The sequence below is a fragment of the Natator depressus genome, chromosome 14, assembly GCF_965152275.1.
Source record: "Natator depressus isolate rNatDep1 chromosome 14, rNatDep2.hap1, whole genome shotgun sequence".
NCBI classification, from domain to species: domain Eukaryota; kingdom Metazoa; phylum Chordata; order Testudines; family Cheloniidae; genus Natator; species Natator depressus.
Window position 1 is genome coordinate 21,310,800 of NC_134247.1, and position 72,089 is coordinate 21,382,888.

Below are 72,089 nucleotides of genomic sequence, written 5' to 3' on the forward strand. Positions count from 1 at the left end.
TGGTTTGTTTTTCATCCTGGCCCAGATCTGTAAAAGGTATTTAGACAGCTAACTTCCATTGATTTCAATTGGAGTTAGCCACCTAACTACCTTTGAGGACTTGGGCCTTTGTGTTCTGATTCTTTTCCCACTTACACTGCTATAAATGAGGAGTAACAGGACTGACGTCAATAGATTTGCACATCTGCTAAAACACTATTAAGTCCCAAATCCAACCAAGCATTTCAGCAAGTGTTTAAGCACATGGCTTGTCCCATTGCTGTGTGCTTCAGTGCATTGCTGCCTTAGGGCAAGAGTTCTCACCCTGCAGGATTGAGCCCTAAATGAGAGAAGAACTGAGGCCCATAAGATGAACTGAAAGATCCAAACAGAATTCCAAACCAGTTTAAGAAAACAGGAGCCACATATATCCAAGGAAGTCAATTGGCAATGCAAAATGATCCTTCTGCTCGAGCTGTGACTGAAGTCAGCATGAGTCTCTGCTAATTGTGATGGGTGTTAGATTCATTTCTTTAATGATAAAAGAATGGCATCTTGAATGAGACATGGCAAAGCCATAAGTAGAAGCCAGTCTTGATTCTTGTGCCCCATTTTAACCACAGGATAACACTCAGATCTGGCATTAAAATTCCTATGCAAAAAATCTCAAACAGTCTTATTCACAGAAACTATGAAGATTTTGCCCCAATCAGGATCAAGATCCAGTTTTATCAGGCACTGTCCAAATGTCAATGGGGAGAAAGTCCCTACACCAAGGAGCTTGTGATCTGTTTATCTGGTAAAGCATGTGTCATTTATACAGTACACACTGGCTGGCTGTCAGCTGAGATTGCACTGAAGAAACTGTTGAAACAGTCACTCAATACTGCATCAATACTGGCTTTATTATAAATTAGCCCTCAGTCTGACTAGAGATCCAGAAGGCTGCAACCTTCTGTCTCAAGAAAGGCCTGGAAAAAGACACTAATTAATATGGACCTAACCTGCAGAGTTTGTATGTAGGCCCAAAGTTGCCCTGTGCTCAGGGCTGTGTTCAGGTCTCGGGGTTTGTTCTCGGTGGCTATCATGAGGAAAAGCAAAGAGAAAGAATTCACTGGATTCAGAAAAAATGAAGAGTAGCTGGCATAGAAAATCCATAAGATCCAGGGGACTTCTGCTGCCCTGAGGAAGTCAAGGGCAGTTTGAAAATTGGTAGTGATCTTTGTAAAAACTTCAGATCCAAGCTGCTAACAGGCTGGCTTATTTATACAACAGACACGTAAATTACCCTAACTATGCACTAAAAGCAGGTGACCCTTGTGGGTACTATGGATGAGCAGTTGCATGGGGGCAGCAAAGATAGAAAAAACACTCAACAGGTGCAAAGGTCTCATATCTTTGATCTCAGTCTGGGGCACCTTATAATGTACTAGTCTCCCCCAAAGCTGCAAGGCTGGCGTAGGCAAACGTCTGAGCTGAGCAGGGTAAGAACATTTAATTCAAATTGACGTCTACCTCAGACTAAAACTCAGTTTGCCAGGCAGCAACGCCTGAGCACAAGGAAGTGACCCTGCATGAAATCATGGTGTATTTTTACCTACTACGTGGTAATCCATGGCTGCCTCCACAGATGGTACCTCCTGGGATGAATGATATGACTTATGTTAGATATTAAAGCCTCGTCAACCAGTTGTGCTAGAAACAAGGAGGACGGGCAAGTGAGACAGGAAGGGAGCTGAGGCACTAGATATTTGTTTTGTAAATTTCTGTGATCCTTCCTGGAGACTTTACTGTAGTTTATTTGCAATTAAGACCACAGCAAAACAAGAAAATACATCATTCTGTAGATTCCAGTGTCTCTTTGTGTGGAAAAAACATAACACTATCCAAACATCTGCTAAGATGGTAATATTGTAATATAAACCAAGGCCCTGATCTCAGAAATACCTATGCATGGGACTAACTTTATGCATGTCAGTAATCCTGTTCAGCTAAAGGAGTAAAATTAAGCACATACTTAAGTATTTGCAGACCTGGAGCCCAATCATTGTCAGATAACAAATCTGTATCTGACTGGGGCAGGGTGGGGGGGGAGAGAGGTTGGAGACTACTGTTGAAAATATTTGACAAAAAAAGTAAAACCTCCAACTCTAAAAGTAGGGGTTGGGCATAATCACCACCATTCATTTAAGATAGTTGTAACAGTTAAACTCTTTTATGAAATCAGAAAGCTCCACCCAAACCCAGGCACATGCTGCCATCCAAAACCAATGCACAGGCAAGACACATGTGGGTAGAGAGGTTTCATTAGCTATTATTTTGTGAAGGTTTATGAAAAGCAAGAAGAAATACCAGAGAAGCAGGAACAGAATGCCAAAGACAGCCTGACAAAGCATTATAAGCAGATCCTGAGAAAAGCCTCCAGAGAAATCTTTGGGTTACTGCTGTCTGAAAAGCGGCTTGGAACTATAAGCAAAGGAATGATCTGTTTGATACCTGCTGGATCCAGGGAATCAGGACTTTGTAGGTGTGTGTAAACAAACACCCAACTCCATCATCAATTTCTCCTCCTAACAGAAACTACCCACGAGACCCTGAATTTCACTAATCACTCAGGTCAAAAAAGAGACTAACAATAGTCAATATGGTGCCCACCAGTGCTCCTAAAATAGAGGCCAAAAATCAGGTCAGACTCAGAAAACAGAAGGAACAAATTTGGATTTAATAAAAATGATTTGCTTTTTGTAAACATGCAATGGCTTGTAATATATGTCTACATTCAAACTATTCAAATATAGTTCTGCCTAGCTGGTACAGACAACAAAAGAAAAAACCAAGAGGATCCGCTTCTTGCAAAAGGATTGTTTACAGAACATTTAAAAGGAAGCTAAACCTGCTGAAGCTAGCCAAATGTCTATGGTTTCATTTCTGGCCCTGGTGTGTGAATTTAATTGGTTTCATCCCAAACAAACCTAACCTTAAGCGATTTTTCAGTAAGTATTATATAGGTATATTTCCACATTCCAGTGGCTATTTTACTGAACTTTGCCAAAATCAGTCCCCAACCTGAATACTTGTTAAATGTGCAGTTATTCTCAAACTGGCCATTAGGTATAGGGCTTTTTCCCTTCTCAACCATTTTGGTTTAAAACCTGTACTCATAACCTTGTATATCCATCATGTGTTTTCCCAGCTACTGTCTGTCTATGGAATTACACTGGACAGAAGAAGTCTTCTTACTTTATGGAGAATAAAACACACATACCCAGAGCTGAATTGTTTCGATTTAACTCCATTGATGTTGATGGAGTTACACCAGAGAGTAATCTAGCCCAGAGACTTTATAGCTGTGTACAGAAGTAGATCCTTAATAGCTGGACTGTACTGAATAGTAACAACTTCTAGGTAGTGCTGGGAAATTTGTCTAGACGTAGGTTCATGAAGTTCTTTTCGTACAGTATACATTGTAATTCCCACATTTCCTGTCTCCCGTTGCCATCTTCAGATTAAATGTCCATTTAACTCTGCAAAATCCAGGCATCAGGTTAGGAAGATGGGCACCTCAGATGGACCTTCCCTATTTTGACTGACAATCACTCTACAGGCACTCGTTAGAATAATTCAGTGCATCCAGAATCTGGATCAATCTGCAGATAGTTCAACCCTGAAAAAACAAAAGCCATTCTTCTTGGGGATGCCATCTTCTGCATGATGCTCATGGTCACTAAAGATCCCATGGCATATTTTGTAAGAGCATGGGTGTTGGGCAGGGTATCCCAAATAAATTCCAACTCCAGGAACTAATTACACAGCAACCCATCTAACCACCCTAACTCACCATTGTGTCCTGGTCCATCTCAATAAACCATGGCCAGGCTTAGTAGGTATACCCCTTCATTCTCAGCACATGTAAACCCAGCTCTGCTGAATACTTCACTGTATCAGAACACCTATGTAAAAATCACTATTCCAAATTCACCATTTATATTTGAACAAAAATGACCATAACAGCCCTCATATCTCTCAGAATGTTTCATCTTTGCTCTAGTCACTCACAGGGCTTTGGTGTCATGGGATCCTCACATTAAACTTTCAAAGGTTGTTGGATATGCACAGATCAGAGTAAACACAGAAATGTAGTCATTCCGCAACAACAATCAGCTCTCTGGTCTCTTGTGGACTGAACAATGCCCCTGTCTTCTAGGGGGGGATTTTTCACCAGTTTTCCTTGACATGGCTTAATTATTAACTTCAGAGCTGCTTAAAACAATCATATGGCTGGGGACAGGACTGATAAGAATTTTGATATGTACTATTGAATTTTGTGATGCTCTGAACAACTAGTAACTTCTACACTGATAATGCACCAAATACCAGTAACAACTAGCACACATTGTTACAAACACCTCGGACCTGATTCTCCATTGGCCAGCAATTTGGGCCATCATTGATGCCACTGCAAACTGAGTGCAGAAATGGGCATAAGATGTTACCGAATCAGAATGGTAATTTATGAATACCTGCTTTTGCACTCCCATTGTCTTGGTGTAAATGACTGCACAAAGTGCAGAGCAAAAGAGAATCAGGCCCCCTGTGATAATAACAATGTGTAAGTTCATCAAAGTGGTCTCTGATGTACAGTTTATTAGCCTTTCAATCTCTTGAGACATGAGTGCCAATATCTCAGTGCAAATAGGTTTGTTGGTCTTCCAAGTCACTTCCTAGCATTTATCTCCATCAAAACCACCAGCCTGACTGTTGGTCTCTTCTCACGAGAGGCTCAGGAACAGAACAGCGGAGAACACTGCAGGTCAGGATTAAGGTGCATTGGCAAATTTCCATTGTGGTCCAGGACTGCAACAGCAGTGGGTATTACAGGTCAGGTTTGATGTTTATTGGCAGTGCCCTATGGGGGTACAGGACTAGAATAATGAGGCTGGGGTCTTCAGGGCAGAGCTGAGGTATATATCTGGCTCTTTGCCTAAGCCTTCCCCAGTCACCTCCAATTTAATGAGCACCAGATTCACATAAACTGCAATAACGAAGGGAAGAAAAAAATGCACTGGGGATAGCGAAGTGAGTGACAAAACCTCTGCATATTTCCAGCAAACAGCCAGGACACAACAGTAATCTCTTTCCCAGCCTGGGGAAATAACCATCCCATGTGATCCTTGCTTTCGGACGAACAGAGACAATGCTGATAATGGGTCACATGAAGTCAATGGAGCTATGACGACTTCCATCAGCCCTGAACTGGAACTCCTCTCCAATCACCCAACTGATTACTGACAGCTGAAATTGTGGGGCTTTTTTCACCACGGTGCCACTCCAGCTTTACACTGGAGTAACTCCTCTGAGGTCAATGGAGTTATCCCTGCCTAAAACAGGCGGAATGCAGTGGTGAATCAGGTCAGTCATCAATCACATTCAAAGTGCGAAACTCCCTCTCTTTTCCTACCCAGCATAATTGTCACATTTCATTTTCCCTCCCCCTCCTAATCCATTTTGCTAATTTGGACAGCTGGGAACAGGAAGAGGAGAAAAACTCTGATGCTGCAATTGCTGATTCCCTCAAGAAACCCTTAAAAAGTGCCATTAGCTGGTGTGCAAATCTTTCATGTCATCCGACAAGGTCTTTGAAGGCACTATGTTCAACATCCATTTTTATAACCCCAATTAAAAAAAAAAAGTTGTGATTCCTTCCAATTGGGCTTTCTTCCAGGTGTAAAGCAAAATCATATTTGCTTCTCAAGTCACTACTAATCAGCCAGACTTCAACATTGGGGTTTGATACACATAATCTTCCTTCACATCAGAATTCAAAATGACACAAAAGGTTAGTTCAATAAGGGAATGTCACAACTCAATTCTCCCCCACCTCCTCACCACATGCCTGTATGGTACGTTGTATGGACAATTTGCAAACATATTTCATGTCAGGTGTGTCTCACACCTGCACTGGGATGGGCAGGGTCTCAGATTTGTGTTTGTACATTTGCTTCCTTTTTAAAAGGACAAAAAATGTAGATCTTTGTCCCTTAGCCCAGTAAAGCAAGGAGTAAATAATACCAAGTGCAGGCAGTTTAAACAGCTGAAAGCTAACTCTACCAGTGTTCTTAATTATGCGCTGAGTCCTGAAGCAAGATGACAGAAATGTTAGCAGTGGCTTACCCCCAGCCTACGGCATGGTTTCTTATATAGGGCAGTTTCCATGGACAGCATTTCCTGAAGGAAAAAGGGGCCTATTGCGTTTCCAAACATTGAGGGCCAGATCCTCAGCTGATATAAATCAACAAAGCCCCACCAAAGTTGGAGCTACACTGATTTGCACAGGCTGTATATCTTATAGATTTGATTCACTACTCCAAGTTTTATTCCTGGTGATTTCAATGGAGACATGCCTGCATATGACTGGAGGAAGGCCACATTCATAGAATCATAGGACTGGAAGGGACCTCGAGAGGTCATCTAGTCCAGTCCCCTGCACTCAAGGCAGGACTAAGTATTATCTAGAACATTCCTGACGGGTGTTGGTCTAACCTGCTCTTAAAAAAATCTCCAAGGATTGAGATTCCACACCTTCCCTAGGCAATTCATTACACTGAACAGACCTGCTCTCTGTCCTGCAACCAGACCAGAGCAATGAGAGAAGGACAAGAATCCTACTCATGCCTCTATTTTTAATAATGCACAACAAACAATGGCAGATAATATGATTATTCCCAGGTTCTACTGCTCAGTTCTTCCTCATCCTGGGAGGACACAAAAGACTTCCAAGAAAATGGCTCAGTGCTTGAAATAAGATGGACATTTGTAATAGTCCATTTGTAATAGTGAGTGTTATTAATTATTGGAACTACTTACCTAAGGAGATGGAGTATCCATCTCTTGGAGTCTTTAAGTCAAGAGTGGATGTCTTTCTAAAAGAGATGCTCTAGCTCAAACAGAAGTGATGGGCTTGGTGACATTCTCTGGCTTGTGTTATAGACTAGATGATCATAATGATCCCTTCTAACTTTAAAATCCGAGACTATGATTAAATCTTCCTTTTATTTTCTTAACATACTCTGTAGATTTCCTGGGGAAACAGATGCTCTTTCGTTGGCTACTCCTTCTTACAAGGGTTTTCTCCTCAAATACCCACTGGACTTTGGATACTTGTCTTGGTTCCACTATTAACTTTGGCCTCATTTTCCCACTTGTAACATGGGAATAATGGTGTTTACCTACCTCATAGGACTAGTGTGAGAATTAAATCATATTTGTAACCATGTTTTGGGATTCTTGGGAGGAAAGCACTATATGGCTGCAAAGCATTTATTATGATTCCAAAACTTGTGACATGTTTTAGATCTCACAAATGACAACATAGTGGGTCCTGGTACCAGTCCCCTGAAAAAACATCCTCCTGATCTATTTTTTTATGGTTCGGTTCACTCATGCCTCTGATAGCCGATCAAAAGGTCTGATTCTGGTCTCACTTACTGGTTTTATAGTGACTGGTGTCACTCCATTGATTCAGTGGAGTTACTGCCGATTAGGGCTTTGTAATGAACACTTCCAAGAAGCGCTGACTCCCTTCTATTGCCATTAAGGTCACCAGCCCAGATCTGAAACTGGCATCAAAGTAGCTCTATTAATGTCAATGAAACTCTGCTGATTTACACCAGCTGAGGCTCTGGCCCACTAAAGGTGGAAGGTACACTCAGCAACCAGAAGCTCACTTTATCTTGTAGGATTGGGCCCTTAAAATGGTGTGAGATCAGAATCAGGCCCATGCTGACTGCTCCTCTTGCCGTAGGTGTCCCTTGCTGCCACACGTAATGCTGGCTGATAGGCACCATCATCAATTCATATGCCCTACATTAGACTGGCTAAAAATGCCAGCATTTTACACAAAGTGTAACCAGCAGGAATGTCATTTAAATAGCCCTCTACTTCTGTGGATCTCGATTCTCAGACCAGCCATGGAAGCCTGAACCTCATCCCTGAAGGAAAAAAAAATTATGGTGTGTTGTTTCTTACTGCCCATAGCAATACCCAAATTCCCTGCTGCTGAGCAGCTCAGGCACCTTTCCCAACCCTTACAGTGCTCCGCATCGGTGTCCCACCATTCCTCAGACAAAGCTGGGCTCCTACTGTAAATTCCTTTGATCAAGAGACCCAGGGCTGTGTGTCTCCAATCACTGCAACTTTCTAAAGGGTGTGTCTACTGGAGAAAAAACAAAACACTTTAATGTTTACAATGAGAGAGGAACTGTTTATGCTCCATTCTGATGCTGTGTTTCTTGGGGGAGAGAGAGACGGCTCTCGGCAACGAGGGATTAAGGGGATCTATTGTACCCTTTTCTGATCCCATTAGATTCCATTTGCATACATCTCATATTCAGGAGCTGGGAGCATAGAAACAGCCATCACACCTGCTACTTCTGTAGGGCAGAGCCATCTACTAACGGTTAAACGCAGGGCAGCTTCTCACAAATTTGGGGGGAAATTGCAAGTGGCAAAGAGGGGTGTGTGTTTGGAAGTTATGAAGGGGAGGGAGGGAAGAAGAGAAACAAGAGCAAACATGCATTGGGAGGATTTTCCAAGCCGACAGAGAGCCTGCAAAAGGACAGGCTTTGAATTCTGCATGTTCTTTTAACTAGGCCTCTGATTTGAAGAGGCCCCCAAAACCCTGGTAAGCCTCATTGAACTTGAAAAGCTACAAGCTTCCTTTCTTCCCCATTTGCTTTGTCTTCCCTTATCTTATTCATGAGAGACATTGTCCCTCCTCCACCCTCAACTCCCCCCATCAGGGAGGGGGCAAAGGGGGAAGAGAGACAGTCAGCTTGGAATGTTTCAGAGAAGCAACAATGTTAAGTCACACACAGAAAACCCAGAGACAATAGTGCAGAGAAATTATAAGTGAGGTACCAGTAGCAACATGGACTTGGCTTTAGATAGAGGCTAATAAAAGAGACTAGGAGCTCTCTCTCAAGGCTGCATAGACAGACACTGTGCAAAAAAGAGCAAAGAAGCTGAAAAAGAAAGCCTGGTGAACCATTTTTAGGTCTTGTCTACAGAGGGGATTTGCCCCAGTTACAGCCACCAGTGATCACTAGTGGAAACTCTTAGTGCAGAAAACCTTCCTTGAAACCAGCAAAAGGAGCACCAGTTTCATTTTTGGTGATAAGTGACTTTGACCATCCATTGAAACTACTTGGAAAAATAATTACTTTTTGGGAAAAATTTTGAAACATTTGTGGGTTTTTTAAACTTTTCTGTGAAATTTTTACAGTTTGACAAGAAAAGGAAAACATTTCAGTCTTTGAAAAACATTTTCAGTAACAATTTTATTTTTCTGTTAACTGTTTTTTTTAAAAAAAAAAAAAAACACAAACAGATTTTAGGGTTCTTTGTTTTGAAAACTTCAACCAAAACAAAGTTTTGCAGAACAGCCATTTGCTGTTGAAAAAAGTGTCTTGACAAAAAGACATCCACCAGCAGCTCTGTCTTCATTATGGCTCTCACTGGGACAACCATCAGGAATCCCTAGTTTAGGCCTGTTCTTCATGCCAGTTTTTGAGAGAATGCTCTCAAGGTTGTCAGATCTTGAAATTAAACTGCCTTGACAATAACCCTATAGGATGAAATTTCTCCTGGAGTGGAGAACCATTTACAGTAGGGCTCCCAACTTCATTAATGCTGGTGCAGCTTAACTGCTGTTAGCAGTAGTGGGAACGTTTTCTCAAATTCTATAGTGCAGACAATATATGGGAGTGTAGATAACTGCAATCACCCAGTCAAGCTTCCTTCCCCACTCTGAACTCTAGGGTACAGACGTGGGGACCTGCATGAAAAACCCCCTAAGCTTATTTTTACCAGCTTAGGTTAAAACTTCCCCAAGGTACAAATTATTTTATCTTTTGTCCCTGGACTTTATTGCTGCCACCACCAAGCATCTAACAAATATAACCGAGAGAGTCCGCTTGGAAACATCTCCTCCCCCCCCCCCCCCCCCACCCCCAAGCCCTACACTCCTTTCCTGGGGAAGGCTTGATAAAAATCCTCACCAATTTGCATAGGTGAGCACAGACCTAAACCCTTGGATCTTAAGAAGAAGGAAAAGCAATCAGGTTCTTAAAAGAAGAATTTTAATTGAAGAAAAAGAATCACCTCTGTAAAATCAGGATGGTAAATACCTTACAGGGTAATCAGATTCAAAACAGAGAATCCCTCTAGGCAAAACCTTAAGTTACAAAAAGGCACAAAAACAGGAATATGCATTCCATTCAGCACAACTTATGTTATCAGCCATTTAAACAAAACAGAATCTAATGCATCTCTAACTAGATTGCTTATTAACCCTTTACAGGAGTTAAGACCTGCATTCCTACTCTGGTCCCAGCAAAAGCCACACACAGATAGAACCCTTTGTTCCCCCCCCCCCCTTCCAGCTTTGAAAGTATCTTGTCTCCTCATTGGTCATTTTGGTCAGATGCCAGCAAGGTTGTCTTAGCTTCTTAACCCTTTACAGGTGAAAGGGTTTTTTCCTCTGGCCAGGAGGGATTTAAAGGTGTTTACCCTTCCCTTTATTTTTATGGCAACCCAGCACTCCCTTGTGACCTAGGGTGGCCCTGCAGGCATCCTGCCTCAGTTTCCCTCTGAGTCCCCAAAATAATTCACATACACCAAGAGTCTTCAAAACAATAGTCCCCCTCTCTTGGGGACAAAACATTGAATATCATTCAGATCCCCAAAAGGCCCCTTCCCACTTCCCCTCACATTTAGGGTTCACAGTCCTCCTTGGGATTGTGGTTTTAAGTCCCAGCCTTCCCAGCTCATACCTCATCCATCAAGTTTAGGGTCTCACAGTCCTCATTCTTTAGACTGTGCCTTCAGCTACATTCTCCTCAGGAGCCCCTTCAACCACTCTTCTTTCAGCACACCCTCTCTCTGACTAGGCTTGGAGCCTCTCTTTTGAGTCAAACACCCCCAGTCACCTGACCACTCCTTGAATCTTCTCAGGTGGATCTAATTACCTCAAACACCTGTCTGAGACAACTGGGGAAGAAGGGAGCCTTGCCCTGCCCTCTCTGCAAGGGTCCTGGCCCCAGTTCCTTAAAGGGAAAATAGCCTGTATTTCTTCCTATATCTTCCGCCTCCCAGACTCTAACTATTTCCCCAGGACCATCTTCATCTCCTCACCTTATGTCCAGTTTTGGTTATTCTGGAAACTTGGAATGGGATGACTGGCCCCTCCCACTACTTTAAGGGCCAGTACCCCATTATGCGGAGCAACACATACGCAGAATTAGGTCCTTTATATGACTCTTGTGTGGGTTTTTGCATAGTACAGAATATTGCCTTGATATTTTGTACGTTATTATGAAATGTGACTATCTATCCTAACTGCCTAGCCTCCCCCTTGATTGAAAAAGAAAAGATTGAGATTGTATTTAGTCAACACTGAGGAATATTTTAAGTTGATGCTACACATGACCAATTAACTAAATACTGGATGTAGGGCATACGGATCAAGAATTCTCCAAGTAATAAGCTCCTATTCATGTTACAGTATTTGTCAACTCCCAGTTATTGGACCGTATTTTACCTTCATGTGTTGTATGTGTGTTCAGCACGTAATGAGTACAATGGGAATTGCCCTGGTTTTTATATCTGAGGGCAACATTTGACCCTGGTGAACTCAAATATTGTTAAATTCTGTAGGGAAGCAGAATGACAATCCCAAATCATTCCAATGCACTGCCATATGCAAACTATGGCTCCAGCTATTAAAGATTGTCCACTGAGGGACCTGATAATAGTCTTCAAATATGTTAAGGGCTGTTATAAAGAGGACTGTGATCAATTGCTGTACATGCCTGCTGAAGCTAGGACAAGAAGTAAAGGGCTTAATCAATAGCAAGGGAGATTTAGGTTAGATATTAGGAAAAACTTTTTAACTCTAAGGGTAATTAATTTATGGAACAGGCTTCCAAGGGAGGTTGTGGAATCCCCATCATTAGAGGTTTTTAAGAACAAACACCTGTCAGGGAGGGTCTGGGTTTACTTGGTCCTGCTTCAGCACAGGGGTCTGGCCTTGATGACCTCTTGAGGGTCCCTCACAGCCCTACATTTCTATGATTCTATGCCTTAGTGGGAAGTTGTACAGGTAAATCTATTGTGCTAAAGATGTTTACTTTTCAAAGCAGGCATTTCTAGTGAGATTGATCACTGGCCCTCCTTAACATCAGTTCTAAGAATTAAACAGTCCTATGTAAAAAGAGGGGGCTCTTTGGTGATTGTTAGGGTGGGAAAATTGACCATGGCTTGGTTAGGCAGGGAGTGGGGAGTTTGAGGCAACTGCTTGCCACCTAAGCAAGAGCCCTCAGACATTGGTCCTTCCTGAGTTAGGCACAACAGATTTGATCTTCCTGCTCCGTATAGCTGAGGGAAACAAAGATGGTTCTAAGCCGCCTTTCCATTTCTCCCAGTCCTGGATGAACCAGGGACCAAACTAGCCCCCAGAATAAGTTGGAGTAACCACAGGACTCAGGGTACTTTAACGTACACTGGCTTGTGATGGCCTCCGAGCAGTCACTATGTCCTTGGGCGCCAAGTTCTATGGGCCCGTGGTGCCCGGGCACCAGGAATATTCCTGTCCCAGCAAAGTTTCCCGCCTCCCCCCCCACACACACATACACACTCCCCCCGCGCTTCCCCCGGCCCCACCTGCCACCCCCGGGTGATTTAAAACAGCACGGGGGCTCCCGCCACCACCCAGCAGCGCAGCGGGGCAGCTTTCCAGAGGCTTTGTTCTGCTAGTCACTGAACTCTGTAGAGATACAGCAATTTACACCAATGGATCTGGTCCCACTGACGTCAACAGAGCTACGCCAATCTACACCCTCTGAGGAACTGGCCCCATTCACTTCAATGGAGCTAAACTGAATTGCACCATGTGGGGACTGGCCCAACAGACTAGTGATAATGTTTTCTTTACTCTCCAGTTCACTCTCTGTCCCTTTCTACAGCCCTGTTCACCCACTGTGCACTGTTCTTTTGGCTGCTGTTAGATGCCTGAGAGAAAGTTTGAAATTGTACTAACTCATTGCCCTGATTACTCCTGTGAATGATAATTTTTAATAAATCTTGGCAAACTGAAAAATAAAAACCTGGTGAAGTTACTGTCAATAGGGACATTTCTGGACAATATTAAACACAAAGAAGTTGTCTTCCAGCACCAAATATGTGATTTCAGGGAGGTAACGGGGGAGGATTTGGAGACGTTTTATAAACAACTAAAGGCTCAGATATAATGAGAAAACCTTTTGTGACATAAGGACCTGTGCATGTCAAGTAAATTCATTATATACCAGCTTGAATGGCAATCTGACTGCCTCCAAATGTCTAACACAATTATGTTGAGAAGGAGGAGATTGTACAGCTGTGCTTCCCCTCCAATAAAAGAAAGCAAAAGTAACTAAAAGGGGATGACTAGAAGTTGAAGGCTTTCCACTAGGCCTGGCTGAGCCTGCTGGAGTTCGTGAAAATCTCTGGTTTTTGGGTTCACAGAACTAGTTTGAGTTCACCAACCTTTTCTCTGTAACTTAAACCCACTGTGGCTGGGGTTCTTTTCCTAATGGAAATTCAATTTTAAATACATGGAATCAGATTTTAATCTCTAGTCCACCATCATAAACCTAGAGTAACTCCTGTGAAGTCAGTGGAGTTACACTGGTGTAAATAGGGGGTATCTTAGATCAGAATCTGGTCCATGGTTTTCTGACAGAATGACAGCCTGAGCTCTCTATTAGAGACATAAGAACATCCCCTCCAGAGCTGGGTGACCCTCCTGTTTATAGTACATAGACTTGGCGATGTATTTTGCAGTTTATGCCTTTGTTTTCCTATCTACTATATCTTTAAATCTTATGGACGGATACTATCCTCTAAGACAGGCAGCCATTTTGTGCTCAGGCTTGGAGGACACAAAGTCAAGCCCACGATGTTTGAGTGGTTTTGAAATTAGGCAAAACCAGTTGACCTGTCCTGACTTACTGCCCAGGTTTTGCTGTTTATGAATTCAACCCAATGGGCTTCTAGGTGCTGATCGGAGAGGTGCAGAGAGGCAACTCATGGGCAAACAGTGCTTTGAGTCTGCTCAGCACCTGGAAAGAGCGGTCCATATATTGCTGAGAAATGAGCACGGGGCTCAACAAAGAATGTAAACTTCTAGGCTCCCAGAGAACTGAGCCCTGGTGAGCAAGGGGGAAGTGGGAATGATGTGGGTGCAGCCCGACAGTAGTCTGGGCATAGCGTACCAAAGGCAACTCCTGTTCCCCCCTGCGAAACCCATGAAATGGTCAATCCCTCATGACATATACTAGGTAGAGTGTCCTTCCCGACCCACCAGCGTACAGGGCTTTTCCCCCTCAGCTTATTGGATAGCGAGTAACAGAGCACCACACTCACCAGCCTTTCTGATGGCTTTCTCCAATCCTTCATTCTTACTGTGACCGAATGCCGTATACTGCCGTGTATGGCCTTGGTGGAGTGAGAACACATGGAGGGACTGACTCATGCTAAATATTTTACATAAGGGTTGAAACACTGAAGGCCCAATCCCAGTCTCCCATACATCAATTCTACACCCAGGTAAAATCCACTGACTTTAGTGGAATTATTCCTTTTGAGATCAGAATCAGGTCCTGAGCATTAAAGCAAAGCTCAACAATGATGGATAGTCATAAGAAGAGAAGTCAGTGTTACAGAAACAATCCCTTAAGATTTCTCTTTCTTCAAAATCCTGACTCTGTTTTGAAGTGAGCCCCTGCAAATGCAAAATAGGGGTTTCATAGTTATTTTTCCCCCTTTGGTTTCTAGTCCAGTAGCAACTTAGTTTCCAGTCAGAAGACAATACCATAACTACCATACCTGTAAATTCAAATTTATTTTCTATACACTTAGGGCTTGTCTACACAGGAAAGTTTTACCAGTTATGCCAGTAAAATTACACCAGTATAGTTAAACCGATATAGTTACACCAATATAACTTCCCATGGAGACACTTATTCTGGAGCTTTTTTCATTTAGTTTAAACCCTTTTCAAAGCAATTTAAGCCAAAACAAAAAAGGGCATTTTTATACCAGAATGAGAGTGTCTACATGGGGACACAGCTATAAGTACATCAATTTAAATTTACACTTTAGCTTATATGTGGATACCTTGTAACGCAGTATGCACTACTTTGTGTGTGCCAGCCAAACACAGTGAATGAAAGTCATTTGTATGGAAAGGACATAGTAAATGGCAGAGGTCAGTCAACGCAAGCTGTGCCTAGGCAACAGTTCAGAGTGCCCCACCCCTCAAATTTGGCCCAGTTCCTCCTCCATCATGACGGAGACATGACTGGGCCAAATTTGAGCAAGTGGCATTATAGAGGGAATCATAGAATATCAGAGTCGGAAGGGACCTTTGACCTGATGCACGAGGTTGCAGTGCCACTCATATTTGACCCAGCCTCCCCTCCATCATGGCCACTTGCCATTTGGCATTGAGGGGGTTTTCAGTCACATAAAGATATGCATATAAATGTAATTTTGGAATTACTTGATTTTTAAGTGTTTAACCATGCAAATTCAATGTAGCATTTTCCATGATAAATATATGTACAGTATATTTTGGATATGATTAGTACAATCTACAAGAAGGGGTGAAATCCTGGCCCACTGAAGTCAATTGGAGTTTCCCCCCAGGTGTGGATCATGAATACCCTAAACTTCATTGTCTTTGGATTGCGGGGGCTGTCTATCTGCATATAATTAGGTTAGATAAGATCAGATTAGAGTGATGGATGGAGATATGGAGGGAAGTATGATCTATTCCTTTTTAAGGGGTAATGCACAAAGAAATTAAAGTCAGATGGATTTCAGAGGAGTATAAATTTGAATAAAGTTAAATGACCATCATGGGCTCTTTAACTTGGGGATATTTATCCAATTATATCAAAAGCATATATAATTACATTCTCCACACCATGTCGTCCTTTAAAATACAGATTAAGATCATTTATATTAAAATGTGGTATATATCCTCTAAGGAGCTCTCCGAAAACTTCAAAGATTTTCAAAATATCAGGTATTAAGCAGTAAAAAAAGTCTGTGGCTCAGGAGATGTAATTAAATTTCCGCTATTTGGGTAACTGTAACTGTGTTTCAAATGTTTTTTGTTGGTTTTTTTAAAAAATAGCAACATTGCAGTCTGCTCCTTCACATAAGGAAAAAGAACCCTTCAGTGGGTTTCACCTAAGAAGAGATTTTTAGCTGAGTCAAGTAGTTTCCCAGCTCTTCAGAATAAAGCAGTTGACTTGGCTATAAACTAACGATCAGTAAAATAGCCGAATTCTATTCAGGTCTCTAAAATTGGGTGTGTCTGGAAAAATCTCACTCTGAGTAGTTTAGAAGCAGAAGAAGACATTTGGGATTTCAAAGGTTTGGTTAGGAAATGTACTAATAGATGACAATGTCAGGAGATCTAGTCAAAATTCTCCAAATTTCAAATTTTTGATGAAAAATCTAATCCAAAATTAGTATTTACATTTTTTTTTGCAATATGTTTTACCAGTTTTTGATCATCTTTAAATGTTAGCAAATGAGAGCAGGTGAAGTGGCACTGAACATGGTTTAACTACTCCCAACAGAGCTTAACCAGGGTTTCTCAAGTGGTCCTATTGACTTTAGTGAACCGTTTAGCTGCCAAAACCAGACAGAGTATGACCCTGGCGCTTCAGAGCATAAACCACATCCATAGCCATTACAGTCTTTCACTTGGCATGTTCAGTGTACGTGACAGCATTGCAGATCACGTTCTCCAAGAACACCTTCAGCACTACCCGGGTCTCTTCGTAGATCAATCCCGAAATACGCTTCACGCACCACCACCCCCACCCCACCCCACATCGAGCCAAGTGATGAATAGCTGGCTTGGTAATAGCTTGGATATTATCCCGAAACACTTTATGATGGCGCTTGGCACCTCCCTTCCTCAAGCCTTTACCACCCTTACCGCGACCAGACATGGTGAAATCAAATCACACACAACCGACCAACTGTGCTGGGCACAGTTTGTCCCGTCTACATAGAACTATAGAAGATTAGGGTTGGAAGAGATCTCAGGAGGTCATCTAGTCCAACCCCCTGCTCAAAGCAGGACCAACCCCAACTAAATCATCCCAGCCAGGGCTTTGTCAAGCTGGGCCTTAAAAACCTCTAAGGTTGGAGATTCCACCACCTTTCTAGGTAACCCATTCCAGTGCTTCACCACCCTCCTAGTGAAATAGCTTTTCCTAATATCCAACCTAGACCTCCCCCACTGCAACTTGAGACCATTGCTCCTTGTTCTGTCATCTGCCACTGCTGAGAACAGCTGAGCGCCATCCTCTTTGGAACTCCTCTTCGGGTAGTTGAAGGCTGCTATCAAATGCCCCCTCACTCTTCTCTTCTGCAGACTAAATAAACCCAGTTCCCTCAGCCTCTCCTCATAAGTCATGTGCCCCAGCCCCCTATCATTTTCATTGCCCTCCGCTGGACTCTCTTCAATTTGTCCACATCCTTTCTGTAGTGGGGGGCCCAAAACTGGACGCAATACTCCAGATGTGGCCTCACCAGTGCCAAATAGAGGGGAATAATCACTTTCCTCGATCTGCTGGCAATGCTCCTTCTAATGCAGCTCAATATGCTGTTAGCCTTCTTGGCAACAAGGGCACACTGTTGACTCATATCCAGCTTCTCGTTCACTGTGATCCCCAGGTTTAACTTGTACTTATCTGTTTTCCCCATCAGTTCAGCTGCTCCCATTGACAGTAATTTCCTAGTGTAGCCCTGGGGGCCAATGGGTTCAGATAATATAAGAACTTACCTGAATCTTTGCTCTATATGACACGACCAAATGCAAATGCTCTCTTTCCCCCAGCCCCTACACCAGAGCCAGAATGGGAGATGATGGAGGAAGAGCCATTTTGATCCTACACCACAAGAGGGTTTCCCCATACTGGGAAAGTCCACAGGAGGCCATAGCTGCTGGAGAAGAAACAAGGATCTGGCCCTTAAATCCATTCATAAACCGAAACCAGTTCAGACTACAGCAACCTACTTATCAAACCAAAGCACTTCACTGTGAGCAAATGACTCGAGTGCTCCACAATTTGAACTAGCTGCCTATGGGCTTCCAGGTGCAATTTATTATGTAGGTTTTGAGCTATACAGCCCTAAATGGCCTGGTGCCATCCTGGCTGAGACACACCTCTTTCCCCATGTCCTACCACTGCAGTTGCCCATTTCTAGAGGGGGTGGAGGTGGGAACTACATGAGGGAACAGAGGTCCTGTGCTGAGCCCACCAAGACACTCCTCCACCACTTGCTCTGTCTAAATATTTAGTGAATTTCTTGTAAGAGTCTGGACCCTTCTCCTTATCAGCCAGCACTTGCTAGGAAGTGTTACCTTTCAATGGAGAGTGAATTCCTCTCCTAGAAGAAATGACAGTCAGGCACCAGGGTAATCCAGTGTTTACAAACACATCTGAGCTTTGAGGCCTCATCTCTCCTGCTGTCATTTTTTGCTTCTCTCTCTCTTCTTGCACTATAGCTGTGGCTCGAAAACCGGGGCGGGGGGGGGGGGTGTCTTGTCTAGACAATTCTTCCTTAGGTCTGTGATTCACACTGAGCACAGGACTTCTCAAATGCCTTGGCAGTGACAGATTCTTAGCTTGACAGAGAATAAAACTCTAGGCCTGCAGGCCTCATACTGATTGCTGTCTAGCAGATGGAGAGAAAATGTGTTGAGAGTGGATCTTAATTAAGTAGTTATGTCTACTGTAAGTTAAGCCATCAGCATAAATACCCGTGCAGCATATATAGTTGATCTTATCACTCTCATTTTCACCACTACGTTATTTAAGGCTTATGAATACAAAGCCGGATTCATTTCTTGTTTTCTTCAGGGAGAATGATTTGAGGGGAAATGCTGAGTCACACAAATTTTCACGTTATAGCAATAAAATCCATACGTTTTATATTAATAGGACTTCCGAAAACATTGCTGCATTAGAAAATCAAGAGGGAAGGAAGAATGAGATTTAGTGGATAAAGCACTAGTTGTTTTTCACCCCAGCACTATGATTTCAGTGTTACACAGGGCACAAAAAGAGCCTCTTGCCGCTAGAAGAGGGTTTGCCATGTTATGCAACAGAACCACCAGTATGAGTCAGTTGAGTCTTTTTACATGTGTCACAGTTCAGGGCAACTACACCTGTATTGTCCCTCCACGGTCCCTGGAGGGCACCCACTCCTGGTTCATGGAGGTGGGTAGAGAACCACATCTTCCTCCCTCTTGACAGGGGTATTTCCAGGCTGCACAGTTCTCTGCCTACACTATGTGTCGGACTGCCTCAGCAAGCCTGCTGTGCTTTCTCCCCAGAGGCAATGAACAGTACAATTGCTCACAGTTATACGTTACCCCACAGCTCTTTCTAGGCAAGCACATTTATTCTTAAGGTGAAAGCATTGCTGAGAAAGCATACTGAAAACAATAAAAAAACCCAACCCTACATGCATGCTAATAAGCTTACCAGAGATCGCTCCCCAACTCCAACAAGGGCTGTTGTAGGAGTCAGTCCTTCAACCTGCACCAAGGGCTTTTCCCCATGGTTACCAGTTCAAAACAGCCTTAGCTCAGGACTAGCACCCCCATGCATTGTTCAGTCTCTCTCTTTCTACAGCTTGGACCTTTGATCTTGAAACTCCAGGAACAGGTAATCAGAAGATTTTGGTCCCCTCCACAGGGCATAGCTTCAAAAGACTTGAGTTCTGCATTACCAGAGATGAGGAATTTGCATTCACTCCCTCTAAAGATTCCCCAGGCAAACCACCTGATAATGTTTGTCCCAAAAGTCCATTCTTTTCTGGACCATTCTTCAGTATTGTCCTTAGAAGTTCATAACATTTCCTAAGGTTCACAGCCCATCTCTCCAAGGGAAGTTGCATACAATCTGGGCCCACAATAATACATAATCTCTGCGTTTAATAGAATCAACTGCATTAATGACTTAATTCAGTAAGATGTTCCAAGGATAAGCAGGAAATTGCCATGTCCGTCACAACATGACTGACAGTTTCATCTTCAAATTATTACTGTTAGTGGTATTACGGTAACATCTGCAGCCCCAACCAAGCTCCGGGCCCCGTTGTGCTAGCTACTGTACAGATACCTAGTAAGAGAAAGTAGATTGCAGTCTACATAGACAAGTCAAATAGAGCTGTGTGGAGGAAGGAAATTCTGTTCTGCTAAGGATTTCCAGATTTTGACATTTGTCTTTGGTCTGATTAGAAATGAAAACCAAAACATTCAAAATTCTTCAGGAAAGAGAATTGCACAATTTTTGTGCAAATTTGCTAAATGTAAGACAACATCCAGATTGTATGTGATTCCAAAATCTCTCCTCAGCCCACCATGAAAAACAGAATGCTTGGGTAGAGCAGCCTATGAACAAGCCTGCAGAGGGGGGCATAATCTCAAGCAGAAATGAAGGAGGAAAGGCCTGTTAGCTCATAGAAGGGGTAATCATCATACTCTGTGTTCTCAGCTGGAATCCTCTATAATCCACTTGCATGGTATTTCTGCAGTAGTGTACTTCAGTCACAGAGGTGAACTAAATACATCAGACACACCCCAACTGCCTCGTCCACGCTGACCAAAATGGAACACATAGGGGGACATATTCTTTTCTAATATATCTCAGTTTTATTACCTCTGCAGTCCAGGGTAATTTCACTGACTTCCATGTCGTTACTCCTGATTTAGAAAATCTATCTATGGTATTTCTATAGTGTCCACTAACCTTAGTATCTGAACACTGCTCTGTGTAATTTCACCACAGGGCCAAAATCAACCCTGGTGTAAATAGGAACATCACCATTAACATTAGTGTGGTTTTCAGACAAAATGTTATCTCTTTTTTTGCTGAAAAGTTGAAATTTTCCCTGCAGAAACGCCCTCCCCCCCATATTTTGACCATCTCTACTGTACTATGCTTTGACCATACATGTTAGTTATTTCTGAGAAAAGCATCGACACAGATGGGTATGGGAAGCCTGGAGATGGCTGGAATGGGGGAAGGTGGCTGTGTCAAACCTGGCATTTCCTTGGGAGTCCTTAAGCCCTGGTTAGGCGCTCTCCTTAGGGCAGTGGCTTTCAACCTGTGGTCTGCAGACTATGCCCAAGGGGTCCACGAAAGATTGTCATTACTGTAGGAGAGTGGTTTTCAACCTGTGGTCCGTGGACCCCTGGGGGTCGGCAGACTATGTATAAGATTTCCAAAGGGGTCCGTACCTCCATTTGAAATATTTTAGGGGTCCCCAAATGAAAAAAGGTTTTAAACCACTGCCTTAGGGCCTTCAACCGTAACATGGTGAAGAGAGGGAGAACCGATTTCACAAGTTAGACTCATCCAATGAAGATGGGGGATAGAGGAATGTGCCAGACTGCAGCTCCCACCTCATGTTTGTCACTTCCTCTAACGAGAAGACTTTTGTTATTCACCTCTGTCCCCCCTACAGAATTCCAATCTGGCCTTGTATCCACTAGCTGAATTCCATTCAGTTTCCCGTCCCCGTCCTCGCTCCTCTTTAAGAGAAAACAGAAAATCATTTTTGCATTTGGCTCAAACACCCCTTTGAACACACAGGCAGTGTGAGTATGGGGAAGATGTGCCTGAAAAAAACTACCGCCTCCTTTCCAAAGAAATAATTTCACCACTCTCCTCCCATATCCCCCTAGGCCTTGAAACACTCCCCTTATTAACACTGCTGCAAAGCTGACCAGGAACCAGCAGCCGTGAGAGCCGTGGTCACAGCTCTGTTATGTAACTGAATGGCAAACAAGAATAACTGAGCTGTCTGCTTCATAAAGGGAGGCAAAATGGTGGAGAAATGAGGGAAGTCACAAGAGGTCACTACTGGAGGTCTCACCAGTTAGCGTTTTGTGGGGGCCCAAGAGATAGCAAAGCCCAGTCTTTGTTTTTTTTAACTGTTAAACACTAGTATTTTTCAGACTACCAGCCACAAAATTTATTAGGAGGAGATATATATTATAATTGTTTTCTCCAGAAAACACTGAACACTCATTTTCTGGAAATAAGACCCAGTAAGGGGTCTCAGGTTGGGTATCTAAAATCACTGGCCACTTTTGCAAATCCTCCATCTATCAAAAACATTGCACTGTGTATCAGTCAAGGTTGGCCTGCACATACTATACCCACTGCCCACCACAGAAGGAAATGAAAAGTTAAGCCAACTATCCGTGCACATCCACTAGTCCTCCACCCAGAAATACAGAATTCACCCCTAACAGAACCACCATACATCACAGACAAAGCACCGCAACCTCAACTCTGTACCCATGGAGATGACAGACTTTTAGCACCTCCTTCCACCAATCAACCCCTTCCGTCCAGCCTCTCCATGGGAGCAGTGTTAAGACGGTGATGTGAGGTCTCTGGCATGCAATGGCTGTGCAGTGTGTGTTTATAGGTAGAGAAGTAGGAGGTGTATAGCGTTAGGTGGCTTAACGTCTCGTTTCTTTGTTTCTGAGGTCCTGTGTTTTGAAGTTGCGGGGAGTTTGGGGATGATATACTGTATTCTTAATTCAAAAAAAATCTCTGTTTTATGCAAAACGTTGAGTCTAAACTTAACAATCACCTAACACCGCCTTTATATATCAATTAATCAATCAAGTAGGGCATGATCCTCAATTGGTGTAAATCGGAGTAAAATTTAATACTGGAATAACAGATTTAACCAATTTGACATCGGCTGAGGATTTGGCCCAAATCCATATATAGTAACTTTTATACCAGAGAGATAGACATAGTGAGTATATTATGAACTCTCATGATATTAAGATCTGTCCGTGGACATATGGCATGACCATTATCTAAGATGGGGCTGCACCATCCTTTTCATTCTGCAGATCACTATGTATGGGAAGGATCCTCTCATCCACCCAATCCCCCTGTTTTCCCATTACTTGGTTCTAGGAGTCCTACAGTCTTTGGACCACCATTAATTATGCTAAATACTCCCTTCCCCCTGCCCTTTCTCACTCTTGTCTATTTAGGTTGCAAGCTCCATGGACCAGAGCTTGATAACCACTGTTCAAGGAGGAGTTCCCAGCCAATGGCTGTGCCTCTGCTGGTCTCTGGAGTGGGAAGATTATGGCTGCTAACAGTGGTGTTGTCTTGGGGAAGCACACCCCACACCTCCCCTCCCCCAAAGCAGCACTGAAGGAGCACTCGTTATATCTTTTCCAAGATACAGCAAGTTCTGCCCCTCACCATGCTCCCATCAGCTTCAAAGCCACACAAAGTTCTAAGGCCCTTGGGCATCACTTGCACCTTCTCCTCTTCTCTAGTGCATAGTGGAAAGATGGTGTGAGGGGATGTTTGGCTCTGGTGTGGGGATCTGGGATCAATTCCACGTGATGCCTCAAACTCTCTGTGTGACCTGGGACAAGTCACTCAATTGCTCTGTGTCTCTGTTTCCCAGTAGTTAAATAGGGATCATTGTATTCCTTTCTCCGCCCCGTGTCCGTCTTGTCTATTTACACTGTAAGTTCTTTAAGGCAGGGACTGTCTCTTACTAGGTGTGTGTACAGCAACTAGCGCAAAGAAGTCCTGATCTTGCTTGCAGCTGCTAGCTGCAAAGAATAATGGTTGGTCGCCTTCCAGAGAGGCACCACTGAGCCCATCCTCTACACCTGCACACCATGCATCCGGAGCTCGCAAATGGGAATTAGCCACCCCTCTCAGAAAGCGGGCAGACTTTTGTCATATTCTCACCACGAAAAACAAAAAACAACTGACGTGTTTAAAAATTTCATGTGCTGAAGCAAGCCATTTCCTGCCGGGGAGCCAACTGTTTTCACAGGTATAAGTGAGGCCAGATTTTATACAGACTCGAGGAAATGTCTCAGCTTGGGAGTGGGGATTTTTTTTTTTAAGGGGGAAAGGAAATGTCAAGGATTTTGGAAACATGAAGTGAATAGGGTGGGACACAGAACTTTCCTGACCCAAAGCTGAAGGCAGCAGCTTGAAACTGAAATGAACTAGACCACCTGCAAGAAAAGGGGAGGAAGAAGGATGGGAGCGAGGGATGGGAAATGGAGTGGGCATGAATATAAACCACAACGTTTAAAAAGTATCCTCTGGTGAATTATTAAAGACGCTGTGTTGCTCGTTTCAGGTCCGGACATCTTGGCAGTTGTGATGGGAACGATGCCAAGGCATCTGAGCACAGGCGGAATACTTATTTCAGAATTCCTGGCAGGCACCTTTCCTCTAAAGCCTGGGATCTGGTGAGTGTTAGAGGGAAAAGTGCCTTGTGCTAAAGACCAGGGAAGATAGTTACACAGATGCACACCCCTCTGCTAAGTGGTGGACATGATAGGATCATTTCTTATAGGAGCTGGAGCTCAGGCTGAGGAACTATAGATGTTCCTCTCACCTATCCCCACTCGGGTCTGTCCCAAACGTCACTGCTAAATTCATCTGCCGCTCCCCACATGCTACTCCCTTGTTGCCTCCAGCCTCCTGCTTGAATCCTCCATTGACTTGCTGTGCTTTACTGGAGCAGACCCAAGCTCCTCCTTGACACCTGTTTGCCCTACCTATATCTCTGCACTCATTTTCCCTACTCCCCCCATCCTTTCTTCTGACTGTCCCTTAGAACCATAGGGTTAGAAGGGACCACAAGAGTCAGCTAGTCTAACCCCCTGCCAAGATCCAGGATTTGTTGTGTCTAAACCATCCAAGACAGACGGCTATCCAGCCTTCTTTTGAAAACCTCCAGGGAAGGAGCTTCCACAACCTCCCTAGGCACTCTGTTCCATTGTCCTACTCTTCTTACAGTTAGGAAGCTTTTCCTAGGATTTAATCTCAATCTGCTATGCTGTAGTTTGAACCCATTGCCTCTTGCCCTGCCCTGTGTGGCCAAAGACCACAGGCTGTAGACCAGTCAGTCTGACTTTGATACCTGGGAACCTAGTTCATTGCCTTTCCCCCTCACAGGGCTTGCTGCCTTCTCTCATGCTGCCCCCTCAGCATCAAGTTCTGTGTACTTGGTTAGCTTATGCAACTGCCTATTTTTACCACCTCTTCCTTCATTCTCTGCCCTCAACCTTTCCCTCCTATATTCCTATGGACCTTGTTGTGTCTTTTCTTAGTTGATGAGCCCTTGTGGAGAGAGAGCGTGTTTGCCTAAATATGAGGTACCCAGGACAGTGGGGCCCTTGGGTGTTGCAGAAGTACAAATAATTATAATAACGTAGAGCTTTGCACAATTGGCCGGGTGCAATTTGGGTTTTTTCACCTTCCTCTGAAGCACTGTCCCATGCCAGGGGTGAGATACTGGATTTGGTGGATCCGTGAGCTGCTGATCTGTTTACGATCATTCTAACATCTGTGAGAGGCTCAAGACAGAGCTCCTATTAAAACAACCAAGGATCAGCCCTGGTGGACTCTGACATTATTGTAACTCCATCCAGGCCATGTTTGAAGCCAGGTCGCTGAAGAGACAAATGCATTAACCTCCTGCCTCATGTGGTCTTCTAGATTTACTTCATGCAGTGCTCTCCTCATCTCATCACTAAATGGAGCAAAGCAAAGAAAAACTTGGTGGAGGGTAAATCTGATCCCCGGCCCCCGCCCCGTCCCAGTCCCCCGATGACAAAGCAATGCAAACCACTGACCCTGGGACTGTGCAGAAGAGAGAGACAGAGCTAGGATACGATACTTGAGTCACTGCCAAAATATTAGTAAACAAAATAATACTCAGTGAAGTGGAACAGGCTAACGTGCTAAATGTGCATGTTGATCAAAACTGCCCTGGAGATCTGTAAATTGTCCTTTAAATGACAAAGTCACTTTGTATGGCAACAAAACCCAATCATATCCCTGATGCATGTTCATGGCACACATACAGTGTTGCATCAAGACACTAACAGGAACCTGTGCTCAGGGATATTATTATGTGCAGCTAAAGAGAGTCTGGTTGGTGCCTGATGAATTTGGGAAGTCCATCAGCTTTTGAATAACTCTTTGTAAAGAAAGTAAAAGAATCTCATACCTCTTGTTATGGAAAACAAGGAGATATGGCTATGAGAATATATGGAAAGTCTACCAAAGAATTACAAATATTTGGGCCAAGTCCCTTTGAAATCAATAGGAATTTTGCCATTCATTTCCAAGGGAGCATTATTGGGCCCCTACAGGTAGAAATACGATTTATCTGTAGGTATTTTCATGGCACTCACCCCCTTAGTATATGAGCACCTCACTCCCCTGGCGCGTGTGTGCTACAAGTCTTCCTCTGTACTGATCCACAGAGAATACGGTGTTACAGTCCCCACATACCGAACTTTAGCTCCACCTATGCCTGCTGGCGCTTTTAGCTCTGGATCTCTCCGGTTCAATGCACAGAGTGTCGGACAAGATGGCAGCCATCATGCTGTCATTATCCCCATTGCAGAAATGGCCAAACTGAGGCAAAGACAGATTTCATGATCTGCCCCAGCTCACATGGGGAGTTTGTGGCAGAGCCAGATGTCCCGACTCCCGGTCCTTTGCCTCAACAACAAGACCATCCTTCCTCCATATTTGACCCCTTTAGTCCATCCCATACCCATGCAGGATTGCTCCCTGCAGTTTATTGGTCTGCTCCTAGAAGCACTCTGTGTGTGGAGTTCAATGGGAGCTCAGTGCACAGAAGGCTTGTATTCCAATGCCATCGATCCCTATACCTTGGCTAAAAGTGGAGTGAAATTTGGCCGGTCCAACAAAACTGTCCCTATCCAGTCACTGCCTGTATTTGGGCTACATCCAGAAACCCAGCTGAAGCCATAGGGGCCTCTTCACTCAAAGGCTTAAGCCAAGGTGATGCACTGCGACTGTGATGTCAGGTTGTGTCAACCATGATGCATTATATTGCAGCCCAATATGAGGAAATTAACAAGCCAAACTAGTCAGCTCCTTCAGTGGAGCTACACCAGTTTACTGCAGTTGAAGATCTGGCCCAGTGCATTTAGACACTTGAGGACTGGATGCACACTCATGACTCACCATTCAAGCCCCAATGTCACTAATGTCTTCACTGCAGAGTTAACCTGGGTCTGAGCACCTGGGATAGCCTAGCTTGGGTGTAAGCAGACATACTGCAAAGCCCTACTCGAGTTACTATGTCCTCACTGGTACTTTGCTCACCCTTGTGTGGTGCTAGGATTTTGGGGGGCATATCCCATAGAGCTTTGTGCTGCCATAAGCCGAACTGTTCTATTCTTCTTTTCCAGTGAATTGTGGGAGAACCTGTCTGTCCTTCTAGGCACACAGGGAGAATTGTGGGACAGCACTGGAGGACAATCAGCACTCGAATAATTTTCATGCATCTTCACTGCAAAGCGGGTGGGTTACCAGCCCGAGTAAAAGCAGCACCCGAGTTCTAGCCTATAACCCCAGACAGGCCAGCAATCCTGGCTGAAAGCACCAATGAACTCAGGTGAGACATTGTGAGTGGACATAAAGGGACAGTCTGGAAAGAGCCTGAGCTAACTTTTCAGAGAAGACATACCCTGAGACCCTTAGTTCAGTCATTCAGTTGGGTTAGCTAATGATTTTCCAACACTCCTACTGCAAAACTGCACATCTAACCTGAAAATGAGTTGTTTATTGAGCTGGGAGGGCAATTAACATACTGTAAATCCATTTGGGATTGATTAAATGAGCCAGTGCTAGAAGATTTGCTTTCTGGCTAAGGTTGGAACTGGTGTGTACAATTATTTCCCTCTCACCAGCCAACTTTAGAGGAAGGGACTAAAGCAAGATGTTGCTTAGGAGTTATCTTAATTGTCATTACTGCAACTGACCAATCAGTCTGTTATCTGATGTTGCATTCACTTGTGCCTTCCCATTTATCTCTATGACTGACTGAAAGGTATCTGGGAAGAGAAGAAAATAAATCCATTTGGAACAAATTTGCCATAAATCTGCCCTGCCACTTTAAGGAAAAGCAGCAGTTTGAAAGCATTAAGAAGAATAGATTTATTATGTCTATATTCCCCACCTCGCGGGAGGCACAGATCCCACTGGGGCAGGAAAGCAGTCACAGAAAAACAACCCGAGAACTTCCAGCAGAAGCTGCTGATGTGAATGACAGTTTGCTGGTGGGAATAAAATGGTTCTTGTTTGTTCTGAGATGGAGATAACAGAGTCAATAGGTCAAGTGGTGTGGGACTGCAAAAGCCCCGAGGGCAATGTAGCATAATAAAAAATGAGGGATTCAGGGCAGAAAAAGTCATTTCCACAGGAGACTAACTTGCAATTCAGAAATGGCTTAGATCTTGTCTGTATTTAAATAGCCACTGATAATTTAACTCCATTACCTTTCTGACTTAAATGTACACAGATAGTGTCCCTCAGAAGAGGCTGTTTTTGGATCTGGAGAGATGTGCCCAGTGGCTAATGAAAGTCTAGCTAGGGAAGTTTCTTTCCTAGACATTAATCTTTTAATCAGCTGGGCAATAGACTGGACATTACAAAAGCAGCTTTGCCTCTCCTGGAATTGACACCTCCTCATCTATTATTGGGAGTGGACTACATCTACCCTGATCGAATTGGCCCTGTCAGCACTAGTTCTCCATTTGTGAGGTAACTCCCTTCTCTTCATGTGTCAGTATAATAATGCCTGCATCTGTAATTTTCACTCCATGCATCTGATGAAGTGGGTTCTAGCCCAAGAAAGCTTATGCCCAAATAAATGTTAGTCTCTAAGGTGCCACCGGACTCCTTGTTGTTTTTTAGACTGGACATAGTTATATAACTGATGGTACGCTGCACATGGGGACTGATCCAAAGCCTGCCGAAGTCATCGGAAAGGCTCACATTGACTCTAACGAGTACTGGGTCACCGCACCAATGCGAGTGTGAGAAATTATTGTTACTAGCTGTGCACTTCAGCATTTTCTGTAATGCCCATGGATACAATATCTAGGTCATTAGACCCTGGGTCTTTGTGTACGGCAAAGCCCATGAAGCACTGCTGTCTGACAAAGGGTTGCCCCTTAGTTGAGCTTGGGAAGTAGTTTGCAGCTGTAGTAGAAAGGAGGAGCAGAGCGTGAATGTTGGGCTACAAACCAGAGCTGAAAAGGCAGCAAGGCTCCTTGGGAGGTGGTGGAGTGGGAATAAGGCACTCTTGTTCTGGAACAAGAGCATCCACACGTGGAGTTAAGCAGGAATAGATGCTCGGGCGAATGTGATGCTCTGGCGAAAGGCACTAAAGAAGTCCAAAGTATTATTATTTTAACTGACTGGCAACCCACACTCATGCATTCCAAAGCTTGGCACATCAGCAATAAAAAGATCAGCTGTTCCATGTGAATTTTAGCACCTTTCATTTTTTTGTAACACAGAGGATGAGATTGAAGCCAAGTCTGGTGTTTAAATAAGGTGTGTTGTGTAATCAAACCTCTGGCCAGCAGTGGACATGCTGTATTATCTGTAAACTACAGAAACATCCCCCATTACTGCTAGCAGAGTAGCAGAATGGGAATTTTCATCTTGTTAATTCTCAGTGGTATGAAACTATGAGGGTGTCTGGATTAACCTAAAGAGCAAATTCATTCTGTGCCATCACTTTAACGGTTGCCTTTCACTATGGGAGTGGGAGATGTGCTGAGCTGACTTCCCTGGCCTTTTCTCAATAGAAGCCAAGGCACAGATGACCACATAGGAGGGCAAATCAAGACTTCAGTCAGGTTTTTAATTGCATCTAAAGCAGAAATTGTACCTATTTCCTTTCCAGTTGTAAAGAAGAGAGAAGCAGGGCCCAAAGAATATAACTGAATTCTCTGAGACAGCAGTATTATCGCTATTGTCTTGAGAACAGGTGTGGGAATTGTCCCTGCCTCCTCTAGGAGTTCTGTGCCAAACCTGCCTCAAAATGCAGACACATTATTACTTACAATATGGTACCGCCTAGGGACCTCACAAGACATTAGGGCCCCATCCTACTAAGCACTGTGCAAACACAAAATAAGAAACAGTCCTTGCCCCAAAGATCTTATGCAATCTAAATACATAAAAGGTAGGAGGGGCAACAGAGGTAGGCAGGCCATTTGTCCAGCTTCAAGCCAGACAGTCCTGTTGTTGTAAGGTTTGTCCCTGGCTGGTATGGACGTAATACCAGATCATGGTTTTGTCGGGTATCATGCAACCAAGAGGCTCTCCTGTATTCTGGGGATGTGTCAGCAGCCACCCTAAGTCATAGGTGATGTAACTTGCCCAAGCTTGCACAACAGCTCAGTGTTGGGAATAGAATCTAGGTCTCCCAACTGCCCAGTCTAGTTCTCTGTGCACCCAACCAGAGTGTATTTTGCTCTTGTTGCCACACGATGGCCTAATTGAGGTTGGACCAGACGAGTCTGGCTAGGTCACAGAGCAGGAAGTTGTGCTCCAAGTTCAAACTATGACGTACATAACTCCATGCTAGTGTAAACCCTATCTCCACCCAGAATTAGTCTGTTGGACACTGCTGCTGCCCCCAGTGGCCTCTCTGCCTGTATTGCTGAATAATGTGTCATTTTGCCTGGGAATAATTAAAAAAACCCAAAACACCCTAACAAGCCCATCACCACGAGGCCAGGGTGCTCTCAGTCACCCAATCCGCCTGGCCCAGCCCACCTTTGAAGTGGGAGGATACAGAGCCGCTAGTCAAATTTCAACTGCTGCTTTTGATTCCTTGGGAAGCAGCTTTTTAAAGTAGGCTTTTCCAACCTCAGTTTGGCTCACAACAACATTTCCTGACTTCACAACTAATGTCAAGTTGTAAGTCTCACCAACTCGGTACTATCATGGATGCAACTAACCCAAAGGGGATGGAGGAGAACGGGTGGAGCTGAGAACTCGGGTCCGCCTTTCCCATCTCACCTTCACATTGGCCCACAGCATTTAGCTCAGGACAGAGCACAAAATAATGATGGAAACTAATGAGATGGCATCAGAGGAGCAATATTCTGCTCCAGCAATCACATGAGACTCATCCAGTGATGAGTGCAAGGGGTACATTTTTATTGACAGAAGGACAGAAAACAAAGAATCGCCTTTGTCTGAAAACAAGGACTTAAGCTGAAATCTTGGGTTTGATTCGATCCAAAAGCACTTTCACTCACCCTTCAGCCTTGTCTTCATTAGTGTTTTACACTGTGACAGTTACCATGTGTTAGTTAATACCAGGCTAGAACCCACCTCCTGCCCTGTGAAGACACCCTTAGTCATAGGTTCTGGAACTTGGGGTTTGGGGGTGCTGCTACACCCCCTGGCTTGAAGAGGTTTCAATTATATACAGGGTTTACAGCTTGGTTCAATGGCTCTCAGCACCCCCACTATACAAATTGTTCCAGAACCACTTAGTTTAAAGTTAATTTACCTCATTTAGGGTTGGATTTATTTTCTTCCTCTTGGAAATTCCCAACCCCTGCTGTATAACAACTGCACTCTACAGCTGACATAAGTTTTTGAGCAGGTGTAGGACTGCCCTCTTGGTAATTTATTTATTCATTCACAAAGTGCTTACTGTTGAGGATTAGTGGTGTAGTGACTGGGAATGGTACGACTGTTGCCAGAAGTTAGAGCTTGGCAAAGTCTCAGGGAAAGAAACAGCTCAATTAAAGGAATCTTTCTCTGTTGGACTGACAAATTCAAGGGACTGTTCATGGAATGTGGAACCTTTCACGTCCAGTCACCAGTTAGAATCTTGCCCCCATTAGGAGTGATGGTAAGTCAATACCATCTGATGGCTATTCATGAGCTTGGGAGTTTCATGTTCATTCTGGTTCTAATTAAAAGATGTCCACCTCCCAGACCCCTCCCCACCACCACAAATGGTACTAATTGACAGTTTGTTTGTCTGCTTCATCAGAGAGGCTAAGGGTTGAGATACATTGGGTGGATAGGACGGGGTAGCTTATGCAGCCTGTGGATAGACGAAACTTCAGTTTCCAGAATTGTTAATCCTGGTCATTTTCACCAACACTAAATTTGATTTAAACAAGTAAGACGATAGGCTGGAAATGCTAAAGGACCCAAACTGTTGTTTTGTCTTGTGGTTAGTGCAGGCAACTCATGCCTGGCCTCAACTCTTGGCTCAGGTATTGACTCATTCTGATGCAAGTCACTAAGGTCAAAATATTCAAAAGTTTCTCACGTTTGTACCCTACAATGGAGGCAGCTCACAATGGGGAACTCAGAGAGTATCGGCCTTTGCCTCCCTGTGCCTGAGTTTGCCATTTATAAAATGTGGGGAATAACTATAGACAAAAGATTTTTGACTGCTGCAGTGTTTTTTTTATATAAACAGAAAATGACTAACAGGGACATTTCCATTGAAAGTACATTACTGTAAAAAGTGGGGAGGGAGTGCTGGGAAAACGGAACATTTGTTTTTCAATAACAACCTAAAGTATTTTGAGAAAAAATATTTTCCTTTTTGTCACAATTCTCATGACGAAAAAAGAGAGTCATTTCCCCACCAGCTCTGATAATGATGCTTACTTAACTATTTCACAGGGATGTTGTTGAATTACTTAATGTTTATATCTGGTCACAATGAAAGTGCTCCTTCCCCCCAGTAACCAACAGCCCAGTGATCAGGGCACTCCCTCAGTTCATGGGAGACCCAGGTTCAAGTGCCCACCCTGCCTGAGTCTGAGACTAAAACCTGGTGTCCCACATGCCAGGTGCTCTATCTACCATGCTCTTGCCTGCTCTGGGGTGGGCTGGTTTTATTCTCAGCCAGCCTATCCTGCACCCGAGGAGCCTTTCCAATGAAGAGACTTTCACTGAAAAATTCTCAATAAACTCTAAATACACCATCCTTGCTCACAATAGCACCCTGACCAAGATCATGGTTTCCTGGTGCTAGGCACGGTATAGATACACAGTAAGGGACATTTTGTACCCCAAAAGAGATTACAGTCTAATCAATAGGACAGACAAATGGTGGGAGAGAAAGGAAGAATCATTATTTTCACTGAGCAGGTAGGTTAAGTGACAGTCTCATTTATCATACAGGGAGTCTCTGGCAGGGCTGAGAATTGAACTCACTTTAAGTTCCAGGGCTTAACCACCAGACCATCCTCACTTGTCAGAATGCCTTAGAGCAGAGATAATATCTTCCACAGGCCAGAGAACCCAGTCAGTGTTGAATACAGAACAGCAGTAACAACAACATGGCAACCTTCTGGTGTTAATTTCATGTACTCATCTACATAAATTTGGGATGCTGAACTACATTTTACCTGATTTAATCCAACCACCTTCCCCATCAAAAGAAAATAAACCCATGTGGCTTGTTGATATAGGGGTGTTTTTCACCTCTAATTGCAGGATGGCTTGGGCTCAAGTCTCAGATGTTCATTCAGGGGACTAAAGGGTTATATAGGTTTTCAGTTCTAGGCTGCTGATTCAGATCTGCCCAATCTGAATAGCAAGAGAAAACTGTTACCGGTTGATGGCTAACTAGGGGAAATGATTTTGTTGGTCCAATTCCCAGCAAGCAGGTGCCTGCAACACAGCTGGCCATCCAGAAGTGAATAGGCCATGGAGGCTGATCTCACCCTAGCAGCGGATCTGCTCAGGGTGTTGCCCAGGTTTAGCAAGGTTGTGTCTGTGTGTGCGATGGTGGGGCTTGTCCTGCTGCACCTACTCCGTGGTTGGGGGCAAACACCTTCCACCAGCACTAACTTCACATGAAAAATTAAACCAGAACAAACATTATTAACAAAGTGCACAAGCAGCAGGCTTAAATAACTGATGTTGTAAAAGTATATAAACAGCCTTGCGTGATACATTATTAAAAACAGCTTTTTGTCAGGCAAAGTGAAGATAAATGTAGAGCGAGAAGGAGCAGGGTGAAAGAACTGCCAGAGCAGAAGAGAGAGAAGCAATGCTAATGGGTGGCTAATACTCTTCAAACCCTTCAGCTGACCATGACTGAGCCCATAAATGAGGGCATGCCATCTCACAGACAGCGGCATAGCACCCACTGTGTGATGCCCAGGTATTGTTGTCATGGGCCCCTCAGGCATGTTAATAAGCAAAACCTATGATCTATTATGTGGCCACCTATCCCGTCCCCTTGTGCATTGAGCAGAGGCTAGGACGCTGCCCCAGAATGGTGGTAGGGTGGTACTGTACAGGTGCAGACCATCCCTGACTCTGTAGGGGGAGTACAGGTTCCTCACAGCTAAGTCACAGAAGAACATAAAGGAGATACACCCTGAAGAACTGTGCCAGCTGGTAGCTCTGAAGGGCAGGAGACATCTGGGGGAGGACCAGTCTCCTTCAGGGTGAAGATGCTTCCCCCATAGCCTGGAGATAAGAGAGAGAGAGGAGAGCACTGTCAGTCAGGACCCTCCATATATCCCAGCCAGCTCCAGCAAGCACTAATGTGTATTATATGTGGTAAAGCACTTCATACCTGATCCCTGATTGGTGTCTCTAGGTTCTAGAGTAATGTGAATAAAAATAAATTAGTAAAGACGTGAAATACTGTCTTGAGGTGGTTGGGAATTTTTCAAAGCTTTTTTTGTAGGAAAAATACTAATTTATCAAAACCAACACTGTTCTTGGAAAAGGGTTGGCTTTCACAAATTTCTTATTCCCAAAAACTTTTGAAAAGAGTTTTGAAATGGTTAAACTATCCCCCCCCCTTTTTTTTAAAAAAGGTCCATTATTTCCACCAAGACAACCTTTTTTGTTTAGAAATTTAACATTTTTATTATAAATTAACTTTTTTTTAAAAAAAGGTCAAAATCAAAACAAAAGGCTTCAAAGTTAGCAAAACAAAGCATTTCAACGGAACCAATCCACTTTTCATCCCAATTTGGGATGGGAGAAGTTTTTAAATTCTCAAAAAGTCTTAGGGGATGGGAAACCTCATTCCTTAATACTGTCCTCATGACACAAATTAAGCTGCAATGAGCTATTTAGTAAGACCTTGCTTCTGAGAGCTCTTATCACAAGTCAACCAATGAGGTCAAAATACATGCTAACAAAATAAGCACTTTCTTCCCTCAGTTTTGGTCACATCATTTCTTTAGGCTTGATCAACATTTAATGGAGCCCTAACAGTGCATTAAATGTATTGTTAGGCCCCTTTGCCTAATGTTACAAGTTACACGAAAACACCAACAGCTTTATTGTATTCTATGTCCGGAGTTACCCAAGATCTGTTCCTCTAGGAGCCACATGCTGGCAATTTGCTAGGAGACCAAGGACCTCTCCTACACACCACAGCACCCTTGTTTATCACAAATAAAGACACTTAAGGCCAGGTCTACACTGAAGAGTTTGGTCGACCCAGCGACTTTGCTCTAGGGTGTGAAAAATCCACACCCCTGAGTGATGTAATGAAGCCAGCATAACCCCCAGTGTGGACAGCTCTAGGTCAATAGTAGAATTCATCTGTTGACCTAGCTACTGCTTCCCGGGGAGGTGGATTAACTACAGCGACGGGAGACTGCCTCCTGTCGGCGCAGTGAGTATCTAAACTGAAGTGCAACAGCAGTGCAGCTGCCGCAATTCTAGTGAAGACGTAGCCTTAGTCATGTTCTCCCAGCCTGATACTGGGATGTTTTTGTTTTCTGTGTACTGCACCTTTACTTTACAAACAAACCTGACAGCTGCCTAAACTGTTCCCTAATTTACCACAGCCTGTTACAGGGGTGACGCACACACGTGCTCAGGACATTTACCTTGTTCCCAGCTGAAAATATTGGTTTCATTTGTCATGTGTGGAAACGCGTGACCCTTGTGGCTTCTTTAACAGACGAAGGGAAATTGCTTATTGTTTGAGGGCAGCAGTACTACAAACACTAAGACAGGCTTTCCACACCGGTAACAACTGATGCAGGGGTCTACTCAAAAGGAGCTATTTGCAGTGCACAGTGACAACTTTACTGGTCCTACAAAACCCAGGAACTAGGCTACATAGTCACGAGCACCACCTACCAACACCTTCTCTACTAACCATTTACCTATATACAGGCATTAAGTACTCTAGTAATGTTCATCCAGCACTTAAGGGCTACATCTTAAGGTTCAATAGGTGTCATTTGGCTCTCAGGCTGGGGACCCACCTCCCCTTTGAACAGGGCTGTTGTTGTGCCCTCTAGTGCTGTCCGCTCTTGCCTAATCAGCCAGTGTCTTCAAGTGCCGAAGGCTGTTTAGACATCTTATTTATGCAAGTGGCTGGGGGCTTCAGATGGCTGCAGCAGCAGCAGCTGCCCTGCTGTGCTGACATTCAGCCTCCTCCGAAGCCCTTGACGTTGTCAGCTCCCCTCTCCTAAGGCTGCAGTGTTGGCATGCAGACAATTGAGGAGCATTAAGCTTGTTGATAGCCAGGGCAGGGGATGCGGGGCCCCGAAGATGCCATTTGGGAAGGAGGGGCGTGCTTGGCCTCCTTGTGCCAGGAATGTCACAGCTGCTCAGGGTGGAAATTCTTCCCTCTTCCACTCTTACAGCCTCAGATCAATGGATCGGTTTGAGGTCTGTTGACTTCCAAAGCAGCCATCCAGCCAATGACACCTCAATATTTCCCTCCTTCAGGAGACAAAGGGAAGGAAGGCGGCCTGGCTCTTGTCAACTGTGGAGCTGACAGCTTTACAACCTCACTGGAGAAAGGAGCTGAAAGAAAGAGCGTTAGATTTAATCTGTGCTGACAGGGATGGGTGATGGGTATTTTTATAGCAGAGGAAATGTATCGAAGAGGGGAAATTAGACTGAAAGACGATAAGGATCTGGGCCTGACAGCCAATTAAGAGATGTTTACAAATGATAAAACCTGAGAGATCAAAGTAAATGGACTCCTTTTTATTACAGTTCACTGAATTGTTGGTAGGTGTCCCAGTCCAGGGTGGTTGTTGCCACTAAACTTGTCATGCTCTCTGGCATTCGGGGTACTAGAGATGGAGCTGTGATAGCATCTGGACAAAACTTGGAGCCGCTTGGATTCCAAATTTGGGAGTGTTCAGAGAAGCCCAAGACACAAAATTCAGACCCAAGTCTTCCTCAAAATTTAGGGGAAAACAGTTTGGATCTGGTTCAATCTGCTTATATTAAATACCCTGGTGATTTATATCCTCCTTATACATTGCCCGATAACAATAATCAAACGTTGATTCTGAGAAATATGTCTACACTGGCAGAGTTACAGTGCTGGCAGTTACAGCACTGCTCAGAGACCGCTGAAGAAAAACCACTGTTGTGTGTTCATGCCATCAGCTGCCTGCACAATAGCGTGATCACACTTGCAGCTCTTGCAGCTGTATTCAAAGCGGTGCAGTCTGGGCTGCTATCCCACAGAGCGTCTCTTCCTCTTCTGCCACTAAGAGTTGTGGAAAGGTTGCGGGGCATCCTGGGCCCTGTCCTAATGCCCTGTGATGCATTGCTTCGCAGCCCAACAATCCATGTACTTCCATCCACATTTGGCTTCATCTTTCAACGGTTTGTGTACTGAGTGCTCTGTCTCTTCAGTCTGCAGGAATGGATCCTGAACTGCTGACCAGTATGCTGCTCGCTCTGACTAACACATCACAAGTGGCAGTGGACTTATTCCTTAAATTCCAAAGGCAAGAGGAGTGCGACATTGATCTCACCACGCGTACTAGCTACGACACGAGATTGCTTCTGGCATTCACAGAGGTGCTGACCACAGGGGAACACCGCTTTTGGACTTGGGAAACAAGCACTGAGTGGTGGGATCACATCTTCATGCACGTCTGGGATGACGAGCAGTAGCCGCAGAACTTTCGGATGAGGAAAGCCACATTCATTCATAGGACTGTGTGATGAACTCACCCCAGCCCTGGGGCGCAAGGACATGAGAAAGAGAGCTGCCCTGCCGCTGGAGAAGCGCATGGCAATTGCACTGTGGAATCTGGCTACTCCAGACTGCTACCGATCGGTCGCTAACCAGTTTAGAGCAGGAAAGTTGACGGTTGGACTCGTATTGATGGAAGTGTGCAGGGCCATTAATCGCATCCTGCTCCGAAAGACCATGACTCTGGGCAATGTGCATGAGATTGTGATCACTTTGTACAAATGGCCTTCCCTAAATGTGGAGTGGCGATAGATGGCACACATATTCCAATTCTGGCACCAGACCACCTAGCCATTGAGTACATTATTCTCCAGGTGCTTGTGGATCACCATGGGTGTTTCACATACATTAACGCAGGTCCAGAAAGGTGCATAACACACACATCTTTCGGAACACTGGCCTGTTCAGGAAGCTGTAAGCTGGGACTTTCTTTCCTGACCAGAAGATCACCGTAGGGGAAGTCGAAATGCCCATTGTGATCCTGGGAGACTCTTCTTACCACTTAATGACGTGGATTATGAAGCCATACATGGGGTACCTTGACAGCAGCAATGAGTGGTTCAACAACAGGCTGAGCAAGTGCAGAATGACTGTTAAGTGTGCTTTTGGCCATTTAAAGGCCCGCTGGTGCTGCCTATATGGGAGGCTGACCTGGCCAATGAAAATATTGCTATGCTTATAGCCACATGCTGTACGCTCTATAATATTTGTGAAGGAAAGAGTGAAAGCTTCACTCAGGGCTGGACCGCTGAGGCTCAGTGCCTGGAGGCTGAATTTGAACAGCCAGAGACCAGGGCTATTAGAGGGGTGCAGTGCAGGGCCATAAGGATCAGGGATGCCTTGAGGCAGCAATTTGAAGGTGAAAGCCACTGATATTTGTTGCTATGCTCAGGAGTGCAGTGCTTGTAATGCTAGGAAGTGATTGAGATTGGTGCAGACGATGCACTATGAAGGTTTAAGAAAATTGCCTGTTGCTTTGCAGGGCTCTGTTTGCTTTCAGTTAATGGAATAAAGATTGCTTTCAAACCAAAACAATTCTTTTATTAAAAACAACAACCAGAGGAGAGAGACAAACAAAAAACCCCACATCATCACTGAGGGGGGTGGGGGAAGGGAGGGTCCCATGAGGAGGTCGGGTCCTGGGACGATTAAATATTTGTGTATGTCCAGGGATCATATCCAACTTTCTCCTTTGGAGTACAGTGCAGTGGGTACTGTACTCCTGCAGTGCTAAACTGCAGAAGGACGGGTGTTGAGTGCAGTACTTGGGTACTGGGAGTCCGCAGGGCTGGACTGTGATGGGGCAGGAGTGGAATGCAGCAGGTACAGACTGGAGCCAGGAAGTTGATAAGAGTGTGTTGGCGGTGACTGAGGGGCGCATGGGAAAGAGTTTTGCGACAGTGGCTGCAGGGGAGGGCGGGCGTGGAGCTGCTCGATTTGCAGTGCTAGTAGCGCCTCGAGCATGTCCGCTTGGTGCTCCATAACATTTAAGAGTAGCTTCGTTCTGGCACATCGCATTCTCTTTTCAGTCCCTGTTCTTGCTGTCCCGCCACTCCTTCAATTCTTGGTTTTCGGTCACGGAGTGCATCATGACATCACGCAGAAAGTCCTCTTAAGTTCTTCGTGGCTGCTTTCTAATTCTGCGCAGCCATTCAGCCAGTGATAACAAAGAGGGAGGCTGGGCTCCGAAGGTCAGATCTGTGAAGCCAAAATGCAACATTTTACAGAAGCAGTATTGTTTGCAACACACAGACCACTGATTCAGCAATTTAAAACACAGCCACTATTCTCATACCTGGCACTAACTGGCTGACCCCAGGCAAGCACACATGAGCCACAAGACCCCCAAAATGGTGAGTAACCTCAGGAGCAGGGGAAATCAGTGTTTCAGGACCGTACTGTACACTGGTCATGTGGCTCTTGGGTAAAGCCAGCGCTGTGGGCGGGGGGGGGGGGCTTACAATCATTCCTGTCCCCACATTTTCCACAGGCTGTGTTCATTATGGAAGATATCTCGCTGCTGAGGGTGAGCAGGGAATCAAGGGAGGGTCTTCTCCAAGACTGCAGCTTCTTCCCTGGCCCATATGCAGCTCGCCTGTGTACAGCAGTGCCCCCCCCCCCCCCCAGTGACAGCAGATTGGAGCGGGAAAGTTATCCTTAATGGGGCAAGAAACAAAACAGCTCTGCCAAAGAACCTGCAGCAGCGGATTGCCCAGTATCTCCATGAGAGTTACCAGGTGCCTCCTCTCCTGTTTGCACCTCACCAAGCTCTGACAGCTGTGACTGGCTAGCCTCCTCCACAGTAGAGAAGAGCTCCTGGCTGCATGCATTTCTGACCCCCGAGTTGTCTTCTGCCTCTGGGTCCCCCTTCCCCCTCCACATCCTCGTCCAAGATTTCCTTCTCCTAGCTCAGTCCACTCTCGACTGGCACATGAGCCACCGAAGTATCCACAGTGGCCTTTGCAGTGGAGCTGGCATAGCCACCAAGTATAGCATCCAACTCTTTGTAGAACCGGCAGCTTGCGGAGCAGCAGTTTGCCTTCCATGCCTTGTGGGTAGGCGTTCCGCAGCTCCTTCACTCTGACCCTGCACTGCAGTGTGTCCTGGTCATGGCCCCTTTCTGTCATGGTTTGTGAAATCTGTCCATAGGTATCATAATTCCTACGGCTGGAGCGCAGCTGGGACTGGACAGCCTACTCTTCCTAAATGCTGATGAGGTCCAGCAGCTCGGCATTGCTCCAAACGGGGGATCGCCTGGTGCGTGGAGCAGGCATGGCCACCTGGAAAGATGCAGTGACACCACTGCACGCATCACCGAGCAAACAGGAAGGGGACTTTCAAAATTCCCAAGGAATTTACAGGGTAGGATGACGGCTGGTCACCTGAGGGCAGGGCAGTAGAGTTCAAACCGATGACCAGAGAGGCGAGAACAGGCATTGTGGGACACCTCTCGGAGGCCAGTCACAGTGCTGCGATGGAGCAGGGTGTCTACACTGGCACCACGGCACTGTACCCCCAGCGCAGAAAGCTCTACGCCTCTCGTCGGGGTGGTGTTTTTACAGTGCTGTAACGGCGCAGTTTCTGCTCACTAAGTGGCTTGGCAGGGTGTGCACCTCGGGAGTTACAGCGCAGAAAGCTGCTTTACTGCGCACAAACTTGGCAACGTAGACAAGGCCTGAGAAACATCAGTAGACACAGTTGGTAACTGTAAGGATTTCATTAGCACTAGTGATGGGCAGAGTGATACGTTTATGTGGTTTCTATGTTTATCCTGAAGCTTTTTGATCTAGAAGTTGATCTAGAAAACTAACAAGGGATTTTATGTGAGATTTCCAGCTCTTACTGGATTGGTCTGGGCTGAAAATACATTGGGAACAGCCCTTTCTGTGATTCTCACTTAGTATTTTCTGCTTCCAATCTGGACCAAAACCAAGCTAGGTATAAAGAAAAGGAGTACTTCTGGCACCTTAGAGACTAACAAATTTATTAGAGCATAAGTTTTTGTGAGCTACAGCTCACTGCATCACTTCATGCTAGGTATGAAGAGGAATGTTCATCAGTGGCAGGTATAATAGGCCAGGAGAGGCTAAGCATCCCCTAACCCAGGCCGTGGCCATGCCCACGCTCTGCCCCAAGACTCCACCCTCATTCCCCTGAAGATGGCAGGGACTCAGCTTGAGCTGGTGGCCTAGAGCTCGGGGCTTGGCTGGCCAGCAGCCTGGGGCGGATCAGGCCGGAGCTTGGGCTGGCTGGTGGCAGCTTGGGCCAGCTGGTGGGCAAGGGGGGAGGAAGGGGCAGGGCCTCAGACAGAAGGGGTGGGGGGGTTCCTCCCCGAAGGGGGGGTTCATGCGCCGCCCATGGGAGTTTTACAATTAATAGAAAAACGCTACTTATATTTTTTAACTCCCAACTAGGGTAGCTGGGCAGTGCTTACTTTTAAGTATTTAAATATTCATGTGCATTCAGTGCTCATGAAAAGTACTTGTTTAAAAGCCGTGGAAATGAGGGCTTGATCTTCAGAAGTGCCCAGCCACTCAGCAGTTCCTACGAGGGTCAATGGAGGGGAAGCAGGCAAGGTGCGATCCTCCATTGTTCCCAGTGGGAGCTGCTGGGTGCTATAAGCACTTTTGAAGGCCTGGCCCTGAAGTCCTCCCTTTAGCCGAATAGAAACAGCATCTTTTAGCAGGGGTTAGAGTTGCCAGTATACCACACTGCATGGGCCTCAGTTCTGTCCTGGGCCACCAATCTGATGAGAGAGAAGATCGCTCAGTCACACTGAAAGCTGGAGTCCATGACTCTGAATAGAGGCAAAACGGAATTGAAGTCAGTGGAACTGCTCCCATTTACACTAATGGTACCGATTCAGATATTTCTTTGATGTGGGGAGGGCAAATTCTAGTTCTCCCCCTCCCCCAACCCACTAGGGACCTTATTCTGGTCCCCACTTGTCTGCTTCTGCTCCTGCAAGGATCTTGGGTCTCCCTCGGCTGGGGAGTCTCCTATACACAGTGCATGAGGAGGTGCTGCCAGGAGTTGACTTCTAGCAGGACTTCCCGGTGCTCCACTGTACAGTAACACACTCCCCTAAGCCAAGCTGACACATCATTTGGTCCTGCCGTGGAGGGGCTCAGCCAAGTTTCAATGGCATTACAACCCCATGTACCAGGTCGCAATGCCATTCACTGAAATTTGGCCTGGCTGCCCCCTGTCCAAATGAAGGGGCAGCTGGGGCAGATTTCAGTGGTGGTGTAACCATGCAGCTAGAGCGATGTTCCAGACTGCTCCGGCAGCAGCTGTACTGATTTAGCACAGGACCACTGCTCAGAAGTGGTCGAACCATGGCCCCCCGGATCCATGGCCTCTGGTACTTTGAGGAAATGCAAAAACCCAAGGGGGGAGGGGGATTCACTGCCCCCATTTCCCCTAATGAGTGCCACTGATTTACACAAACACAGTTTGGCCCTCAGTCTTTGGGTGAAGCTGTCAGCAAGTCTGCCAATTAATGCTCATGTCAGTCGTGATAAGGCCTGAAATCACCAAACTCATTTCATGTAGGCTGCTGACCAGCTGCCAGATGGTAATTTTTGGTCATTATGAAGCTGGGTTGGATGGGCACTTGCATCTTAGGGTACATGTACAGTGCAATCAGAGGTGTGACAGCAGCATGTGTAGACATATCCACGCCAGATTTGATCTAACTAGCTCCAACAATAAAGGCAATGGAGCCGCAGCGGTACAGGTCAGTCACTGGAGTACCTACCCAGGGTCCCAGGCAGGGCTGTACAGTCTGTAATACAGTGGAAGCTACAGAGCAGAACAATGGTATAGTCAGCAACCTACTTGCCTCCCTACGCACCCACACAGAGCCCAAATACAGACACACCTGGGTACGGCAGCACACACAGCAAGTCTCACCAGAGCCAGGAGGCCCATCCCTAAACAGGAGTTGCCACAGAAAATTCAGAAGGCTGCCCCTCATTATCTTTAAGCAGGAGAAATACCACATGTGCGCCTGAGATTGTGAGTTCACCGCAGTAGTTAATATCATCTTGACATGGAAAGGCCAATGAACTGCAGGATATGGCACTGGAATATGTTTCTAAGAACACAAAGCTTCTGTGTCAGCAACCTTTTCCTTCGCTTGTACTTTGGGGAGTAGGCAGTTCCTCTCCAGCTCCTCCAATTTCCACTATGTCAGCCCCAAAAGCTTTGCAGGTGACTAGTGGAGCAGCAATCGCCACTGGCTCAGGAGGTAGCAGGATAACCAAGCTCTTACACTGGAAATCGCTAGTAAGCTTAAGCAGCCAAGCTCATCCCTACTAGCTAATGATATAGAACACCCAAGGGGAAAAAAGATTGCCTAGGATTAATTCAGGAGAAGTCCGAACTGAGATTCTGCTTGCACCTCGAGCCGTTTGAAGACACAGGAGCCAAGTCTGGATTTCCAGCTAGCAGAGTTCTTTGAGTTACCAGTGGACTGTACAGGAGTATGAACAGATGGATTCGAGAGAGAGGCTGCTGACACAACATGAGTCTCGCCCTCTGCTTTGGTATACTGGTATCGAAGGAATTCTACTGTAGACACCCAGGAGCATCTTGGGTGAAGCCAATGCTAGCCGTGTTGTCCCTCTATTCCTCCCTGTCTGCGGGCCTGATCTTGCACCCTAAAGCGTGCCTCTCGCACCAACAGAAGCTGGGCCAATACAAGGTATTCCCTCCCCAACCTTGTGTCTCTTGCACTTCAGAGGCAGTTTTGCTGTTGATTTCAATGGAAGCAAGATCTGGCAGTTGTTAGACAATGCTGTATGTGGCCTGGTCAATTCCCTGGGTGCAAGAAAGTACAGAGAGTCAGAGTATGAACATGCCCTGAAACCAGCTAGTGTGAGGTTCACTCCGAGTGCCTTTCCTCAGAGGTCTTCTGCCCACTGCTGACCTGCACTCTTCCATACTGCCTGAGCACCCAGGCCATGGTGAGCAGCCTTGCTGGGTCAGCCGAAGCTGACGTGCAGGACGAAGGGGGCACTTTAAAGCGGTCTAGACCAGGGCAAAATTCTTCTCTCCTTTACACCACTTTCTGATGCCCAGTCATAAGGGAAAGCCTGTACCTGCAAACCAGCATAGCTCGCCTGAGGTTAACAGCGCTCCAATGATTTGCACCAGCTAGGGAACTGGCCTACTCACGTGCAGCTAATAGGAATACTTTGCCTTTAGGCAGTGCTTTTAATCTGAGGAACTCAAAGTCCTTTACCAACATCAATTAGGCCTCACCAACCCCCTGTGAAGTAAGCTAGCAGTCAGGAGTGACGAAAGCTCCCTAAAAGTCGAGGGGGGAGGAGGGGGCCCACCGGCGCCTGAACCGTGGCCCAACCCCCTTCCCCCAAGGCTCCACTCTCACATCACCCTTTCCCCCGAGACCCCATACTTTTCCCTGAGGCCCACCCTTGCACCGCCCCTTCCCCCAAAGGCCCCATCCCCCGCTCTCTCCTCTCCACCCCCTCCCCACATTGCTTGCCCTTATGGCCAGTAAAAAGTAATGGGGCCATGCCCCTTGGACCCCCTGTTCTGGCCTCCCTGCTAGCAGCACTGTCCCCATTGTACAGAGGAGCCATGGAGAAGTATTTTCAAACTGGATTACCTAACGTTACCAATCTAAATCCACCTCTAGGAGCCCACATAACTGGCCCTATATTAAGAAGTGCTGCTCACCTGCTGCTCTCATAGACTTCCACAGAAGCCAGATCAGACCCATGAAGTGAAGCTCAGACTCATGGATGTTAAGGCCAGAAGTGAGGGACCAATACAATTACCTGCTGCATAACACAGACAGCCGTGGGATTTCACCAATAACCTCTGCATCAGGCCCACACCTCACTAACCAGCCTGAGGCCAAGGAAGACGGGCAGCACGTGTTTAACCCTTGACTATTCTTCTCCTGCTGGGTGTCATCATAGATGAATGACGGATCATTAATAAATGCCGTTGCAAAGCTGTCTGGGTGGTGAGATCTCGGCTACCTCCATGCTAGCCTGTCTTGTTGCCCAGGGCAGTGGCACAGGAGGCCCTCCCAGAGGAACACATCCTCCATTGCTCTAATTTGCTATTAAAACAATTATAGGCTTTTGAGTTTGGGCTTCTTTCCAGAGGCAGTAAATCTCCCTGTAAGGCAGTTTCTGTAACTGCACCACTGCTGACAGCGCCCATCAATTATGCTGAGCTCCATTATAAGCAACACCCAGGTCTTATCATGCAAAATGCTACATGACCAAGGGCAGCAGCCTTCGTCCCGCAGGCTCTGTGGGCGGACGTACCAACCTGGGCCTGGCGCAGGGCAGATACAAGCTAGCTCTTCAGGGCTGTTTCTTTCTCCGCACGGGTCTCCGAGTCTGAAGCCTGAAAGATGTTCAGTTCTTCTGAGTGGGGCCCCGCACCCTCACCTCCCAGCAAAGTCACTGCGAGTTGGGGCACCTCAGCACCCATCAGAAGAGCTCAGCATCTTGCAGGATCAGGCAGAGGCTCATTCCAAGGCCAGAAGGGACCACTGTGATCACCTCATCTGACTTAGTGCATCCCACAGGCCAGAGAACTGCCCCCTCGAGCAGATCTTTCAGACAGACATCCAATATGCATTTAAAAGTTGTCAGTGATGGAGAATCCACCATTCCTTGGTCAGTTGTTCCAGTGGTTAACAACCCTCACTGTTCAAAATGTGCACCTTACTTCCAGCCTGAATTTGTCTAGCTTCAACTTCCAGCCACTCACTCCTGGGGTTAGACCTTCCTCTGCTAGACTGAAGAGCCCTGTAAACAGAGCTGGCTGCCTCCTGTGCACCCCCTTGTGGCCAGGTGTGTCTCTGCGGTGCCCTGCTTATAATTTCTCCCTTGAGAGGCTCCTTACACAGACTCCATGGGCTCTTCGGATGTGGAAATACCCTCTCCGGGCTCTGAGATTATTCACAGAAAATAACTCAAAATGAAACTCAAAGTCCCAAATTAAAGGTCCACAAACAAGCATTTCTCTTCCTTCTCACAGGCCTCCCTGTCTGGAGAGTTTTTGTCCTCTTTCCCTTGCTGCTCAACATCTCTCCTGCATTAGCAGGCTAGCAGGAGCCTTAAGGGACGTCTATACTGAAATAAAAGACCTGCAGCACAACCACAGCTGGTCCGGGTCATCTCGCAGGGCTCCAAATTGCTGTGTAGACATGCAGACTCAGGTTGGAGCCCGGACTCTGGGACCCTCCCCCTGCTCTATTCTCCCTGAGCATCTTCACCCCCTTCCCCACAGCAGCTTGCAGCTACTCTTCATAGGGGAAGTCACCTGATCCTGCTCAGGTGGGGCTCATCCTGGGCTGGCTTAGCCCCAGGCCCTCCAGCCCACAGGAAAGTCACCCTGTTACAAGCCCATTATTAAAGTTTCCCCATGTACATACTAAGGGCTCAACTCTGCAAGTTGCAGTCCTGATCCAGCAAAACATTTAAGCAGGTTTAGCTGAAAAATCCATTAAAGAAATCTTTTCTGAAGAGGCAGAAAGCAGAGAGCAGAGGCACTCCTGGCCTTCAAACAACCTCCGAATCTCTCCAAGCTCATCGTCAGAAGCAAGCTCCCCTCAGACCAGGACCCCCCAACTCAAGGCAGCATCAGACCCTGCCAGAACAGATGCAAAACTTGGAGCCATATCTGCACAGCTACAGTGATCAACATCCCCCACAACACACCTTTCAAGACTTTCTCTTCGGAGCACTAAATGCTCCAACAACAATTACGTGGGTGAAACCAGACAGTCACCAGGCTCGCAAATGAACTCACACAGGAAAATGATAAAAAGACAAAGACACCCTGTTATCACCTGCGGGTGAACACTTTTCACAACGAGATCACTCTACGTCTGACCTCTCAGTCCTCAGCCTCAAAGGCAACCTGCACAGCACTTTCAAAAGTCAAGCCTGGGGGCTGAAATTCATGACTCTGCTAGACACTGAAAATCATGGACCGAACAGACACACTGGATTTATGGTTTATTACAACAATCCGTAACCCACTAACCCTCTCTTTGTCCTATGACCGCAGAGGTGTTAATGGGCCACTCTACCGTGAATGGTCCCTTACAATATGTGCTAACTGCTTATGCTAAACAATCTGTTCCACCTTGCATGTAGCTGTGATTCTAGGAGTGCCTTTCACAGACCTGAAAAAGAGCTCCATGTGGCTCAAAAGCTTGTCTCTCTCACCGACAGAAGTTGGTCCAATAAAAGATATTACCTCCCCACCTTGTATCTGTTCTTGCCAATGTAACCCATCCAGCTTGACTTACCCTGCTCCACTGTCATGCAAAGCAGTGAACCCCATAGAAAACAAATATCTCCCAAGTGACCAGGGGTAAAATTTTCAAGAGCGCCTAAGTGACTTAGAAGCCAAGTCCCATTGACTTTCAGTGAGACGTGGGCTCCTAAGTGCCTACATCACTTTTGAAAATGAGACTTTAGGTGCTAAGTCACTAAGGCCCTTCATGTTTCAGAGTAGCAGCCGTGTTAGTCTGTATTCGCAAAAAGAAAAGGAGGACTTGTGGCACCTTAGAGACTAACCAATTTAGCTCACGAAAGCTTATCCTCAAATAAATTGGTTAGTCTCTAAGGTGCCACTAGTACTCCTTTTCTTTTTAAGGCCCTTCGGAAAATGTTCCCCCAGGCCAACTCCATGCCCAGCCTGTCAGTTCTCTGCCAAATGAGAGCCCCCAGCAGCAGTGGCAACAGTAGCTGGTGTATTTTTGAAATCCATTTCATGGGTGGGATGTAAAACCAGATCCTGAACCCTTATCAATATTAAAGATCGTACAGCACTTTTCAGAGGAGTAGAGGTGATAGCCCCAGAGGGCTGGGCATATTCCAACACAAGCAATTCCATTCAGCCTCAAACACCTCAAATTTCCTACCTGGTTTTGGTTGAATTGTAACCCTCGTCTTCGCTAGCCTAGTTGTTTTCTGTCTCTCCCACCATTTTGCTAACACTGGTGCTGCATGGCAGCAGGGGCGGGAGTCGTGCTGTTCTCCGAGCTAGCACAAGGAGAGCTTCTGTTAAACAAATCCACTCTTTTATTCTTAACTCTGCATCCCCTGAACAGGGTGCCAACCAGAGCCTGCTGCACCTAGCAGCTCTCCGTTCTGAGCCGCATTCATTAAGTCATGCATGGCCACAAAGAGGGCGACTGTCCAGGTCTGCTTTCACCACTGGCACTCATTGCAGTTGAGTGGGCATTATGGCAAGTCTGCCCCGGTTTCCCCTTTTTGTTTGGCCAATCACCACTTAGCTCTGTGTCTGGCAGTTCCTCATGACGACACCAACCCTCCAGCCAGGTCATGAATAGCCTCTCCCTTCTGGGGGAGTAAAGAGCCTAGTGAGTCAGGATGCTGGTAAACCGAGTGAAGGGCTTGCGGTCTGCAGCCTCTTGAGGTTTAGCCCTCTTTGCTCCATAGGCTTTGCTAACCCCTCTGCAGGGCCAGGGTTCGTAAGGGAACCCTGCCCCATCCACTCCAGGGACACTGCATGAAGCAGATGGAGGCAGTTTCTCCCAATCCCTAGGCTTATTCTACCTACCACACCTCTCTAGTAGGCTGTTGCTCAGACTCATTTTCTGTGATCCTCTTCTTCTGGAGCTACCTGAGCAGATTCCCAGGACCCTACTTTCAATGGTTCCTCACCCTCCCTTCTGACCTACAGCCCTTTTATCTCCCCAGCTGCTGCAGGGTCACGATCAGCTCTAGCTGAGGAGGTGGAGGGTCTCCCTCCCTGATAGCCCTTTAGTGGCTGAGACAGCATGACAGTGACCCTCTGAGCTCTCCAGCCATTTCCCCCACAGTATCAATGGCAGCTGCCCCACGCAGGGGTGAGAATACAGACCACCCACTGGCATTTTAACCACCAGGCTGAAACCTTCTCAGAGCAGGCCTAGGTTAGAACACAAGCAGCAGCTGGCTGCCTGGCTGAACCATCACTCTCACTGGGGCTGCCACTTGCAGAGCCTCCCTGGTGGCAGTAAAATGATGGGAGAGTTGGAAACAAGTGCTAGAGGAGACTAGGCCTTTCTGCTCTAATCTGCACTGGGCTGTTGCTTTTAAACAGATGCTGCTTTTCAGCCCAGAGGTGGGTAAAACGACTGCTGTAGAACATTAGGATCTTTCTGGAAGAAAGGCTCTCTCTAAAATGTGAGCCATTGTTATAACCACTCTCCGGTATTGTATAAACAAACAGCAACCTCTGAGGTTTTGGTTTTCCTGCGTTAAAATAGTCTGTGTCCTCGGAAATGGACTATGTTAACAAAAGAGGAAATGCGTGCGCTTTGCCAGAGTGGTCGTTTGTCCTTTTCTCACCAGTGATGCGTCTGGCCCTTGACTTAAAAGGATATACAAATATTTTAGCGACTTCCTTGTTGCACCCTCTCAGCTGTACTGCAGTTGCCACAGGCCTTGCTGTCCTGCTCTGCCCCATATTGATGGGGCCATAGTAAATTGAAGCCAGAGTGCATGTTGATTTCCTGGTCACTGAAGTTCGGCAGCTGGTCACTGCACATCCTGCTTAGTGTTACTACACCACTAATGGGCTGTTCTGGGGAAAGGCCTAACAAAAATCTCTGTTTCATTCAACGCAGACTTCTCAGGCAGTTCCTAGTGCAGAGACTTAGGGAATGGTTGCCAGGACTCCTGGGGTTCTGTTCCTGAAATTGCCACACCTTAGGCAAGTCACTTAACATTCCCAACCAGAATTTTCAAAAGTGACTAGTAATTCTGGGGGCCCAACTTGAAACACTTCAAGAGGCCTGATTTGCAGAAAGTGTGGAGACCCCACCCTCTGCAAATCAGTCCCCTCTAAGGCATCCCAAACTGGCCACCCGAAATCACTAGTCATGTTTGGAAATGTAGGTCTCTGAGTTTCAGCTTCTTCATCTATAACCTGGATTAATACTCTACCTCACTAGAGTGATATGAAGTTTAATTCATGTTTTCAAAATGCTCTGAGACCCTCGGATGAAAGAAAGTACAGACATGCTAATGAGAAAATAACCATTTTATTGACTAATAAGCAAATTGATTATTTTCAACTCAATCCTTTTGTTTGGAGCAAACGAAAAGTGTGAATGTGCATATGTGATGGGAAGAGAGGAGACAGACTCCAGAGCACTGGTTGTGGCACAGGAATTAACGTCCGCTGGCAGTGGGCATCCACAATGGATGTAAATGAACTGGGGCAGAACTGGTGTACACTTGCGGCTAAACTGCATTCAGTGCCGATTCAGCTGCACTTGCTGAAACCCACTGTCAGCAATAGATAACTTTCATAGTATAGGTTTCAGAGTAGCAGCCGTGTTAGTCTGTATTCGCAAAAAGAAAAGGAGTACTTGTGGTACCTTAGAGACTAACCAATTTATTTGAGCATAAGCTTTCGTGAGCTACAGCTCACTTCATCGGATGCATTCAGTGGAAAATACAGTGGGGAGATTTATATACATAGAGAACATGAAACAATGGGTGTTACCATACACACTGTAACGAGAGTGATCATTTAAGGTGAGCTATTACCAGCAGGAGAGCCAGACAATCCTGCTGCACGGGCTGAAATTGTGGAAAAGCAGCATCACTTGCCCCATAACCTCAGCCGTGCAGAACACAATGCCATCCACAGCCTCAGAAACAACTCTGACATCATAATCAAAAAGGCTGACAAAGGAGGTGCTGTAATCATCATGAATAGTTCGGAATATGAACAAGAGCCTGCTAGGCAGCTCTCCAACACCACTTTCTACAAGCCATTACCCTCTGATCCCACTGAGGGTTACCAAAAGAAACTACACCATTTGCTCAAGAAACTCCCTGAAAAAGCACAAGAACAAATCCGCACAGACACCCCCCTGGAATCCCGACCTGTGGTATTCTATCTGCCTATCTACCCAAGATCCATAAACCTGGAAATCCTGGACTCCCCATCATCTCAGGCATTGGCACCCTGACAGCAGGATTGTCCGGCTATGTAGACTCCCTCCTCAGGCCCTACACTACCAGCACTCCCAGCTATCTTCCAGACACCACTGACTTCCTGAGGAAACTACAATCCATTGGTGATCTTCCTGAAAACACCATCTTGGCCACTATGGATGTAAAAGCCCTCTACACCAACATTCCACACAAAGATGGACTACAAGCCATCAGGAACAGTATTCCCGGTAATGTCACGGCAAACCTGGTGGCTGAACTTTGTGACTTTGTCCTCACCCATAACTATTTCACATTTGGGGACAATGTATACCTTCAAATCAGCGGCACTGCTATGGGTACCCGCATGGCCCCACAGTATGCCAACATTTTTATGGCTGATTTAGAACATTGCTTCCTCAGCTCTCGTCCCCTAACGCTCCTACTCTACTTGCGCTACATTGATGACATCTTCATCATCTGGACCCATGGAAAAGAAGCCCTTGAGGAATTCCACCATGATTTCAACAATTTCCATCCCACCATCAACCTCAGCCTGGACCAGTCCACACAAGAGATCCACTTCCTGGACACTACGGTGCTAATAAGCGATGGTCACATAAACACCACCCTATACCAGAAACCTACTGACCACTATTCCTACCTACATGCCTCCAGCTTTCATCCAGACCACACCACACGATCCATTGTCTACAGCGAAGCTCTACGATACAACCGCATATGCTCCAACCCCTCAGACAGAAACAAACACCTACAAGATCTCTATCAAGCATTCTTATAACTAGAATACCCACCTGCTGAAGTGAAGAAACAGATTGACAGAGCCAGAAGAGTACCCAGAAGTCACCTACTACAGGACAGGCCCAACAAAGAAAATAACAGAATGCCACAAGCCATCACCTTCAGCCCCCAACTAAAACCTCTCCAATGCATCATCAGGGATCGCAACCTATCCTGAAGGACGACCCATCACTCTCACAGATCTTGGGAGACGCGCCAGTCCTTGCTTACAGACAGCCCCCCAACCTGAAGCAAATACTCACCAGCAAGCACACACCACACAACAGAACCACTAACCCAGGAACCTATCCTTGCAACAAAGCCCGTTGCCAACTGTGTCCACATATCTATTCAGGGGACACCATCATAGGGCCTAATCACATCAGCCACACTATCAGAGGCTCGTTCACTTGCACATCTACCAATGTGATATATGCCATCATGTGCCAGCAATGCCCCTCTGCCATGTACATTGGTCAAACTGGACAGTCTCTAAGTAAAAGAATAAATGGACACAAATCAGATGTCAAGAATTACAACATTCAAAAACCAGTTGGAGAACACGTCAATCTCTCTGGTCACTCGATTACAGACCTAAAAGTGGCAATTCTTCAACAAAAAAACTTCAAAAACAGACTCCAACGAGAGACTGCTGAATTGGAATTAATTTGGAAACTGGATACAATTAACTTAGGCTTGAATAGAGACTGGGAGTGGATGGGTCATTACACAAAGTAAAACTATTTCCCCATGTTTATTTCCCCCCCTCCACCCCCCACTGTTCCTCAGACGTTCTTGTCAACTGCTGGAAATGGCCCACCTTGATTATCACTACAAAATGTTCCCCCCCCAGCCCCCGCTCTCCTGCTGGTAATAGTTCACCTTAAGTGATCACTCTCCTTACAGTGTGTATGGTAACACCCATTGTTTCATGTTCTCTGTGTATATAAATCTCCCCACTGTATTTTGCACTGAATGCATCCGATGAAGTGAGCTGTCGCTCACAAAAGCTTATGCTCAAATAAATTGGTTAGTCGCTAAGGTGCCACAAGTCCTCCTTTTCTTTTTTCATAGTATAGACAAAGCTTAAGGGACTGATTCTGATCTCATTTAGTGTGAATCAGGATTAACTCCACAGCAGTCCAATGAGTATTGTTTTTCTCCCAACTACCTAAATCAGGATTAACTCCACTGTTGTTACTCTAGCGTAAACCTAGTATGAGATCAAAATCAGCCTCCAAACATGAAAATTCAGACTGAAGTTAGAGAATTCACATCTACCAGTCTCATAGGGGAGGGAGCACACTGAGTGTTCTGTAAAAGGCTTTGCTAAGCCTTCTTGGTACAAAGGAGATAAGTGCATGACACACAGCAATTGCTCCCTCCCACCTTTGAAGAGCAATGGCATTCCTAGGATGCTTGGGAATGGAAGGTGTTGAAGGCTTTGAAGTGAAGTACTTGAGCAGTCTATTTTGACTTCTCTGGATGCATCACGCTCAGGTCCCTATCTAAGATGACTTTTCAGCTTGTTTTGACTGCTTTCCAAAGGTGACGTTTGCTCCAACTGATCTTTCCCTCCTATCCTTTCTGTTGGCCGTTCATCCTTCCTTGTGCTCTGAGGGTGGAGGAACATCTTTCTAAACCCCCCGCCCCCAAAAGGAGGACTTGTGGCACCTGATCAACATCCTCTACAGCATAGTCTCTAAGTTGCCACAAGTCCTCCTTTTCTTTTTGCGGATACAGACTAACACGGCTGCTACTCTGAAACCTTTCAAAAACCAAACTCACACTGAGTCAACACTTTGGATGCTATTTCCCTGTCAATAGAACCCTCTGAGAAGCATGTGCAGCCCCCTCGCCAGAGCAGGAAAATCAGAATAAGGCAGCTAGCTGGGAAGCAAAGAGAGGAAGGCTCAAATCCTGAGAAACTGGGAATCTCTGCATTAGTACAGAGACCAATAACACTGGGTGACATCACTTACAACTTAATTTCTCCTGCCACCAGGAGCACATATTAATGTATCAGAATAGCTGCAAGAGTTATCATCTATGTGATGACTTTGTAGCAGGAACTACAGTCATTTACACAGTGCCTTTCATCCAAAGATCGCAAAGCACTCAATACATTTACAGCCCAATCTGCATACTATACTATATATAATATGCTCCGGGTTCTCAGCCTGGGGGGTCCACAGCCCCAAAAGGAGCCAGGGAATCATAACCACCCTGCCTTTCCTGTATTACTAAATGGAAGAGAGATCCCAGATAGATGGTTAGGGAAAAGATTGGGAACCACTGTAATAATCTATATATTCGTATATTGAGATCTATACATGGATTATTTCACCCATCATCTTAATGCAACCACCTTTATGGTGGAAGGCATTCGCGTCTAAATAACACACATGAACATAAAAATTAATGTGCACATAGGTTTTCCCATTCTACTGTATATACTGATATTCATTTTTTATTCATGCTAATTAAGAATTAATTAATTCTGATCCATTCAAACCCTTAAGGGTCCAACCAAGCAGCCTTTACATTGATGAGACCCGACTCATGTAAACAGTCCTAGTCTCACGTTTGTGTGTGTTTTACTTCTTCCCCTTTTCACAGCTAGCTGGGGTTGGGTTGCTGAATCAGTCTTTTCCAGGCTTGCCGATCCATCACTCACTCCATATCCACTGAGTCCTCCCGTTTGCAGTCTAGCCACCATTTTCTTGGCTGTCCTCATGTTCTTGGCCCTTGAACTCTTGTCTCCCTATCAGGATTCCCTTTATCCATCCTTCATATATGCAGGTACCATCCCAGCCTCCTCTCTTGCAGCTCCTTTTTCATACTGCAGACCTTGTCTCACTGCTGACGACATCATTCTGCATGTGGTCCAGCAGCGTCACCTCTGTCACTGCCCTCAAACATCTCATTTCAAAGGTTTCAAGCTGTCTTAAGTGCCTCTTTTTGGTTGTCCACGTCTCTGATCCATACAGAAGACCTGATCTTATCATGATTTTGTGTAGTTATCCCTTCAGTAGTCTGGGTATCCGTTTATCATAAATTACTCCACTATCTTATGCCAGATTTCCCCCACTCACCGCAGTGTTGCTTGCAGTTCTCTCCTGATTTCTCCATTTGCCGTTAACCAGCCCCCAAGGTACTGAAACGCAGAAACTTGATTTAGGTGCTGGCCCTTGGTGTTGATATTCACCTGTGTTGGTTCTGTGTGAGCCACCCATGTGACTTCAGTCTTTTCTCATTTTGAGGCCACAGTTTGTTAGTTCCCTACTGCAGGCATCAATCGCCTGGACCAAATCTTCCTCACTATCAGCTATTACACAATATCACCTGCACAGATCAGCTTTGTGCCACCTTCCATTTGGATTTGATTACTTATAAAGTCCATTACTGGACCGGACCATCATCTGGCATGCTGGGTAGGGCCGTCCTTAGGCATACGCAGCATACGCCCACAGAGGCACGGGGCATCCACCCACAGAGTCCGTGCCTGTGACCGGGACAACAAGTAAGAGTGGGTCGGCTTCCACACACCCAGTGCATGTTGCAGTCTCCTTAATAGGCAGAAGGCAGGGGCTTTATTCACAGAGCCAAATGTGCTGGTGTAGGGGCACCAGTTGCACCACCACAGAGGCACCAGTTTAATAATAATGTGTAGGGCCCCATAAAACCTAAGGACAGCCCTGATGCTGGGCCCCTGTCCCTGGCAGCCAAGCCTGGGCAGGTAGTGGGCCACCGCTGCCTCCCAGCCAGGCTCTCTCAGGCAGAAGCAGCTCCCTCTGACTACCTGCCTGGCTGCCAGGAAGAGCGGCCAAACGTGCGGGAGGAGGCACTGGGAGAGGACAGAACCGTCCCCCCACATACAGGTAACGTGGAGCGAGAACAGCATAGTGGCCCCAGGCTGGGCGCAGGGGCAGGGAGAGGGGTTACTGGACAGGAGTGACACAAGGGGCGGTCCGTGTCCTCCCCTTTAGATTGTGCCCCTCCACTTTGGGAAGGCACCAGTCATCTATGCCAATTATGACTAGTAACAGGCTACCTGCTGATTCCTGGTGGAGCCCAAACTTCACCTCAACACCCTCCGTTACACTGTGTATTTTTACTGTGACAAGAAAAGGAGTACTTGTGGCACCTTAGAGACTAACCAATTTATTTGAGCATAAGCTTTCATGAGCTACAGCTCACTTCATCGGATGCATGTAGCTCACAAAAGCTTATGCTCAAATAAATTGGTTAGTCTCTAAGGTGCCACAAGTACTCCTTTTCTTTTTGCGAATACAGACTAACACGGCTGCTACTCTGAAACCTGTTTACTGTGATAGTATTTCAAACTTTGGGCTATAAAGCAACCATCAGATTGATGCTATCCATACACGGGAAGCAACTCTGCGGCGTTGAGGGCCATGCTGGCACTCTGTCAGAAGCCGAATAATTTGAATAGAAAACTATGCTACTCTTGTTTCATAAATAAATGCAAATAACCATCAAGTTTGCTTGTAACAATAATATTTTGCTTTTAATATTTCCTTTTGAAAGATGTGCGTTTTAATAAAAAGGGGATCATTGCTGAGGCTTTCACACCAGGGACCCATCCTGCGAGATAAAATGAGGTGCAATAAAGGTACTTCTAACTAAAGCCCATCAGTGACACAGACTTCATTGTAACACACGCTGGTCCTGGTCTTCCTCCGACACCCATTTTACACCATTGTAACTCCATGCACTTCATCTCGATCCTCCTGATTTACACCCCTGTGAGAGTTGAGCCCTGCCCCAGTGCCTCTTTAGACTATAAGGGAGCTAGAATTTGTTTTCCATCTACAGCTCTGAAAGGAAAGGGGAAAAGCCTCTGGTAACTTGGCTAATGTCTGGAGATGGCTTTGAAGACTGCCAGCAGAATGCATCTTTTTCATGTGTGTTCTCCAAATCTGGCCCTTATTTGCTTGCATGAAAGAAGAAAGATCCCTTTAATAACTGCATACTCAGGAAAGCCAGAAGAAAGAGACAAAGCACATAGCATGTAACAGCCCTCCAGGGGAATAAAGCGGGGAGTTTGCTCAGCAAGGAAGAGGGATTGGCTACTTTAGAGAATTACAGACAAGACAACTGTGGCTTAATTTCCATTAGCGGGTGACTGTACCTTCATGCCAGAAAGGGATCTCATTAATGACAGATGCGGACTGATGTGACTTTACAACCCGCAAAGCAAAAAGATGATTAAATCCATGCAAACAGACTCTCTGACTGATGCTTTCAAACCATTTGCTCCGTACTGCTTTTCTTCTCAGGAAATTTTACTCTCCAACATTTCTGTTTTCTTTTCACTTCCTCCCTACCTTTCTCGGAGACCTTTGCACAAATGACATACGTGGCCTCCTAGAGTTAAGCACATATCTGCACAATTACATAGATGGAGCCTGCTTCACCACTTTGTGCACCCGGCAACACAACAAAACCTTAGTGTACATGAGAGCCACGTCCTCCATGTAGACTGCCAGAGGACTGGTCGCCCTGTCTCAAAGAGGATACAATGGAGCTGGAAAAGGTTCAGAGAAGGGCAACAAAGATGATCAAAGGTATGGAATGGCTTCCATACCAGGAGAGACTAAAAATATGTTAGGGGATGTTGTGAAAGGTCCATGGAGGCTCAATCCATCAATGGCTATTAGACAAGATGATCAGGGATGCAACCCCATGCTTGGGGTGACCCTAAACCTCTGACTGCCAGAAGCCGGGACAGGAAGACAGGGGTGAATCATTCCATAATTGCCCTGTTTCGTACACTCCCCATGAAGTATGGGCCTCTGTCGGAGCCAGGATACTGGGCAAGATGGACCATGGTCTGACTCAGTGTGGCAGCTCTTATGTCCTTCTCTACAGATTAACTGCTGTCACTGAACAGAAGCACCTGATAAAGTGCGCTGAGCTCCAGTCCGCGGCTATTTACCAGAGGTTCCCATCCAATATAGATTTCATAGAATCCGAGAAATTAGAGATAGAAAAGATCTATCAGGCCCTCCAGTTCAATCCTCTATGGCCTGTGCAGGATGGTTCCCTCCTGCATATCTTTCAGTGTTCTCACCGGTCAAGTGATGGGGCCTCCGCCATTTCTCCTGTCAAACAGACCTCAATGCCAGGAAATGTTCCCTGCTATTTAACCAGAGGGTGTGATTTGCAGAGAGGTTGAGCACCTGTTGACTTCAGCTGGAGCTGTGAGTGCTCAGCACTTCTGAAAATCAGGCCCCGGATTTTTCTTTGCTCCACTTCCTCCTAGTGGATACTTTCTGTCATGCCATGGGTCTCCCTCCTAGGAAATTCCAGGGGCAAAATTCTGGAGCAGAGAGTACTCAGCACTATTGAAAATCAGGCCCAAAAGGGTCTGAAGTCGGGCAACCCAAAATAGAGATTCCCAACATCATTGGGAAATTTTGGCCTAGGGGCTTAATTGTGACTTCACTTGCACTTATTTTAGACCAAAAAGAAAAGGAGTACTTGTGGCACCTTAGAGACTAACGAATTTATTTGAGCATAAGCTTTCGTGAGCTACAGCTCACTTCATCAGATGCATACTGTGGAAAGTGTAGACCAGTGTATCTCATCTGGGATTGTGGTGTAAGTGAGAGTGCTCATTTTCAGGCCAAGCTAGTAGCCAATAATGAAATAACCAAGCCTATTACTGCTGTGTGGCTGGGCAATCTGAAAGATTGGCTTTGCTTAAATAATAAGGCATTTCCCAGAGAAGACAAAGGCCTTTTTTAATCATGAGAACATTAGATAAACAGGAAAAAGGAAACAAGTTATGACATCACAGTGCAGTATCGCCAAGTGCAAACATTCAAAAATCATGTGTCAGCCCCCCCTCCCAAAATCCTGAGATTGGCTTAAAAATCATGAGATTAAAACAATAATAATAAAATAAATAATAATAATAATAATAAATGTTGGTTTCTCTTTATTTGCCTTCTGGTGTTGGAGTGTCTAGGGTTCACCATTTCATGCTTTTCTCCACAAACATGAGGGCTAGGAATTTGCTTTTAATTTTAATGGAAGCTGAAATTCTCAGGTAATAACTTGATTCCAGCACCTGGGGCTTTAAGAAAAAATATCACAAGACTCAAGATAATATCATGAGAGCTGGCAGCATGGGGAGTGGATGGCCGTAAGAAGGCTTATCCAAACACCTCTGCCATTAAGGCTGCATTGGACATGCTGTATGGCACCCCTACATTCAAGCTTCTGTTTGCAGCAAACAAGGCACAAATATTTGAGTGGAAAAAGGTATTATTAAAAAAAACCTAATAATCATTAATTTCCCCCAAATCATTCCCCCACACTCAAAATCTTCACGTGATTTCAGCACCTCTGTGTTGTCTCATCCCCTCCTCCACGCCCCAAACACTCATTCATCTGCTTGAGTAAACAAGGCTTAGGAGGAAGAACACACATCAGCCAGCATCCCCCAAACAAAAGTCGAAGGGAAAGGCAGGCTCGAGGCCTGAATGGCATTCCCACATTTCCATATTTCCAGATTTGGGGCTCTGTGTACAGAGCGTGAACTCTCCGCTATGTCCTGCTTCTGTCCATGTCCCTTTTATGCCGGCGAGATTTGTTGCTGGATGATTCTAAATGACCATCTCCCCACAACAAAGCCACCCCCTTTAGATGTGGGCAGATGATATAGAAAATGGGTGGTTCAGGCCGATTTCATGAGGCCTAATAAATCTTCACTAAATTAAAGCTCATCCCCCTTTCCTCCCCTCCCCGGGCCTTTGTCTTGCTAATACACATTAGGCCCTGCCTGGCTACACGCTTTGAGGAGTTTTCGGAGGTGAGGCCTGTACAAAGCTGCAGATGTGGGGGCTTTAAGGGACCTTTGCCCCCAGTGTTACCCATTAACATCAGCCATGCCAACACAAGAATTCCACCATGGTTCTCTCCCCTCAAAAGGGCTCCAAAGGAACAACTTGGCCTTTTGAAGGGGGAAACGAAATAAAAGAACAGAGTGAATGAGCAAGAGAGAGAGAGAGAAAGAGAGAGAGAGAGCGCTTCCAAAGAATGTGCTCCCTGTAAAACCTGATTTTGTCCCCAAATCACTCGCTGAGGCTGAACGCGGGCTGGAGATTGTTTAAGAAAATAGCGTGTCTCTTTCAGACCGAAGGGGGGGCTTTGGCACCAATACAAGCATTTACTGGCCTATGAGCGACTTTCCCAGTCTCTGCCATCCCAACCCTCTTAAGTTCAGACCGGGCACTGGGGAGGCGCAATGCAGTTTGCCATTTTTTCCTTCCACCCAGCAATTTGTCTGTTCACATGTTTTATTCATTTTATTTCTCCTAGAAAATGGAGCATTGCAGATATCCAGCACCTGAGCTAGACTAGCCTTGGAAATAAATCGTCATTGGCCATAAAACAAATACGCAGACGAGAACAACAAAAATTTCACCTCTTTGCAAATAAGCGTGACATCATTTGTACCCAAGCCCAGCATTGTTTCCTATCCATTAGACCGGGTTACTTCCCTACTGTACTTCTGCTACTTCTCTTGACCAGGAAATAGGCAGCAAGGAAGGCAAAACAATTCATAAAATCCACCCTGAATCTTTATCCGGCATTGAAGCTGCCCCAGAGCTGCGTTAAGATTCTGAAATATTTGCTTCACTTTTTAAAGTCTCTCCCATTTATATACTTCTAGTTCTAGTCTGAGTCCTAAAATGAGAAGTGCTGGAGCTCAGTTCTCCCCTGGAGCCCTGCTGACACCAGTTCAGGTCCACTCACTCAGGGGCAGCAAGGATGAGGGTGAGTGTTATCACTACACTCCTGCCAGGACAGTTCAGCCAGTGCAGCAGAAAAGGACTCCCCCCGCCTTGGGGGAACAAGAGGGTGCCAGTGGCACTGACAATAGGGGAGGCAGGAACAGCGGCACAATGAAGGAGGGGAGCCAGGCCCGCACTTTGGATGGCTCTGGGTGGAAACCTGGCAGCCACTGCTTTCCTTCCTGGCCATGCCCGAGACAGCAGGACAGGCAGCCCGGGGGCCAGGCACCCACTGCTAACATAGGAGGTAAAGGGCTGGGGACCCCGCATCCTCACCTAACAGGGGAGCCCCTGCCGGAGTTCTGGCGCTGTGGGCTGAGAGGAGAGATGCTGGCACTTTCCTGAGCCCCGTACCCCAGGAGGGGAGGTGCCATGCAGCACCAGGGCTTTCCAAAGGGAGCAGGGGCTCTGGTGCCACTTGAACGCTGGAAGTAACATACTCGTGAGAACAACTGTTCCCCAAAGATATCCAGGCAAATTCTGCAGGCTGAATAAATTTGTAGGGATTGGATATAACTCTGTGATGCTAAGTGTGTGTGTTGTGGGGAGGGGGTCGGAAACGGGACGTGGGCAGGTTACAGCTGTAAGGTTCTCAGATGCTCTGGTGACAAATGAGAAATAAAAGCCTAGACAGAGAGGCAAACACTGCAGTTAGAAGGAAGGATGGGCAGGCAGGCAGGCAGGCAGACAGACACTATAGTTAGAAGAAAGGACAGACAGACACAGAAGCATCCAAACGTGTACCAAATGCTGCACCTGTAGAAGTCTGCTGTCCATCCCTAGGGCCAACTACTTATTCAGTCTTTAGTTTTTATTCAGTCCATAGGTAGGTAAACTTCCCATTGAAATCAGGACTTGCCCCAGTGCAGAGACTATGAACATAACAGAAAAACGAAACAAAAAGTCAAGAAATCATCTTTTTTCAACCTCAAAATAAAGGTGTGGCATCAAATTCTGTTTGAGTTTGGGGCAAAGGCACAAGTCAGTTCTTATTTTAGTTTAGTTTGCCCCTCCCTAGGAGAAAGCGCTTTGTGGTATGACCAAACTCCAGTATTCCAAGCTCTGGAGGATTACAATGCTTATCAATCAAATGTGGAGCTTGTTAACTCTTGACGGTTGCTGGAGGCTAAGGCTGTGAGTTTTCTCTATCCAATCAGATAAAACAAAATGCCTCTTACCATGCTAGCGAGTTAGCATGAAGCTGTGCAGTATCACACTAAATAACAGTTGTAACAGAGCAGCGTTTTTACATTAATTCCACAAATCAAATCCTGACAACATCTGAAATAGTTCAGATGCTTATCTAGGGCTTCTTATCTATCCCCAAAGGATAATGCATCTTGTCATGTTTCGGTGCTTTCCTGGTGAGACTATTTTTCAACAAAGCAATGATCCCTCGGAGATCATATAACTATTTACATATTCATTTTCCGATGTCTTACCCATCATATCCTATCGTATCAGATGAAGAGGGCTGCTGTTTTTGTACACAATGTAGTCCTAAACAACTTCAGCAGGAAGAGCAGGAGAGAGGTTTTAGACCAACCCGAAATGCATAATGCACAGCAGGGACTTTCGTAGGGTCACCTTGTAGGAGTACGGTCTAACAGTTTGAGCACGGGCTCAGGCGCTGTGTATCACTTTCATTTTGTGGAATTTCACACAGAAACTGTCATCTTTCCATAAAGAAAAGGAGTACTAGTGGCACCTTAGAGACTAACCAATTTATTTGAGCATAAGCTTTCGTGAGCTACATGCATGATGCATCCGATGAAGTGAGCTGTAGCTCACGAAAGCTTATGCTCAAATAAATTGGTTAGTCTCTAAGGTGCCATTAGTACTCTTTTTCTTTTTGCGAATACAGACTAACACGGCTGCTACTCTGAAACCTGTCATCTTTCCATGTAACTTTGTAAATTTCACTTTAAACCAAAGGTTGACAAAATCTCTCTCTCTCTCTCTCTGCATTGGAAACGCATTGAAATGGGGAGACCTGCATGTTTCTGATGCTAAGGGCTTGTCTACACTACTGCGCGGGGTCGATCCAAGATACACAACTTCAGCTACGTGACTAAAGTAGCTGAAGTTGACATACTTAGATCTACTTACCGCGGTGTCTTCACTGTAGTAAGTTGACAGCTGACGGTCTTCCGTCGACTCCACTTGCATGCTTCGTTCTGGGGGAGTACCGGAGTCGACAGAAGAGCACTCAGGAATTGATTTATCTACTAGATGCGATAAATCTACCCTCGCTGGATCAATCACTGCCCGCTGATCTGGAGGGCAGCGTAGCTAGGCCCTAAGTCCTGAAAACAGACACAGTTCTGTTCAAGAAGTTGGCATACCTTAGTAACTTTAACTTAACTTTAAGCACTTGTGGTCTCATTGGGCTTGTCTACACATGGACACCCAGGTCAGGTATACACTAAAAAGTTAATTCAAAACAGCTACGATGCTCAGGGGTGTGAAAAATCCACACCCCTGAGAGATGTAGTTAAGCCAACCTAAACCCCAGTATAGACAGCGCATGTACCTTAGTCATTTGCTGAACCAGGGCCAGAGTGCATCGAACATTTCAGGATCAAGACCTAAAGTACTATACTTTAAAATGAACAAGGCCAGGTCTACACTAAAAAGTTAGATCACTCAGGAGTGTGAAAAATTGACATGCCTGAGCAACACAGGTAAGCCCACCTAACCACTGGTGAAGACAGAATTCTTCTGTCCACCTAACTACTGCCTCTTGGGGAGGTGGATTAATTGCAGTGATGGGAGAATCCTTTCGGTCACTATTGTGAGCGTCTACATTGAAGCGTTACAGCTGTGCCACTGCAGCATCTCTAGTGAAGGCAGAGTCTAGGGGTATCTAAATTGGATCCTTAACGTTTGTAAACTGCTTTGGGATGAGATGAATGGTGCAAAGTATTATTCTTGTTAATTGATTGGGTCTTTCGTTGTCTTAAAGAAACCCAGAAACAAATGCTGCAAACCCACAGAGGGTGAAGGAATATTTCTCTGCAAATATTGTAAGCTGGAAAGTGCCTACAAAACAACAATACTTTTAGCTTATAAAGCACCTTCCATCTGAGGACCTTAAAGTACTTTACAAACTTTAGATCATTAAGTCCCCCAAACCTCACTGGCCTGAACAACAATTTCAGCGAGGAAAAATTCCACAGATTAAGAAGAGCCCGATCCTGCTGAAATCAATGGGAGTTTTGCCACAACTTCAACTGGAGCAGGATCTGGTCCCTTGGAGTGAGGCTGTACATGCCTCTTTGAAAAACACAGCACAATCCTCCATTGCAAGGGGCATGCTCAAACCTGTTCCAACCGAAGGCAAATGCAAAACTGGTACTGACTTCAAACGGAGCAGGACTGGACCCAAGAGGAAGAAGAAAACAGCTTCAAAATTAATTGCGTTAAATGAGGGTGTTTCTCTTTGAGGGACTGAAACTCCACAGCCATGATGTGAGATTTGCACAGTTATAACCATAATAGGCATGGGGAAAGCAAGAGACCAACCCCAGGGCTAGTATACACACTATAGGTCTGTGCATAGAGTCCCAGCTCCTGGAGACTTGTGATAAGATCAGAAGCTCAGCTTTTATTTAAATAAAATATGTTACAAGCTCTCACAGATGCAAAGAAAAGCTTGAACACATGAACCAATTGTAACTGGTGCCTGCCTGAGTTTGCAGAGAGCCTGAAACCATAGCTCCAAGAGGTGTTAACTGCCTCATTCATCTTAACTCTGAAACCTGCTCTCATCCCAAGGGGAGGTGGGGCCACGACATGTGGAGAGGGCTATAGAGGCTCCATGCGGAGTGTGTGTAAAGGCCCAGGTTGCTTTCATTTAGCCTTGCCTCCCCCTGCTACCTCTACTGACTCCCTCAAGTTTTCCTACCCTAAGGGGGACAGTTTTAGTTTCAGGCTGTTGTTCCATACATGCATCTTCAATACAGCTCCTGAGAGGATGCATGGAATCAGCAGATTCTCTAGCTGCTCAAAGAACCACACTCCCCACCTCTTCCTGGCTAGAACCACTCAATCTGTGCCATCACCTCCTCAGCTCAGCACCACTCTGGTTGTGGGCTCTTTTGCTGTTACAACCTCTCTCCCCACCAGGGACTTTATGCTATTGGGGGCCTTATGCTAGGGTCTGTATAAACCAGCAAATCAAGCCCTGTTTCTGATTCTGAAGTGTATTTGAAGAACCACTAGAACCAGTGGAAATCAGACTGGATCCCTCACAGCATCAACCTTTCTTCCAAGATTTCCAGCAGCTCCTGGGGGCTTGATTGTGTTGGCTATCCCACCAGGACAGCCTCTCTCAGAGCATTTCAGTGGCACGACTGCTGCTAGTCATGGGACAAAACTAGACTCCAGCGAGGTTTGTGGCAAAGAAATGCCCTGGTAGGAGCAGCATTCTGCCACTTGCTACATTTGGCCGTTCATTAGACTCTTTTTAAGATAAGGGCCAGTTCACTTGATAGATCCTTCTTCTCTGTCTAACTAAAACCTGCTTTATTTTCTCCCCACTGAGCAGAAGGTTTTTAAATCAGTGATTTGTGGCTCTGGGGGAATGACCAAGACTCTTTTCCCAGCAATTCTAGTAGCCCATGGGGAGATAAAGCCAAGGCGTCAAGATCAGATAAATAGGAATTCACCCACCAGACAACGAGCATATCTGATCTCTTCTTAGGTTACATCCTGTAGAGTGAGGGCTAGCAATATGCCTTTGGAACCGGCAACTCCCTGTAAAGCAGATAAAGTTTAGTGTGATTGAGTGTGTTAGCTTTGGTGCTCGAGAATGCAGGCCAGCTATGAAATTTACGGGAGAAAGAGACAAGTATCAAATGGATTCAGGAAGCGTGGCTGGAAAAGAGTCCTGCCTCCACTAAAAGTCGCAACGGCTAACTCGGGATGCAGAAGGGGCGAGCCAGATCAAAGACAAAACTGAGCTCCAAGTCCTTAGCCTTTTGCTAAGGCAAAACTCCTCTTGGCACAATGGAGATTTGGCCACGACTTGATCCCTATCCCTGAGGGATTTTCACTGACTGAGCGAGAATTGTTCCTGGGCAGCACACGCTGGTGTGGCAGCACCACGCTGGATGACAGTGCAATATACTCCCTCCTCTGAGCATAGGTGATGAGCAGTGGCATGGCCTTGCCCTCACGCCTCCCCTCATCCGCTATATGGAGGCGTGCTTGGAAGGAACAGTGCATGTATTCTCTAGCCACACTGTGACTTGCTCTTGCTGAGAAAAGACTGGCATCCCAGTATTAATTAGCAAAGATACAGGGCTGAGCTCAGACGAGGTGCAATACCAGGCAGGCCAAATGAGTTACACCAGGGATGACTGTAGCCCAAAATGTTCAACTTTGAACGCAAAACAACACTGGCTTGAGCCAGGCATAGGGCAGGCTTCCTGCTCTCTGTTCTACCACTAATGCCTCCAGATCTTCACTTGCAACCCCCCTTCATCCCCCAGTTATTCCAGCCCTGAGTCTTTATGAAGCAAACACAGCAAAATTCACATCAAACAACATGAAGGAGACATGCAGGGGACTAAAATGAGATAATCAAAATCATTATGATCTGTAAGTGATGCCAGAACTGGAAAACAAACAGAGGTAAAAGCCTAGAGCTGCTAACCCACCCATACACACTGCATAGCCCTGGTCCTCCTGGATTACTGCTAGAATACCGCGGAGGCAAGTAATGTCATGTGAAATATACAGAGCACTCTCCATGTGGCCACCAGCCTGACCTCATAGTAGGTTTAATTGGGTGCTGGGTCAGTGAAGCCTGATTCCCCTTCACAAGTCACTGCACACCACGTCCCTAAGTCCCTGCCTGGAGGTACCTAATGGATGGACAGTGTTGTATAGGAGAGCCACATTTGCTCTGAAGCCAGTATATTCAGTATTCCACTATTTGCATGGAGCTGTGAGCAAAGGGCACATTTACACTCCAGGATTCTCCTTTTAATTTCATCAGTACAACCTCTTGGAAGGTGTAGTGTAGAAGATAACCAGCCAAATAAACATGGCAAAGCATATCCACTCAAACTGTGGACCCAGGGATGCATTTTTAAAACACCCAGATGCACATTTTAGCTACCCTCAAACACTCATTTTAGCAGAGGAAATTAGCTTGTTTTTCACAAAAACAGAACCTGTAAAAAGTGCAACTTGGGAAACTTTCCATGACTTTAAAACAATGAATCCTGAGTTGTGTGTTGCTACTATAATTCACAACAAATCTTTTAACTGGCTAACAGTGATGGGGCAGCTTGAGGGGATGATTCTCTTCTTTCTTCCAGCCGCTTAAGCCAGGATTAAACTCCACACAGGTCAGTGCAGCTACCTGGATACACGAGTGTGAGAGGAGAAGTCAGACCTTAAATGACAGAAAGTCTTTTTTTTTTTTTTTTTTTGGTAGCCTTTGTGAGGATCAGGTTCTCAGCTCCTCCACACAAGCATATATCCAGCAGAACACCAGCAGTTCCAACAGTTACACTTGTTTTTTTTTTTAACCTGGGATCAGAATCTGACCCAATCTGCACAGCAGGATTTGTTCCATCAAGAGTATGACAAGAGTGCAATTTACCTCAGGCACAGGTTTATTTCACAGCACACACACACACACACACACACCCCCTATGCTCCTCAAGCTTCCTTCTAGATTTGTCAGCATTAATCTCCTCTCAGGAGTGACTTTTAAGCAGGGGGAATAAATAAATAAAACGAAAGGGATCTCTGATTATCATACATGAGTTGGCCTCCTTCACTCCCCTCCCTTCCATCCCACCCTCCCCTTTCATAGACATCCCATGGAACAATGAGCGAGACCGGAAGGGAGCAAACTTCCACCCTCCCCTTTCATGCATAAAGAAATCATGCTCCATTTCAAGAGTGCCCGTTGCCTAGTTTTATTTCGGCTCCACTCATTGTTCAGGCTGGGGGTGGGGGGGGAGTCGGCTGTTGTTTGCAATTCAAATGACTGGACCTCAGGAAAAACCAATAAACTTAAGTCACTAGAGAATCTGAACAAGCAGGGCCACTCTTACAAATAGGAAGCCTCCTCCCATTTGGTGGGAGCTGTAGAGGAGCCACTAGACAAGAGAATAACTAAGCACTCATGGGGCTGAGAGCTTTTCACTCAATGAAGTCCAAACCAAACAAATGCCCCCTTTAGGAGATGCCTTTGTGCAAACGCTTTGAGCGCACAGAGAAAGGGGGTTGGTATCTCCAGCTCTCCAAGCCTGCCAAATCAGGCCTGTTTTCCTCTCGCCCTTCCTGTCCATCACTCAGACTCAGATGCATGCTGGCCTAGATTGGAAAGAGCCACCTTTATCCGGTGTGCATTTTAGAACTCCTCAGATGCTGCCTGACTGAAGGGATTCTCGAGTTAACTCGCTGTATTTCCCACTGCATGTCACAAGTGAATAACAGCTGGGTTTGTGGAGAGCAACAGTGGCTGGCTTGTAGCAGCTCACTGCTTAATTTTCAGTCCAGGTTTTAGGTGTTCTTTATGAAGAGGATGCATCTGATGAAGTGAGCTGTAGCTCACGAGAGCTTATGCTCAAATAAATTGGTTAGTCTCTAAGGTGCCACAAGTACTCCTTTTCTTTTTGCGAATACAGACTAACACGGCTGTTACTCTGAAACCTGTCTTTATGAAGAGGATTTCAGGATTTCTATAACTCATTCCAGCTTGATCCCTGTCTGTCCTGTGGTGCCAAGCCTGCTACTCCTCTGCCACCATGGAGAGCTTTGCCTGCAGCAGAACAGGTGAGGTTCCACTGTGCAAGGAACAGGGGTAGGATTCCTGGGACTGGCTCAGGGGAGCTCCTGAGCCGAGCTCCAGGTGGTGCGCTTCACATTACTAGGGACTGGGGCAGGGTGGGGAGGAGGAAAAGTGGAACCACAGCTCTAGGAACCCACCATCCAGGTTCAGAAACTGGAGGGAAATTGCTGCGCCACTGTAAGATCACTCTTGTAGGTGCTCTATGTTCACAAGAGAAGCTCTCCCGCTGACATAGCGCTGTCCTCACTTCTGTTGGTGTAACTTATGTCGGCTTCTGTCGGTGTAACTTATGTCGCTGAGGGACGTGGTTTTTTCACACCCCAGAGCAACATAAGTTCTACTGACAAAAGTGCTAGTGTAGAGAAGCCCTTAGAAAAAGTGCAGAGGAATATTAAATGCTGGGATTTTCAAAGGAACAAATGGAATTAGGCATCTGGCTCCCATTAAATTGGGTGCCTAATCCCCATAAGCTCCACTAAAAATCCCAGTTTTCATAACTGCAAATCTTCAGCAGCACCATGTGGTATGTTTCTATGGTTGGTTTTCTCCTTCTTCACTTTGGCAATGACATCCCCCACCCCGCCCTTACTTTTGATTCTGTCTCTAATTCCGGATTCCAAAGAACTTCTGGGCTGGAGTTGCAGGGTTTTCTTTTTATGCCACAGTCATGAGTGGGAAATAGAACCTGAGACCTTCTGCACCAAAACCGCAGAGTCCTATCACTTGAACTATGGGAGAACAACATAAATGATGAGAAAGTAGCAGGCTTGGTTATATAATCAGCCACTGTGGAGATCATGACTATTACTAGGCACTATGAAAAAAGCACACAAAGCTGTGTTTTACACATCTCTCGAGGACAAGTTTCTTCTGAGCCTTGCAGGCCCATAGCAGTTCAAGTCCTAGCTGGGTGCTATTTTGGAAAGCACTGTGGGGTCATCCCTGTTACATTATATCTCCAGGGCATCCAACATCCACATTCATGTCAAGAAAGGTTGCATTGCAAAAGTGACTTTACAGCTAGACATTTCAAACATCACTCTAAACATGGTGGCAATGGACTCATTTCTCAGTAACCCATCCTAATCATGGGCCACTGCTTTGCTCCTGCATCACTGCTTCTGTAGGAAAGGTGGCTTTCGCATCCTTTGGGACTCCTCTCTCACCATCCACCATGGACTTGTTCTTTAAAGCAGTCCCACTGTTTTCATACCCTGTGTTTCTTGCAGCCCATGTGACTCTCTCTCTAAGGAGGGAATAAATCAAACATTTTGGGGGGACCCTTTTAAGTATCGGTTCAAAGGCAAACAGGGAGGGAAAGGAAGGATGTTAAAAGGAAATCTGAGCAGCTATTTGGTTTCACATTAATTGTATTTATTTTGTATACATGAAACCCAGGGCTCTCCAGGTTCAAGCTTTGAAGCTCTGATTTATCATTTGGATTATATGTAAATTCTATCCAGGGCATTAGCATTCATTTTTGTAAGCAGGGAAGGATTCATTTTCTGCTACCTGCATTGCAACTCATATAAGATCATAATTGTTACCTAGACACTTGTTCATAACTCTCTCCCGCCTCCTGGAAGAATCCTGTAAGAACCTGACAGGCCTCAGCTGAAAATTCAGATCTGGATTCTAACCACTCTCTTCCCTGCCCTCCATCCTAGATCCTCTGGCAGTCAGATGTAGTCCCCTTCAGTCTGCTTTTCCAGGATACAGAGCACCCTGCAGCTTCCATTGGCTTCAATGCCTTGTCACCTGTGACAATCATGGCAATTAGGCCCTGTGCACATTAGAGAAATTTGCCCCACTGTAAGTACACTGGTGCAACTACCCCCTTAACACGGATGTGCAGCCCCGGGGTGAAGTGGGGCTGATACCAGTGCAGTGTAAACCAATATGTTATTGGCTCAAACAGCACCAAGGTAAGCCTCGGTGCAGCGCGTCTACGTTAGAAGTTTGTGCCAGTGCAGCTACATCGATGTCATGATGCTGTTGCAAATTTCTTCAATGCAGACAGGAACTAGGTGCCAGGTTCTGACACTCAGGGAATGTTTACGCTGCAATAAAAGAGCAAGGGCATGGTTGCAACTGGCTTGGGTCAGTTAACTTGAGCTCATGGGTCTCAGGCTATGGAGCTAAAAATTTCAGCGTAGACGTTTGCGCTCGGGCTAGAGCTATGGGTTAGGGGGTGTCTCGGAGCCCAGGCTCCAGCCTGAGCCCAAACATCTACCTGGCAATTTTTAGCTCTACAGCCAAGCCCTGTGAGCCTGTGTCAACTTATCTGTGCTCTGAGACGTGTTGACAATGGTTTTTTATTGCAGCGTAGACGTTCCCTCCACCTCATGCTGAGCAATACCGCACTCCCTGCCGTAGTACCATTCACTGCAGCAGAGGAAACAGGTACTACTCAATGTATATGGCAGAAGATATCTCTTGACTATGTGCCTGCGTATAGATTATGGGTAGAATTTTTAAAGGAGTTAGGTGCCCAACTGCAACTGAGGGGCAATATGATTTGGGTGCCTAATTCCCTTTGGCCATTTGAAAATCCCTGCTGTCGACACCTAACTTTTCCTAAAGGTGCTATATAGCAGAAGGGCCGTTTAACTTACACTGACTTCCGTAAGTAGCGTTTAACACCAACCTATCCATGTGTTACATTAACCAGCCACCAGTCCAGCTACTTTTCTCTGACCATTGGGCCCACTTTGCCTGTTCCCGGCTCTTATTATTTTGGGGAAGGGGAGTGGGAAGTTCAGACTCAACCATTTATATCTTGGTGGCAGAAAAAAAAAAAGCAAGCCAACCATAAAGCACAGCTTTAGCCAGAAGAAGGTTTTTATTGCCACCATGAGTAATTCAAAACCTTTGTGGTGGTTTCAAGTCAAACATTCCGGTGGTTGAGTCATGCTGTTGGCTGGATTTAAAGACAGGCTGGAGAGTTTTATGACCATTAATAAACGTAACTTACATGCTAACATAATAAAAGTAAGCACATCCCACAAGCTGGTCACCGGTGGAGGTCAGAGAGGAATTGATTACCTACCCTCACTCCTCCCACCATGTATATCACTGCTCAACTGATTAGGTGCACTATGGAATAAAGGGGATTTTTTTAAACCTTCCTCTGATGCATCAAGCATTGGCTGGGGCAATAGGTAGGACAGTGGACTCTATGGGCCGGTTCAGATATGCAAATCCTATAGGCCAGATTCAGACCTGATATAAGAGGCCAAAACT

At 45.7% G+C, this 72,089-nt stretch overlaps 1 protein-coding gene across 1 annotated transcript; it reads right to left on the reverse strand.

The window, feature by feature from the left end:
• Positions 1–16,790: 16,790 nt before the first annotated feature.
• On the reverse strand, positions 16,791–17,045 carry LOC141998290 (histone H4 type VIII-like). The gene has a single exon (XM_074971023.1). The coding sequence runs from the start codon at positions 17,043–17,045 to the stop codon at positions 16,791–16,793; it is 255 nt and encodes an 84-aa protein (XP_074827124.1).
• Between the last annotated feature and the right edge of the window lie 55,044 nt (positions 17,046–72,089).

Bases quoted from the DNA above. Each gene is read 5' to 3' on its own strand.
- LOC141998290 (XM_074971023.1), bottom strand. From the start codon at position 17,045: ATGTCTGGTCGCGGTAAGGGTGGTAAAGGCTTGAGGAAGGGAGGTGCC.